The sequence below is a fragment of the Myotis daubentonii genome, chromosome 6 (assembly GCF_963259705.1).
Source record: "Myotis daubentonii chromosome 6, mMyoDau2.1, whole genome shotgun sequence".
In the NCBI taxonomy this organism is placed as follows: Eukaryota; Metazoa; Chordata; class Mammalia; order Chiroptera; family Vespertilionidae; genus Myotis; species Myotis daubentonii.
This window is the reverse complement of record NC_081845.1, coordinates 98389044-98460358: the sequence shown is the minus strand read 5'-3', so window position 1 is coordinate 98460358 and position 71315 is coordinate 98389044. Positions and strand designations below refer to the sequence as shown.

General features: G+C 49.0%; 1 protein-coding gene and 1 pseudogene across 1 annotated transcript; both read right to left on the bottom strand.

Moving 5' to 3' along the window:
• Positions 1-5804: 5804 nt before the first annotated feature.
• On the bottom strand, positions 5805-6361 carry LOC132237649 (mitochondrial cardiolipin hydrolase-like; annotated as a pseudogene).
• A 14614-nt stretch (positions 6362-20975) lies between these two features.
• LOC132237556 (tripartite motif-containing protein 10-like) lies at positions 20976-31962 on the bottom strand. The gene is made up of 7 exons (XM_059702216.1): positions 30926-31962; positions 26999-27094; positions 26258-26488; positions 25667-25689; positions 25000-25115; positions 23310-23342; positions 20976-21715 (listed from the first exon to the last, which is right to left on the bottom strand). The coding sequence occupies exons 1-7, from the start codon at positions 31343-31345 to the stop codon at positions 21198-21200; spliced, it is 1437 nt and encodes a 478-aa protein (XP_059558199.1). The 5' UTR covers positions 31346-31962; the 3' UTR covers positions 20976-21197.
• Between the last annotated feature and the right edge of the window lie 39353 nt (positions 31963-71315).

The following is a 71315-nucleotide window of genomic DNA, read 5'->3' as shown; positions in this document are numbered from 1 at the left end:
AGCAGAATCTCAATCGATTGAGATAATGCTCCAGAGAATGGTGGTCTTGCATCTTGTTTTAGACATTACAATTAAAAGAGGACATGTAGTCCTATCCGGTTTGGTTAAGTGGGTAGAGCATTGGCCTGCAGACCGAAGGGTCCCAGGTTCGATTCCAGTCAAGGGTACATGCCCAGATTGTGGGCTCAACCCCCAGTAGGAGGCATGCAAGAGGCAGCCAATCAATGATTCTCTCTCATCATTGATGTTTCTATCTCTCTCTCCCTCTCCCTTCCTCTCTGAAATAAATAAATTACATATATATGCCTAATATGCTAAGTGTCCAACTGATCAGTAGACTGGTTGACTGCTTGACCGGTCGCTATGATGCGCACTGACCGCCAGGGGGCAGACACTCCGACCGGTAGGTTAGCTTGCTGTTGGGGTCTGGGCGAGACGGGCCTGACACGCTCTGGAGCCCTCCTGTGGTCCCTCCCCAGATTACTGGCTCCCATCAGCCCCAATCACTGGCCAGGATGAGGTACCCACCCATGCACGAATTCGTACGCTGGGCCCCTAGTATATATATATTTACATAAACTCCATTGGTGATAGATTAGGGAGGTGGGAGAAAGCAAAGCGGGGAAACCTCTGGGATTGGATAAAAAGTGAAATGATAGACACTTAGAAAAAAAGTATCTTTTACTTAAGTGGGTGCAGGATAGTTAACAAGTCAACGATTAACTCAATGACAATGAGGGGGTTTGTGGTCTCTGCAGAGCAGTGCCTGTGCTTTGAGGAGTCCAGGAAAAGGAAAATTACTTTGACATTCCAACCATATGTTATGGTAGATGCAAAAAGACAATAGGCTCAGTTAAGGTAAAGATTGACCTTTGTCAGGGAAGATGCCAGCCTAGGACATGACTACCCACCATAAACTGCTTTTTAGTTTTAGGTTTTAATTTCAGACCCTCCTTTGTGGTTACTATAGGTCTCTGTGTTTGCAAGGCTGCCACGCGGGCCTTCCCTGAGCTAGTCAGGTTAGCATGTGGTTCCTTTTCATCCATAGTTCAGTGTCTGGTTCATTTACGTAGTTCTAAATACATTTACCCTTCTGAAAAAAGCATATATGGGCATCAAAGGATTTTAAAAACCTGTCCCTATTAGATGAATCGGGGCAGATTTGATTAGCAAAGATACATATTGTCCCATAACATTCCCTAGTTGGAAGGAACCAGGTTTTGATTTAAAAATAGACATTGGTTCAATATTCCTGCCATTTATACAGAAGTTTTGCTCTGAAGGAGAAAGCAATTAGGTGGGTGCGGCTAAGAGCAAATAAAGTAGCCCCAGTGTCTGCAGGGGCCTCCGTGGCTTCCCTTTTTATGATAATTTCAACTTCTCCCAAACTATCAGTGAGAAAGAGGAACACTTCTGGAGAAACCCTATGCTTCTTCTGGTTTCTTTTTTTTCTAAGTCCCATTTTGGGGTTTTTTTGTTGTTTTTTCAGGGGAGACTAGAAACATTTAATAATATGTTTTTTTATATCATAATTGTATACAAACCTGGGCCCTAGCATCATCGCTTGTCTTTTGCCTCAAGTTTTCTAAAGTTGTTTTAATTATACCCTTTAGATGTAATTGGTCATATGATGGACATATATAATATATATATATTTTAATATATATATTTTTATTGTTGACTAGAGGCCTGGTGCACAGATTCATGCACCAGTGGAGTCCCTCGGCCTGGCCTGCGGGGATCTGTCTGAAATTGGTGCTCCGATATCCCAGATTGTGAGAGGGTGCAGGCTAGGCCGAGGGACCCCATCAGTGCACGATCGGGGTCAGGGAGGGACCACGGAGGGCTCCAGGGCGTGTTCGGCCCATCTTGCCCAGTCAGTCCCAATCAGCCAGACCCCAGCAGCAAGCTGACCTACCATCCAGAACATCTGCCCCCTGGTGGTCAGTGCATGTCATAGCAACTGGTCGAGTGGTCTAATGAACAGTCGGACACTTAGCATATTAGGCTTTTATTATATAGGATAGTATTACAGATGTCTTCCATTTTCCTTCCCTTTACCCCCTCCTACCAGGCCTTACCCACCCCCCAGGTCTTCACCCTATTGCCTGTGTCCATGGACTATATAAGCATATAAGTTTTCTGGTTTATCTCTTCTCATCACCCCAACCCCACATCGAGGTATCTCAGTCTGTTCTATGCTTCTATGTCTCTGGGTCTATTCATCAGTTTATTTTGTTCATTAGATTTCACATATGAGAGAGATCATGTGACACCTGTCTTTCTCAGATTGGCTTATTTCTTAGCATAATAGTCTCCAAGTCCATCCATGATGTTTAAAAGGGTAAGAGATCCTCCTTTTTACTGCTGCATAGTATTCCATGGTATAAATGTACCTCAGCTTTTTTATCCACTCATCTACTGATGGACACTTGGGCTGTTTCCAGATCTTAGCTATTGTACATAATGCTACTATGAACATAGAGGTGCTTATATACTTTCTGATTGGTGTTTCAGGGTTTTTAGGCTATTTTTCCAGAAGTGGGATCACTGGGTCAGATGGCAGTTCCATATGTAATTTTTTGAGGAAACTCCATACTGTTTTTCATAATGGCTGCACCAGTCTGCATTCCCACCAGCAGTGCACTAGGGTTCCCTTTTCTTTGCATCCTCACCAACACTCATTTGTTGATTTGTTGATGGTAGCCATTCTGACAGGTGTGAGGTGACACCTCATTGTGGTTTTAATTTGCATCTCTCTGATTAGTGACTTTGAGCATTTTTTCATATGTCTCTTGGCCATTTGTACGTCCTCTTTGGAAAAATGTCTATTCAGGTTTTCTGCCTGTTTTTTAAAAATCCTAATTGTTGAAAGTATTACATAAGTACCCCCTTTCCTTCACTACCCTATTGTTTGTGTCCATGGGTTATGCATATATGCATACAAGGTCATTGGTTGATCTCTTTCCACTCACCCTCCCTCCCCACCTTCCTTCTGCTGGATTGTTTGTCTTCCTTTTGTTAAGTTGTATGAGTTCCTTATATATTTTGGATATTAGCCCTTTATCAGATGTATCATTGCCAAATATGTTCACCCTGTTTTGTTGATGGTTTCTTTTGCTGTGCAGGATCTTTTTTTTTTTTTTTTGCTTTTTTTAATGTAGTCCCATTTGTTTATTTTCTCCTTAGCGTCCTTTGCCCTAGGAGTTGTATCCATAAACATATTGCTATAAGAGATGTCTGAGATTTTATTTCCTATGCTTTCTTCTAAGATTTTTATAATTTCACTAGAGGCCCAGTGCACGAAATTCGTGCACTTGGGGGCGGGGGGAGGGGGGGGCCTCAGCCTGGCCTGTGCCCTCTCGCAGTCCAGGAGCCCTTGGGGGATGTCCGACTGATGGCTTAGTCCCACTCCCCTAAGCCATCAGTGGGACATTCTTAGCGCTGCCGCAGAGGCGGGAGAGGCTCCCACCACCGCCTCTGTGCTCGCCAGCCATGAGCCTGGCTTCTGGCTGAGTGACACTCCCCCTGTGGGAGCGCACTGACCACCAGGGGGCAGCTCCTGCATTGAGCGTCTGCCCCCTGGTAGTCAGTGCGCATCGTAGTGACCGGTCTTTCTGCCGTTTGGTCAATTTGCATATTAGCCTTTTATTATATAGGATACCTTACATTTAAGTCTTTTATCCATTTTGAGTTTATTCTTGTGTATGGTGTAAGTTGGTGGTCTAGTTTCATTTTTTTTTGCATGTATCTGCCCAATTTTTCCAACACAATTTATTGAAGAGACTGTCTTCACTCCATTGTATGCTCTTGCCTCCTTTGTCAAATATTAATTGAGCGTAATGGCTTGGATCGATTTCTGGGGTCTCTGTTCTGATCCATTGATCTATATTCCTATTCTTGTGTCAGTACCAGGCTGTTTTGAGTATGGTGGTTTTGTAGTACAACTTGGTATCTGGTATTGTGATTCTTCCAAATTTGTTCTTCTTTCTTAAGATTGCTGAGGCTATTCGAGGTCTTTTTGGGTTCCATATAAACTTTTGGAATATTTGTTCTAGCTCTGTGAAATGTGCCGTTGATATTTTAATAGGGATTGCATTGAATCTGTAGGTGGCCTTGGGGAGTATGGGCATTTTAATGATGTTAATTCTTCTAATCCTTGAACATGGTATACACTTCTTCTTCTTCTTCTTTTTTTTTTTTTTTTGTATCTTCATCTTTTTTTTTTTTTTTTCAACGTCTTGTAGTATTCCGAGTACAGGCTTTTTACCTCCTTGGTTAAGTGTGTCCTGGGCAAATTATTTTATTCTGTTGCAATGGTGAATGGTATTTTTTTCTCCAGAATGAGAACATATTTATTCAATGTGGGGCATCCAGGACACTGTACAACTTCTCCCTTTTCTAGACCATACTCTGCTGGAGTGTAAACTCAGATAAAACCACGTTCAACGTAAAAACATTTCTGTGATTTCTGACCCACACAGTATACTTTATAGCTTCAATTAAATAAGAAAAATTAACTTTGCATTTACTTGCCTGACACCGTAAGTCAAAGGTAACTTTTAAAAAGAAGAAACGTGCAGCACACATGGTCTCTGGGTGGCGCTGTGAGCGACGGGGAAGGAGACACCACACACCCAAGCTCAGCGCAGGCTGCACAGCGCAGACAGGCAGAGAGGACAGGTGGTACAAGCCGCCCACAAGTAAAGATACGCGCTCTGATAAAGTAACCTGCAATATCTCACAATGTATGTCAGATACCTGGCCGCCTACTTCCCTGTGGGTGTAAACCTCGCGCTGAGGATAAACTAGACCTGCAAGACACAGCCCGAAACTGCCTTCTCTCTGGGTAACTTGTGGATGATTGCATGGACCCAGAAATGCAACTTGGCCAAGTCCACGGTTATTAAAGTGAAGGCCACTTCTAAACACAACAAAACTACCTCGGATGTGAGAACATTAAAAATTAAAGGCACAGCCTATGGAAACAAGCAGGTTCTGTCCCTTACAGCCCTTCCTGGCAGCCACACACCTGGCCACGTGGAAATCGCAGGGAGCTGCCCACAGAAACACCTCCACGTGTGCTGGGCAGGTAATGCTCAGGGGAGGGGGTGGGACGGGGCCTGGAGGCGCTTCCTGCGCCCACCACGCCCAGCTCGCCTGCTTTCCCTCCTGACTTCCTTCCTTTCCTTCTCCTGACGGAGACCTGCCCGGTGGCCAGGAGGAGCTGGCGACAGCAGGTGCTGCCAGGCCGGGCTGCAGGGGCCAGGCTAGTGCAAAGCGCGGAGGGAGCATCCCCGGAGACACCGAAAGGGCTGACGAGACGGAGTTGGCCAGGGCGGGAGATTCCCTGGACTCAGGAGAGGATCCCAGAGCTGCAGCCCTGAAGCAGGCACTGCACCCGCTCGGGGCATGAGGAGCAGCCCCTGCTCTGAGCCAGGGTGCCAGCCAGGCTCCTGCCAGCGCGCCCAGGCGCTGTGGCTGCGCGGGCTCAGGCGGGAGGGAAACCCCAGCTCGGGCCATGCACGGGCCTACCGCGGCAGGAGCTCCCTCCCCTCCTAACGCGGAGCACTGGGGTCCCGTCAGTATCTCAGTGAAGGAGAACTTAGTCCCGATGATTTTTTTCTGCCGTTGAGGTTCCTCTCCAGCAGAACGCCGAGTCGGACACCGCAGCTCCAGGCAGCACACTGGCCGCTCTTGGGCCGGCCCGGGCACGTTTGGTCTGGTTTCAACCGAGGCGCCGGAAGTTCTGACATTAAACCCTCCCCTCCCCTCCGACTCCAAGACACAGTGAGAGCGCAGCTTCAGTGACTTCTCCTCTTTTGTGGGAATAGGTGTACTTTGTAGGGTTGAACTCTTCCCAAATGTGCTCAAGTTCTTCCAGGAAAAGCCTCATATAGTCTTTGTCCTCCATGATCAACACGTTTTCTCGATTGTTTTGAATGGCTCGTGTGGTCCAGTGGAGGGAGTGGTGATCAGCACCTCCTTGTCCATTGTGGTGCATGTAGCCAGGTCCTGGTCACGTGGAACCTGGATACCTGCCTTGCGGAGCCGGCCGACCTGCGAGCCTTTGAGGGCCTTGGACTCACAGTCGGTGACGGCGCCAACACGCACACTGCCCTGGTGCAGCGGCCCGGCCAGCCCAGCTGCAGGCTGGAGAGGGCGAGGAGGCAGAGCTTGAGGCTGGCATGGCGGCCAGCAGGGCACACAGCAGGCAGCTCAGCGAGGTGGGGCAGGCTGCACTGGCCGAGGGCCCGCCCGTGGCCTGCAGCAGGGCCTCGGTACAGGTCACCTGCAATGGGAAGGGCCTCCAGGGCCAGCCAGCTGCCACCGCCACCACCTGCCAGCACACCTGCACCATGCCCAGATTTATTTATTTTTTTAAGTTTCTGTTTGGGAGAGTTTTTTATCCTATATAATAAAAGCCTAATATGCCAATTGAGTGACTGGTAGAAAGACTGGTCGCTATGATGCATGCTGACCACCAGGGGGCAGATGCTCAATGCAGGAGCTGCCCCCTGGTGGTCAGTATGCTCCCACAGGGGGAGCGCTGTTCAGCCACAAGCCAGGCTCACAGCTGGCGAGCACAGCGGGTAGTAACACTAAGGAGCAGTGAGCAGGTGGGTGGTAAGGAGTGAGGGGTCCCAGACTGTGAGAGGGCGCAGGCCAGGCTGAGGGACCTCCTTCCCCACACCAGTGCATGAATTTCATGCACCGGGCTTCTAGTTTTTAATAACAAATCACATATGCAGTCACAGGGGATTTCAGGAAATACTAGAATGAAGTGTTCTTAAATGAAGTTTAGAGGTAACTGCTATTAACTTGAGCAGTAGATTCCTCTCCAGAGAGTAACGAGGGATTCTTCTGGGAGAAGAGGATCCTAAGGGTCAGGCTTGTTTTGCTGCAGTGAAAAGCCAATGTAACTGCAGACGCCTCGCTTGAGCCTGTCTAGTAAGGAAGTGAAAGCGTAGCCACTGCCCATGACGCAGAAATGAGAGCCCGCATCCCCCGTGCGCCCCGTGCTCACCACTGGCAGGTGTGCATCATCGCACATGTTTGTCTTTTGTCAGGCATCAGGGTAAAGACCTCAAGGGGAACAAACTTAAGAGAGCGAAGCTCAGTGTGTCTCAGCAAACAGAAGCCCAGCGGTTTTGTCTTTAGTCTCTGCCACCTTTCCCACAGCTCGCACGGCGGCCCCTGTTCAATTTGTGTTTCACAGCATGTCCAGTGTTGAAACCATGTGCAGATGGCCTGTAAGGGAATAATTTGATTTCTTCTTTTCTGAATTGATATTTTGCTTTTTACATGTCTCTACTTTAGGATATTGTCAACTCTTTGCAAAACAAATTTAAATTTTGCACACTGGCCGAAACCGGTTTGGCTCAGTGGATAGAGCGTCGGCCTGCGGACTGAAAGGTCCCAGGTTCGATTCCGGTCAAGGGCATGTACCTGGGTTGCGGGCACATCCCCAGTAGGAGATGTGCAGGAGGCAGCTGATCGATGTTTCTCTCTCATCGATGTTTCTAACTTTCTATCTCTCTCCCTTCCTCTCTGTGAAAAATCAATAAAATACATTTAAATAAATAAATAAATAAATAAATTTTGCACACTGGTATGCTTTTCCCCTCAATGTGTTGTCAGAGCTTAGTAGAAATGCTTTTTTTTTTCATTTCCAGAAAAAAAAAACTTAAAAATGAAGGTAGGTTTCTTAAGGAATCTTGTAGAACAGATCCCAATTCCGTGGCAAATCTTCCTCTGATAACATGCAGAGAGCGGGCGAAGCCTCTGGCCCAGGGCTGTCTGCAGTTGTGAAGTTGCCACCTAACCTCTGAAGTTCAAAGTTCCAGAGCGCACCGCCGGCAGGCCTTCTGGTTGTTTTACTGTACTCTTTCTCCCATGCTGCTGCTTCTGAACTTCTCTGATGTGGATTACATCTGGAATTTCATTTTCTCCTCCACACGCTTCCTAGCACCTGATTTAGTGGGAACATTAAGAGCCAAATGCCTAGAGGTTGAAGGAAGAGTCTGTATGAGTAAACAATTAGCTATGTTGTTTTCTTTAGTGGATTTTTGTTGTTCCTTGTTATTTGTTTCAGCTTTTCTGTGTGTTGTGTTGTTATTGTTCTGATTTTGCAAAGGTAATTTAAACATTCTCATCATTGCTTCAATCTGATATGGAGGTCGGATCAGGGAAAACCGCTGCTGTTCTTGGATATTAAGATTGCCGGTTAATAGGTGGGGTTGGGTTTGCCGTTTTATTTTCATAAATATCTATTTCTTCTGAAAGTGTCTGCGGTCACGAGTAGGCCAACAGGTTTCCACTTGGGACTAATCGGCAAAGGTTTTTTGAATGTGTAATGTAATGGGGCGACTCGCGGAGACGACCACCAGGGACTCCGATCAAGATTTAGGAGCCTTTATTAAGCTGGCCAGCGACTACAGTTACAGCACCCTGCCGAAGCAGAGGCTGAACTGCAGTGCCGACTACAGGATTACAGCGTTTTTATTTGCAAAAACCACAAAGTTCGTTACAAAGCCTTGTTTACACAATTGTTCCCGACCCAGCACAGCGTCAGTACAGTGACCACCTTCCTAGCTACGTGCCCTAGGAACAGAGAGCACGGCGGCCCCGCCTGGCCGAAGCGCCAGATATGCAGCCCAGCACATGTAATACTATTTGAATCCTAATATCTTGCCTGAGGGAGCCCTGTAAACCTTTGTTTTTCTAAAATAAATTATCTGAAAACAAACAAACAAAAGAAGCCATTTTTATTTATCTTTTTTAGTGAAATGTGCAAGAGCCCTGGGTCATGGACCCACTCTTCCTTCAGAGGCAAGAAACGAAGCCCTCTGTCTTGGGAGACAGCGCCACCTACTGCCCATTGAGAGAGAGCTGCCAAGCACACCGCTGAGGGCCCTCTACTGCCTGTCCTGGGGGGGTGGGGGGGGCAGGGACTCTGGAAGAATAACTGGAGAAGCACGTGGAGGTTGAGGTGGTGATGGGACATCCGAGGTCGCACCGGAATTTCAGTCGGTGAGGAGGGAGGACCTGCATGCTGCGGGCTCAGGGAGGTCAGGCGACCTGCCTACGGTTAACCGGTTAACGCGAGGCGGCCCAATGGAGATGGGGTCTGCCTCTGCCCCGGAACCCACGCCCCCACCAACCCCCGCATTAGGAGGGGTGGGCTTCCTTGCAGGGGTGATCAGAGAGGACAAGGAGGACCCAGGAGCTAGCCGAGAAGAGAATTCAAGGAAGGGACCAGTGATGGCCTGACATTGTAGAATTGTCAGTGTGGATCAGTGGAATTTGAGTTTAGGATTATTTATTTATTTATTTATTTATTTATTTATTTATTTATTTTTACAGAGAGGAAGGGAGAGGGATAGACAGAAACATCAATAAGAGAGAAACATCGATCAGCTGCCTCCTGCACACCCCCTACTGGGGATGTGCCCGCAACCAAGGTACATGCCCTTGACCGGAATCGAACCTGGAACCCTTCAGTCCGCAGGTGGACGCTCTATCCACTAAGCCAGACTGGTTAGGGCTGAGTTTAGGATTTAGTGGAGACTTGAAAGAGTGGCTCAGATGCCCAGCACTGGGGCAGGCGCCAGAGGGCATGCAGATAGGGGAGGACATATCCTGCCCCTTATGGAGCTAAGCATGTACCAAATCAGGGATGTTGGCAGAAATTAAATGGAGGTGCAGGTAAGGGAGAGATGCGCCTAGACCCGCAAGCCCCCCCCCCCCCACCGCACCTGGCCAGGTTAGAAGGAGCCCTTCCCTGCCTTCCTGTGCCAGCACAGCTGCCCAGGGCTTCGCCCCTAGCCCCTCTGCCCACTCACCACGCAGGCCTTGCAAGGATGAAGACCAAGTAGGTGAGGAGGTTTTGTGCAGGACATGAGCTGGGTTTAAACTGGTGTCAAGAGTTTGGCTAAGTGGGTCAGGGCACATGCCCGGGTTGCAGACTCCATCCCCAGTAGGGGGCGTTCAGTGTCGAGGGCACAGGAGACTCAGCTAGAAAGTTGTGAGGAGGACATTCCGAGAAAAGGGAAGTGTGGGGAAGGCCACCTGCCCTGTTTATCGGCATTCCGACTTCGGGGAGACTTCGGGGAGTGTGGAAGGCGGGGCCCCTGATTACTCCTTGACCTTCCCAACAAGTCTGTGCTGTGCAGACCCCGGGTGTTGACTGGAATCCTTATGCTTAATCCCCAGATGCCCTGCCTCGAGGACAATGTAAACACACGTGTCCTCCCGAGATTACTCACCTACTGACTGTATCTAAAGACAAAAATTCCAATAAAGCAGTGGTTCTCATCCTTTCTAACGCCGCGACCCTTTGATAGTTCCTCATGTTGTGGTGACCCCCAACCATAAAATTATTTTCGTTGCTACTTCATAACTGTAATTTTGCTACTGTTATGAATCGTAATGTAAATATCTGATATGCAGGATGTATTTTCATTGTTACAAATTGAACATAATTAAAGCATAGTGATTAATCACAAAAACAATATGTAATTATATATGTGTTCTCCAATGGTCTTAGGCGACCCCTGTGAAAGGGTTGTTCGACCCCCAAAGGGGTCGCGGCCCACAGGTTGAGAACCGCTGCAATAAAGGCTAGCGAAGCAGGCAGGCGATCGAGGCTGCTCTGGCCGCTAGAGCCAGGAGCCCCTTAGCCCTCTCCCCACAGTGAAACTGTGTCTGAGTCATCTGTTCATCTGTCCTTCAGGGGCTGCTGGTCAGCCCGGCAGTGCAGGAGGCAGCTGATCAATGGTTCTCTCTCATTATTAATGTTTCTCTCTCTCTCCCTCCCTCTCTGAAATCAATAAAAATATTTAAAAAAAGAAAAAGAGAGAGAGTTTAGAGCAGCTGCAAGCAAAAGGTAGGAGGCTTCTCTCCTGGGAGCCTCAGGGCAGAGGCTGGGAAGAGGAGCCAGAGAAGGCAGATGCGACTCCTGCACCACGACTTTCCAGTAGGTGGGAGTAGGAAGGGCCACTCCTCAGAGGGTGACGGAGCACCAGCCACGTGCAAGGAGCTGCGCAGCATGGACTGTGAGGCCCGGGAGTGCCCACCCCCAACAGCTGTGTGCCAGTGGGTCAGGCTGGGAGCTGTCCCTGGGGCGGAGGCTGGGCTGTGGCTGTCAGACATGAAGTTCCAAGTCTCTAGAGATAGGACCAAAATCCAGATCTTTTGACTAGTTTAGAATTCCTTTCACTCTCGATTCAGATTCTTCCTCTTAAAAAAGTTTAAATTCACATAATTGTTTAAATAGGTGATACATTTACTTGGTTCCAAATTTTAAAAGTACGTGGGAGCACAGGGCAGCATCTCTCCCCCTCCTCCAGCCCCAGGCATCTCACCTCAGGGGCCTCGGTCTGCACGTCCTTCATATGCTTTAGAGACATTTTGTATTTTCTCCTGTGGTCTATTCATTTCCTCTGACCAATCTTCTACTTGTAGTTAAGAATTTCTTTCTTATTTGTAAGAGCTCCCTGTGCATTCGGGATATTAGCCCTTTCATTTTTTAAAATATATTTTTAATTGATTTTTTACAGAGAGGAAGGGAGAGGGATAGAGAGTTAGAAACATCGATCAGCTGCCTCCTGAACACCCCCTACTGGGGATGTGCCTGCAACCAAGGTACATGCCCTTGACCGGAATCAAACCTGGGACCCTTCAGTCTGCAGGCCAATGCTCTATCCACTGAGACTAACTGGTCAGGGCAGCCCTTTTAATTTGATGGTAGTTGTAAATATGTTTCTTTTAACATTTTCATTTGGTCATTTGTCTCTTGGCATTTCTTTGTAGTGTTCCCTCACCTCTCATGCAGATCTTTTTATTAAAATATATATGTATATATATATATATATATATATATATATATATATATATATATATCTACACTAATAAAAGAGAAACATGGTAATTGGCGTACGACTGCTACCCTTCCCATTGGCTAATCAGGGCAATATGCAAATTAACTGTCAGCCAAGATGGCGGCTGGCAGCCAGGCAGCTTGAAACTAACATGAGGCTTGCTTGCTTCAGTGATGGAGGACTCCAACGTTCCCCACCGGCCGCTGCAGGCCTCTGAGCCTGCAGTTTCAAACATTGTAACAAATATAGACGCCCAGAAACCAGCTTTCAGCCGGCTGGGATCTCAGAGCTGGAGTTGATACAGAGTTTCGAGAACCGAAACAAACCAGATACCTGCTTTCAGGAGCGGATGCCTAAGAGCTGGAGCCTCAGAGCTAAAGCTGGCTCAGAATAAAAAAAGAAAAAGAAAAAAAGGAGCAGTTGAGAGCTTCAGTCCCAGCCTGAAAACAGCCCTCAGCCCCTCACCCAGACTGGCCAGGCACCCCAGTGGGGACCCCCACCCTGAAGGGTGTGTGACCAGCTGCAAACAGCCATCATCCCCTCACCCAGGCTGGCCAGGCACCCCAGTGGGGACCCCCACCCTGATCCAGGACACCCTTCAGGGCAAACCAGCCGGCCCCCACCCATGCACTAGGCCTCTATCCTATATAGTAAAAGGGTAATATGCCTCCCAGCACCGGGATCAATGTGACAGGGGGCAGGGCCACAACCACCCTATCGGCCCTGCTCTGTTCCTGACAGGTAAAGGCGCCCCAACCCCCTGATCGGCCCTGCTCTGTGGGTGATAGAGGGCAGTGCCCCAACCCCCTGATCCGCCCTGCTCTGTGTGTGACAGGGGGCGATGTGCCAACTCCCCTATTGGCCCTACTCTGTGCATGACAGGGGGGAGCTCCTCAACCCCCTGATGGGCCCTGATCTGTGCGTGACGGGGGGGGGGGGGAGCTCCCCAACCCCCTGATCAGCCCTGCTCTGTGCGTGACAGGGGGCAGCGCCCCAACCCCCTGATTGGCCCTGCTCTGTGCGTGACACGGGGTGGGGCCACAACCTCCCCATCGATTCTGCCTTGAGTGTGACAGGGGGCAGTGCCCCAACCCCCCAATCGGCCCTACCCTGAGCATGACCGAGGGTGGCATCGCAACCTCCCAATCCGCCCTGCTCTGTGCATGACAGGGGGCAGCGCCCCAACTCCCCAATCGGCCCTGCTCTGAGCCCAACCAGGGTCTGCACCTAGGGTTTAGGCCTGCCCTCTGCCACCCAGGAGCAGGCCTAAGCCAGCAGGTCATTATCTCCCAAGGGGTCCCAGACTGCGAGAGGGCACAGGCCAGGCTGAGGGACCCTCCCCTCCCCCCTCGAGTGCACAAATTTTTGTGCACCGGGCCTCTAGTATATATATATATATATATATATATATATATATATATATATATATATATATATATATATATATGTTTTTATTGATTTTAGAGAGAGAGGAGGGGAGAGGGATAGAGAGACAGAAACATCAATGAGAGAGAAATATCAAAACATCAAAACATCAATTGCTGCCTCAGCTGCCTCCTGCACGACCCCTACTGGGGATCGAGCCTGTGCCCTGACCTGGAAATGAACTGTGACCTCTTGGTTCCTGGGTCAATGTTCAGCCATGAGCCACACCCACCAGGCCCATGCAAATCTTTTTAAATGTGGTTGACTTTATCTGGCTTTCCTTTTATGACTTCTATATGGTTTTATTAATTGATATTTTAGAAAGAGAAAGGAAGGGAGAGAGAGAGAGTGAGGGAGAAACATAGATGTGAGGGAGTAACATCCATTGGTTGCCTCCATAAGTGCCTCAACCATGGATCAAACCTGCACCCTAAGTACGTGCCCTGACAGGAAATCGAGCCTTTTGGTGCATGGGATGATGCTCCAACCCGCTGAGTCGCCGGCCTGGACAAGGCTTAAGTCATTCCTAAGATAGTGTTCAATGAAATACGGTGGGTCCCTGTTGCCCAGTTGCTCAATAAGCCTAAATAACTGTAATATGTTACCATGTGGTCAGTACTTTAAAGTGATACAAAGTGTGGCTTCTTCATCTGTCTGTCCGGAAGCCAGTTACTGGCCCACGGACGGTCCATTTGTCAAGCCTTTACTGAACTCTCTCTAGGAACAGGTGGCGACAAGGCCTGCGGCCAAGATGGCTCACAGCAGATCTGAGTCCGGCTGTGGCCCCGGGCGGTTTCTTCCTTGCTCTGCATTTTTGTTTCTCATATTCTCCCAGGATGGGTGACATGTGGAGGGCGAAGCAGTAGCGATTGAAGGACAGATGTCGGTGCAGCATAGGGAGAGAGCTGTAAGGCAAGCCCAGTGCCCGGGCCTGTGGTTCAGGTGGTAAGATCTGAACTCACTAGGGTGGCGACAAAAGTAAAGGTGAATGGATTGAGCCAGTCAAGGGGCAGAAGGGCCTCTGGGTTGGACGGGCACCGAGGATGGCGTGGACGCGGGGTGGGGAGGGCAGCAGGGAGGATGTGGGCACAGGGTTCCACAGCCAGGTCTGGTGTGCGGCGCTGGGGAAGCCATGCTCAGGAGCCAGTACACTGGGGTGAAGACGACGCCTACCCCCAGGACCCTGCGCCTGGAGGGGACATCTCATTGGAGAAGAAGGAAGGCCCAGGAACTTCAGGGAGAGTAAGCTTTTAGTAGCAACCCCACAGCAGGTAGTTGCCAAGTGGGGCCCAGGGAGGAGAAGATGGAGTGAAGTCTGAACAAGAACCTCAGACCAATTTTTAAAAATGTGTTTTTATTGATTTCAGAAGGCGGAAGGTGAGAGAGAGCTAAACATCGATGAGAGAGAAACATCAAACATTGATCTACTGCTCCTGCCTGCCCTCTGCTGGGGTTCAAGCCTACAACCTGGGGAGCCAATGACCTCCTGTTGCATGGGATGATGCTCAACCAACCGAGCCACACTGGCCGGCTTATAAATTCTTTTCAACAACTGCACGGCACTCAGTTCTGTGAATATATCATAAATTGGCAGACTCTGTGTTACTTCCAGTGATTGCTTTGTTTGGAGATCACATAGAATGTTGCAATGAGTATCCTTCAACATATATTTTGGAGGACTTAGAACAGTGGATCTCAACCTTCCTAATGCTGCGACCCTTTAATACAGTTCCTCAAGTTGTGGTGACCCCCAACCATAAAATTATTTTCGTTGCTACTTCATAACTGTAATTTTGCTACTGTTATGAATCGTAATGTCAATATCTGATCTACAGGATGTATTTTCATTGTTACAAATTGAACATAATTAAAGCACAGTGATTAATCACAAAAACAATACGTAATTATATATGTGTTTTCCGATGGTCTTAGGCGACCCCTGTGAAAGGGTCGTTCGACCCCCAAAGGGGTCGCGACCCATAGGTTGAGAACCACTGACTTAGAATATTCCAGTTATATTTTGGTGAAAGAGTAAGGTAACTTCCAAGTTACCATCAATTTTCATATCATTGTTGATTAAATTGTAATGGGGCGACCCGCGGAGACGACCAACAGGGACTCAGATCAAGATTTAGGAGCCTTTATTAAGCTGGCCAGTGACTACAGTTACAGCACCCTGCCGAAGCAAAGGCTGAACTGCAGTGCTGACTACAGGATTACAGCGTTTTTATTTGCAAAAACCACAAAGTTCGTTACAAAGCCTTGTTTACACAATTGTTCCCGACCCAGTACAGCATCAGTACAGTGACCACCTTCCTAGCTACGTGCCCGAGGAACAGAGAGCACAGCGTGCCCCGCCTGGCCGAAGTGCCAGCACCTTCCTATCTACGTGCCCTAGGAACAGAGAGCACAGCGGGCCCCGCCTGGCCAAAGCGCCAGATATGCAGCCCAGCACAAAATAATTTATAGTTTCCCCAGTGATCTGAATGCCAACTTTATAATATGCCATATATGCATATATACTTGCATATTTTTTATTTCCCATCCTGCTCTATTCTTCTGTCTGTTGCTATCTGTATGTTATACCATTTTTTAAAATTTTTAGTCATTTAAAAAAATTTTTCAATTACAGTTGACATACAATATTATATTAGTTTCAGGTGTACACCCCAGTGATTACACATTAGAAAATTACTAAGTGATCACCCTAAAAAAATCTCATACCCATCTAACACCATACATAGTTATTAGAATACTAGAGGCCCGGTGTGTGTGTGTGGGGGGTGTCCCTCAGCCCAGCCTGCACCCTCTCCAATCTGGGACCCCTTGAGGGATGTCCGACTGCCTGTTTAGGCCCGATCCCCGAATCCCACCGGAATCGGGCCTAAATGGGCAGTCAGACATCCCTCTCACAATCCAGGATTGCTGGCTCCCAACTTCTCGCCTGTATGCCTGCCTAATTGCCCCTAACCGCTTCTGCCTGCCAGCCTGATCAACCCCTAACCACTCCCCTGCCAGCCTGATCGACGCCTAACTGCTCCCCTACCGGCCCAATTGCCCCTAACTGCCCTCCCCTGCAGGCCTGGTCCTCCCCAACTTTCCTCCCCTACAGGCCTGGCCCCCCAACTGTCCTCTACTACAGGCCTGGTCCCCCCCCCCCCAACTGCTCTCCCCTGCAGGCCTGGTTTCCTTTAATTGCACTCCCCGGCTGGCCATCTTTGACCACATGAGGGCAGCCATCTTGTGTGTTGGAGTGATGGTCAATTTGCATATTACCGCTTTATTATATAGGACTAGGGGCCCGGTGCACGAAATTCGTGCACTGGGTGTGTGTGTGGGGGGGAGTGTCCCTCAGCCCAGCCTGCCCCCTCTCACATACTGGGAGCCCTCAGGCGTTGACCCTCATCACCCTCCAATCGCAGGATCGGCCCCTTGCCCAGGCCTGACGCCTCCACCAGAGGTGTCAGGCTTGGACAGGGGACCCCCATCTCCCCCTGATCACTGGCTCTGGCCCCTGCCCAGGCCTGAGGCCTCTGGCCCAGGAATCATGCCTGGGCAGGGGACCCCCATCTCCCTCTGATCGCTTGCTCCACCCCCCGCCCAAGCCTGATGCCTCTGACCCAGGCTTCAGGCCTGGGCAAGGGGACCATCATATCCCCCCAATCCCCGGCTCCGCCCCCCACCCAGGCCTGATGCCTCGGCCAGAGGAGTTGACCCTCATCACCCTCCGATCACCAATCACCGGATCGGCCCCTTGACCAGGCCTGAGGCCTCTGGCAGAGGTGTCAGGCCTGGGCGGGGGACCCCCAGCTCCCCGTGGTTGCAGGCTCCACCCCTGCCCAGGCCTAACACCTCTGGCCTAGGCATCCGGCCCGGGCAGCGGGGACCCGCAGCTGCAGCGGCCCCGCGATCGTGGGCTTCGCTTTAGGCCCAGGCAAGGGACCCCTAGCTCCCGGGACTGCCAGCTTCAACCGACCGTGCCCAGCTCCCATCGCTGGCTCCACCCCTACTTCCTGCTATCACTGGCCAGGGCAGCAAAGGCGCCTGATTCTCCGATCATGGCTGGGGGGCAGGGCAAAGGCAGCCCCAGGGCCGCCTTTGCCCTGCCCCCCAGCTCTTAGCTCCCCCCTGGGTTTCTGATCACTGTCAGTGGCAGGGGGCTTCTTCCTGCTTTCCCTTTCGCCTCCCTGCATTGTGCCTACATATGCAAATTAACCGCCATCTTGTTGGCAGTTAACTGCCAATCTTAGTTGGCAGTTAATTTGCATATAGCCCTGATTAGCCAATGAAAAGGGTATCGTCGTACGCCAATTACCATTTTTCTCTTTTATTAGATAGGATTATTGACTAAATTCCCTATGCCATACTTTACACCCCCATGACTACACTATAACTACTAACTTGTACTTCTAAATCCCTTCACCTTTTCCCCCATCCTGCCATCGTTCCTGCATCCTACATGGGGTGAACATGCAGAGAGTTCAACCAGAACTGTCCTACCAGGTATGGAAGGAGGCCGGCAAGCTCCAAGGGCCTCTCTTCGCCAGTCAGACCCTGTTGGTGCCACAGCCCCTCTATCATCTGCTGATGTGACTGCCTGCCTGGGCCAGGCGGGAACCTGGCCAGCAGGTGGTTGACCAGTCAGCCAATGAGGTGACCTGCTGAGAAAGGTCTCATCAAAGAGGGACAGTGATATTCATGGAACAGCAGCTTCTCTTGGAAATTCAAAGTGGCCCTGTGGGTGGGCAGAGCAGCTGGTGGGTGAGCTAGCTGCATGGCGGAGTGCTGAGCCAGGGGCTGTGGCCCACCTGCGAGTGGCCACAGGACAGCCTGCCTCTGCGTTTCCTTGGGCCTTCCTGTTCTCCCAGTTCCTGGACACACAGAGCCAATGCTGCATAATGGTCATGAGCACAGGTTTGGGGCCACACCATCCGAATTCCAAGGTGCGGTGCCCGGGTCCAGCCCCAGTGGTCCAGGGGTTTCCAAAGGTGTGTACGAAGTTGGCGAAGAATGAAGGACACAGAGACAGCATTCAGATCATCAGCATAGTTGGGTTCTCCCATTTATTGTCCTGTTACATCTGTACTTATACCATTTGATCCTATAAGCATGCCTCTATAGTTACATCATCATATGTTTTGGGTCCTCCTTTGACCTTCTACAGTTCCTTGTTTTATGTTTATAGCTTCTTATCTGACCTTTGATAAAAATCTTATCTCTATCTAGCTCTGTTGATTTTAATCTTGTCTAGGTTAGTCTCTGTGTTCCATTATAAGGGCTAGTTTGTTGTCTCTATTCCAAGGTCATTATCCTATTGTTCTACTGTTAAGCTATAAGGAAATAACTGAAGGCGATTTTCCTATCCTATGGCCTAAGTAAGGATTATGTAGGGTAAGCGTGATTGTTTGTAGTTAAGGTGATTAACTACCCGCCTGGCACTTAGTTAAGGGGTTTTACTGATTTATTCCCTTCCCTAGACCCGTTAATCCCTAACTCCATTCCCACCGACTGTGTCAAGCAGCAAGGGTGGAACAGCTTCCGGCAGTGTGGTGCCCAGTGGAGGCCACAGCTGTGCTGGCCGCTGCCTGCTGACTTGGGCCAGTCAGCCAACCTCCACGTCTCAGCTCTCAAGCATAAATGGGGATATTGATAATAAGGTTGTTGTGAGGATTAAATGAGCTAATACAAAAAAATAGTTTTTGCAGTGACTAGCCGAAGTGAGCGTTCAATGTGTTTGCTATTGTCATTAGCATTTCTAAATCTCCAGTTCTCACTTGAGACCTGGCGGTGTCCCACACCACCCCAACCATAGCTGCCCACGAGGCCTGGCCATGATGGGAAATTTTGTTGCCCTTATTTACATATTTCCTTATTTACATGTCTGTTCTTAGAATAGACTTTTCTATTTTGGAACTAACTTGAGTGTGTTTCCACTCTTAAAAGAGAAAGAGCTGCCACCCTGCAGGCTGTGGAGCAGTGAGGTGCACCTTTGTGTGGAGGCTGGTGCCACCCTCCTCTGGACAGAGAGCGCAGAAGCGAGGGCGCGGGGCCTCTGGGCTGGAGCCTCTCCCCGGGGAGGGGCCTGAGTCCAGACGCTGGAAGCGGAGCTGCCTTACCCCGAAGTCACCGTGTTCAAGGCCGACCCACTCCCTCCGCTACTCCACACCCGAGACGGCAATGCTCAGGGACGGCTGGCCTCTGAGAGGAGTATGCTGACCCCAACATTTCTCGGTGTGAGAAATAGATATTGTCCTGAGCCAAGTCGCTTGTGGGTGTGGCCAGCACGACAGATTCCCCAGGGCCCCTGCACCTGCCTCTGCATAAGGCCGCGGGCGGTAACCGCTCGGTTAGGGGGTCAGCATCCCAGCCCGTGACCTCGCTGAGCAAAGCACCAGCCGCACTCGGCCTCCACAGCCTCAAAGCCGCCTCACAGGTCACCTGGCTGATCTGAATACTGAGCGCGACCGACCGGGCGGCGGCAGGCCGCCCCCCCCCCCCCCCATCCCCGCTCCTGGCCTCCACACCTTCCCACCCTCGGGCTGAGGCCGGGAACAGGACCTGCGGGCGGGGCGCAGGGAGAACACGCCCGCTGTGTCTGATCGGAAGAGACACACCAGGTCAGAGATGGTCCGCGGAGGTGCTCAGCAGAATCAAAGACAATCCCAGGGCCAGGAAACAGCATGTGCAGGGGCGCTGTCATTGCGCACAAGACGTGAAACTCCGCCTTGGGGCAACTGAAACCGTTTCCCAAACCCCAGACGCTGCCTGAGTCAGCCCCGGCGCTCCCCCGGCTCCTTCGCTCCCCGCGCGGCCCCCTACCCCACCCCTGCTCTACGCGCGCCCCCGCCCTGCTCCACGCGCGCCCCTGCTCTACGCGCGCCCCCCTGCTCCACGCGCGCCTCCCTGCTCCACGCGCCCCCCTGCTCCACGCGCCCCCCTGCTCCACGCGCGCCTCCCTGCTCCACGCGCCCCCCTGCTCCACGCGCCCCCCTGCTCCACGTGCGCCCCCCTGCTCCACGCGCCCCCCTGCTCCACGCGCGCCTCCCTGCTCCACGCGCCCCCCTGCTCCACGCGCGCCCCCCTCTCCACCCCTGCTGCACATGTGGCCCCCACCCGCTCCGGCGCCGGCCCTCGGCCCATGCACCCGTCCTCTCTTCCTTCCGCCTCGCCCCTCGCCCACCCGCACTCCGCGCAGAGCGGCCGCCTCCCAGTGGGTTGGAGGCCCCCAGCCGGGACTCCTCCCCCAGCACCGGTGAGGACGGGCTCCTGCCCGCGCAGCCCCGCTACCGAGACTGTCTTCCCTCCCCTCATTCCCTCCGTGGCTCTCAGGTGGGGACCAGCCGCCAGGAACAGGGTTCCCCAGGGCTGACTGGTCCTGGGGTCTGGCTTCTGGCCGAGCCTTCGGGTCCCACTCCCACTGCGGCCCCCAGAGGGGCAGGCGCGGAGCGGGTGGCGGCGCCTCTGCTCTCGAGGGCGGCGGAGACCTAGTGCCGCCGGCGTCACCTTCCCCCGCCGCACCCCGCTCCCCAACACCAGGTCACCCTAGTGCAACCCCCCCCCATTTTCCCCGAGGCCACGTCACCCTCGCAGGCCCGTCTCCCGCGCCGCGATGTTCTCCTCACGGCCCTCCCCCCGCGCTCCTTCAGACAGGGGCACATGCTTTCCGGCTTTTTTTTTATTGTCACAGCATCAATGGCCACCCCCTGCTGGGTGCACGGCACAGTAGGCGCTTCTTGAGGCCTCGGGTCAATGAACCCTGAGGTTCGGGGGAGAGGACAGGATGGAGGGGCGCCGCCCGCTCAGCGCGCGTGGGGCGGAGGCGGCGGGCGCGGAGCCAGCGCTGGGCAGCCCGCCCCAGGCACCGCCTTGTCCCCGCTGCTCCGGCTCCGCTCAGGGGCTCAGGGAGAAGCTGGAGCCGCGGCCCCAGAGCCCGAAGAAGGGGAACACCTCCTGCGTGAAGGAGGCCGTGAAGGTGTGGATGGGCTCCCGCGTGGCCGCGTTGGCGAAGGTCACCCAGCCCACCTCGTAGTCCAGCGACACGCGCAGCTGGCGCGGCGGCTCCCGCAGCGCGAGCCGCGTGGGGAAGGCGCCCAGCGCCGAGGCGCAGCCGCCCGCCAGCCGCACGGCCCACACGCCCGCCGCGGGCCGCAGGCGCAGCTCGCCCTTCCGCGGCAGCGCCCCGAGGGCCACGCCCGCCGTGCAGCTGCCGCCCGGGCCCAGGTCCACGCGCACCACCCACGTGTGCCGGCCCCCAGTGAAGCCCGCGCGGGCCAGGACGCAGGTGGCGCGGTCGAAGCGCTGGGGGCCGTCGGGCGAGCGCTGCCACTTGTAGCAGAAGCGCGCCCCCAGGCGGTCCTCCGACAGCAGCAGCTTGGGGTGGGCGGTCCCGGGGTCCAGGGAGGGGCGGGCTGTGGGGGCGAGGGGCCGGCGTCAGCGGAGGCGCCAACTCCTTCTGGAGAGGCCGGAGGTCTCCCTGCGGCCCCGGGTGGCGCTGTGACCACCAGGCGCTGGGGCCGAGGCCGCGCCTGGGCCGGGGGACTGGTTAGAAGGCTCCCAGGCTCCGCCCGGAACCTGAACCGGGACCTGTATTTGTAACAAGGTCCGCGGGTGATCGCACGTGGAAGCCCCGCAAACCGGCCCGGAGGACGTCAGCCCCGTCCCCTGGCGCCCGCCCACCCCGCCCCTGGCCCTCCCTCCCTCTCCGGACTCCCCATCCCCGCCTGCGCTCCTCCAGGCCCGGCCCCGCGTCCGCCTCCAAAGCCGCCGGGTCTGGGACCACTTGCCAACAAAGCTCTGCTGCCCCTGCCTCCTGTGACTTTGTCCGCGAATGGAGACCAAGGGCCAAATCAGGCACCTGCGTGGCCCCGCGGCCCCGCGGCTTCTCGGGCCTTGGCTGAGAGTGACCAACAGCCCTGAGTGGGTCCCCCACCACTGCCCTCCTTCAACGCCCGCGCTGCGAAGGGGTAGCGGCAGCCGCTGCTCTAGGAGTGTGACCCACCCCAGACCAGAGCTGCCCCGGCCAGGAGGCCTTTCCGAGGCGCCTGCTCCCCTTTGGATTTAATCTTTCTCCCCTGGCCACCGGCAGACGGGGCAGGAGTAGGGTGTGTGTGTGTGTGTGTGTGTGTGTGTGTGTGTGTGAGTGTGTGTGACTGTGTGTGTGTGTGAGTGTGTGTGTGAGTGTGTGAGTGTGAGTGTGTGTATGAGTGTGTGTGTGAGTGTGTGTGACTGTGTGTGTGTGAGTGAGTGTGACTGTGTGTGACTGTGTGTGTGACTGTGTGTGAGTGTGACTGTGTGTGTGTGTGAGTGTGTGACTGTGTGAGTGTGTGTGTGTGACTGTGTGTATGTGTGTGTAACTGTGTGTGTGACTGTGTGTGTGTGAGTGACTGTGTGTGTGACTGTGTGTGTGTGAGTGTGTGTGTGTGTGACTGTGTGTGTGTGAGTGTGACTGTGTGTGTGTGAGTGTGTGTGTGTGTGTGAGTGTGTGACTGTGTGTGAGTGTGTGTGTGACTGTGTGTATGTGTGTGTGACTGTGTGTGTGTGACTGTGTGTGTGTGACTGTGTGTGTGACTGTGTGTGTGTGTGAGTGAGTGTGTGTGTGTGTGTGTGAGGGTGTGAGGGTGTGTGTGTGTATGAGTGTGTGTGTGTGTGTGAGTGACTATGTGTGTGACTGTGTGTGTATGAGTGTGTGTATGTGAGTGTGTGTGTGAGTGTGTGAGAGTGTGTGTGAGTGTGTGTGTATGAGTGTGTGTGTGTGTGTGAGAGAGTGTGTGTGTGTGAGTGTGTGTGTGAGTGTGTGTGTGAGTGTGTGTGAGAGAGAGTGTGTGTGTGAGTGTGTGTGTGAGTGTGTGTGTGAGTGTGTGTGAGAGAGAGTGTGTGTGTGTGTGAGTGTGTGTGAGCGTGTGTGTGAGCGTGTGTGTGAGAATGTGTGTGTGTGTGTGAGTGTGTGTTTCCTTCTCAATTTTAGATTCTTCTTTCCCTCCCGTCCAGTGGTAGGATGCTTACCTGGTTCATAGTCCAACTCACAGCAGAGTTTCTCTGTAAAGAGGGAATAAAACAGGATGTGAATTTATTAGCCTCACAAAAACCATAGATCCGTTAATGGTTAATGACGGAGAAACTGAGGCCCAGAGAAGGGGCAGAGAAGAATGAGCGCTGGAACGCTGCTGCCAGTGACTAGACTTGAGCTCCTCGCAGACTGGTTCTGACCCAGGTGACCCCGGCTGACCCGAGAATGTGGGTATTTTAATAAGCTCAGGGGCGGTGCTGGCTGGGAGTCCGCTTGTCCCAGCCCTCGCCCTGCAGGGGCCTGTCTGCTCGCTGGCCTCTGTCCCCAGTGCTTCGCAGAGCCGAGGACACAGTAAGTGCTCAAGAAATAGCTACTTAGTGGATGGATAGGGGGCTAACTTACTTCTTGTTCTGCTTGGAAATTTCCAGGATAGGCCAAGGCCAGTCTTCGATTAGAGTAAAACTGCTCTCCCTGCCCAGCCCCTGGAAGCACCAGCAGGGAGTGAACTCGTGGGGAGGGCTCTTCAGTGACACTTCGGTGGGTGGGTCATTTAGAAATCGGTGGCATCACTTGTGGTGTTGTGTGCGGGGGGGGGGGGGGGGGGGGTGTTGACAGAGCCAATTCCTGACCCTCAAGTCAGACCCTGCACACCCTCTCCTCCACGCCCTGTTCCGAAAAGGCTCACCGTCCAGGGCAGGCGCCCCAGACCAGAGCGCAGGGCGGCGGGGAGAGGGAGCGAATCAGCTCGCACCGGGCAGAGAGTCGCTGCTGGTTATGAGCTAACAGTGTTCATCATAAAAAACTGATTCCACAGATGCGTCTGTGGGTTTTTTAATAATTGAGAATGATAGATTTTTATTAATCACTATCTTTTTATTATTTAATTTTTAAAATTTAGCCAAAACCGGTTTGGCTCAGTGGATAGAGCGTCGGCCTGCGGACTGAAAGGTCCCAGGTTCGATTCCGGTCAGGGGCATGTACCTGGGTTGCGGGCACATCCCCAGTAGGAGATGTGCAGGAGGCGGCTGATCGATGTTTCTCTCTCATCGATGTTTCTGACTCTCTATCCCTCTCCCTTCCTCTCTGTGAAAAATCAATAAAATATATTTTTTAAAAAAATTTTACTTTTTCCATCACCATGTATCCCCCCTATGCCCTCTTCCACCTCCACCACCCCACACTGTGGTCTGTGTCCAGGAGTTCTCTCCTCTTTTTTTTTTCTTTTTTGCTCAACTCCCCCCCCCCCCTCCCCGCCACCTCACCCCCCTCTCCCCCACCAGAGCTGTCTGCCTACTCTCTATGCGTCTGTCTCTATTTTGCTTGGCAGTTCAGTTTGTTCATTGAATTGCACACATGAGTGAGAGCACACGGAACGTGTATTTTTCCAACTGGCTTATTCCCTTAGCATAACGCTCTCCAGGTCCATCCATGCTGTCGCAAAGGGGCATTTTTCTTCCTAATCATCATCTTTCTTGATTGCATAATGCCAATTGACCAGATTTGTGTTCTCCAAATCAGTTAAATTTTTTTCCAGAAATCTGCGTCTTTATTACTTACTTTCATTGTCACATCACCCCAGTGAGCAGATTTTATAAAGATCTGCAAATAAGGGAACCCAGGCACTGGCAGGGCCAGGAGTGGCTGGTGCTGGGTGGCGGGGTGCGTGGAGGCCTGGGGAACGCTTACCCAGAAACACCTTCATCTCCCTCTGCAGCAGAAGGGCCTGCTGGGGGAGGTCCCGGATCCTCTGGCCCAGCTCAGGGGACACAGCCTCTGGTTTCCGGCACTTTCTGGCTTCACATCTAGGGCACAGAATGGCAGCATTGGGACTCTCCTCTTTCATAAAACCTCCAGGCCAGCCGTGGGCAAACTACGGCCCGCGGGCCGGATCCAGCCCGTTTGAAATGAATAAAACTAAAAAAAAAAAGACCGTACCCTTTTATGTAATGATGTTTACTTTGAATTTATATTAGTTCACACAAACACTCCATCCATGCTTTTGTTCCGGCCCTCCGGTCCAGTTTAAGAACCCATTGTGGCCCTCGAGTCAAAAAGTTTGCCCGCCCCTGCTCCAGGCTCAGCACTCACCTTCTCACTGGGCCTGAGCTGCCAGCTCCCACAGGGTGGGCCCCACTGCCCTCTCTTGGGCAGCGCCATGCAGGCTGCATATGGGAATGCGGTTGCATAAGTGAAAGTGCATGTGAATTTCATCCTATAGCGGGGAGTGCCATACACTTGCATGGCACTACCTGGGCTTGGTGTGTGTGAGTATGTGCGTGTGTGCGTGTGTGTGCGTGAGTGTGTGTGTGTGTGTGTGTGTGTGTGTGTGTGTAAGGAGAACTATATCACTTACCTTATTAGTGTGCTCCTGATATTCTAGGAGGAGAGAGAGAGAAAGCAGGATTCAGTTTCCACCTTCCTCCTCCCACTTTCCTTATAACTAGAAAAACAAAATACTACTCTCTTAGCCCTGGGCGTGCAAAGGGTCCCCGACCACAGAGCGGCAGCATTTGGGCTTCACCAGCCTCCCTCACGCAGCCCTCCTGCCTGCAGCTCCCGAAGGTGAAGCGAGAGGGTGAAGCCAGAGCAGGCCAGGCCCCCCTCGGCCTCCCTCCCGGGCTGCCTTTCTGATGCTTTGCTGAGACCCAGTCTCCCTCCTCCAGGAAGAACGTCCTGACTGCAGAGCAGGGGCTCAGAGGACAGTTTCTGCGGACCTGATGCTTTTCAAAGAGCTACTTCCCCTGGCATTGACCGTTGGGTCCTCACAAAGCCCCTGTGAGGTGGGTGGTGGCATGGACAGACCAGGACCAGGGAAGCAAGGACTAGAACTCAGAACCTCAGGTCCTGGGGCCCATCTTCCACTGGGATGAGATGTGAAGCAAAGGGGACAGGCTCAGCAGAGTGAAGGTGCGGGAGAGGAGGAAGCCAGGCTGGGCAGCCTCACCGTCAGGAGCTCCCTGGCCGACCGCTCCTTCTTTTCCTCCAGCTCCGTGATCAGGGCGCTAAACCGGCTCATCTCCCCAGTGACCAGCATGTCAAACTCATCCCGTTGCTTCAAGATGTCCCCCTCCAGCCCCTCCAGCTGGGCCAAGAGAGCGCCGTGCTGCTCCTCCAGGAACTGGCGCAGGCGTGTGAACTCAGAGATCACTCTTTGTCTCCTGGTGGCCACCTGGGTCTGGGGGCCAGAGGAGAACTCAGCAGGAAGTTATTCCTCCCCTCCTCTCCTCTTCCTCCTCCTTGTTTTTCCTTAGTTCACTCCCATCTCTCTCCTGGCCACATGCTCCATGGCTCAGTGGTAAAATCGGAGCCCCTGGCCCGGGTCCCAGACGGATGTGGGAGGGCAGCGGGCTTCCTTTCCACCTGCTCGGCTGCCCAGCTTTGCTCCAGGGGAGGCGGAGGGCAGGCGCTGGGGACACCCTACCTCCTGCCTTTTGCGAAGAACATACGATGTGCACGGCACTAATTGCATTACAGGCACAATCTCATTGCAGTCTTTACAGAATTCCGCGAGGTAGTGGAAAATTTTAATCTCCACTTCACAGAGAAATACACAGAACAGAGAGTTGCTAGAAGACATAGAGCAACTTAGTGTCAGAGTCAGGATTCAGACTCCAATGACATCAAAACCCATACACTGTGGGGCACGGAGGAGGGGAGGGAGGGGCCAGGCAGGGGGGAGTCCTACCAGGAGGAAGTGTATCCTTTGATTTTCTCTTGACTGAACTTCTTGAATCTCCTCTGTCTCTTTTCTTAGACACTCAAGACACGTCTGTATCTGTTCCTGGAGAGAAGGAGCATACAACATTGAGGTGGGAGCAGTGGCTTCTATAGTTGTCGTCTCATCCCCCTCTGCCTCCAGGAAGACAGGGCCCCTCAGCTGGCCATGCCTGGGCCCTGCTTGTCCTCAAAGCCCCTCTCTGTGGCTGTCTTCCTCTGGCTTCTGTCCTTCGAGAGTTTTGATCAGGGATTGGCCCTTTATCCCGTGTCAACATAAGCTGTGCCTTGGGGTTCCCCCGGAGACTTTCCTTCTTCGGGGAACACCTGATTGCTTGCCTTCGGTAAGTGGGACCTGGGATCTGTTCTGAGCTTGATACGCCCTCCTTGAAATTATTCCAACTTTCTCGCATGCCCGAAAGGGAGCACACCCAGACAACCCTCCCCTGTGAATGGAATCAGTTTTCTGTGTGTGATTCTGAAGGGGAGAAGAAACATGGATGTTGCAAAATCAATCAGTTGGCTGTTTTAAAATTGCTTGCTCTCTAGACCAAGTATACACACGTAAATGTTCATATAGGTAAATTTGAAAATATATATAGAACTCTCATCATCAAAGATTAATGAACTAGGAAGGAACACTTCCAAACTCTGCTGAGGCCAGCATTACCCTAATTCAAAAACCAGATAAAGACACTACAAAGAGAGAGAATTACAGGCCAATATCCCTGACGAACATAGATGCTAAAATCCTCAACAAAATAGTAGCAAATCTCATCCAGCAATATATTAAAAAGATCATACACCATGACCAAGTGGGATTTATTCCAGGGATGCAAGGCTGGTACAATATTTGCAAATAAATAAACATGATACATCACATACACAAATTGAAAGAGAAAAATCACATGATTATATCAATAGACGGAGAAAAAGCATTGGACAGAATCCAACACCCACTTTTGATAAAAACTCTCAGCAAAGTGAGACTAGAGGGAACATACCTCAACATGATAAAGGCCATATATGACAAACCTACAGCCAACATCACACTCAATGGGCAAAAGGTACAACCATTTCCTCTAAGAACAGGAACAAGACAGGGATGTCTACTTTCACCACTCTTATTCAATGCAGTACTGGAAGTCCTAGCCACAGCGATCAGACAAGAAGAAGAAATAAAAAGCATCCAAATTGGAAAGGAGGAAGTAACACTCTCATTATTCGCAGATGACATGACATTGTACATAGGAAGCCCTAAAGACTCCACCAAAAAACTACTAGATTTAATAAATGAATTTGGCAATGTAGCAGGATAAAAAATCAACACCCAAAAATCGATGGCTTTTTTATACAGCAATAGAGAAACTAAACAAACAATCCCATTTACCATTGCAACAAAAAAATTAAGATACTTAAGAATAAACTTAACCAAGGAGGTAAAAGACTTGTACTCAAAAAACTACAGGACATTGAAAAAAGAAATAGAGGAAGACATAAACATGTGGAAGAATATACCATGTTCATGGATTGGTAGAATTAACATCGTTAATATGTATATACTACCAAAGGCAATCTACAGATTCAATGCAATCCCTATTAAAATACCAACAGCATATTTCACAGAGCTAGAAGAAATTCTCTAAAAATTTATATGGGATAATAAAAAAAAAAAGACCCTGAATAGCAGCAGCTATCTTAAGAAAGAAATACAAAGTTGGAGGAATCACAATACCAGATTTCAAGTTGTACTACAAAGCCACCGTAATCAAAACAGCCTGGTACTGGCATAAGAACAGGCATATAGATCAATGGAACAGAACAGAGAACCCAGAAATCTACCCAAGCCATTACGCTCAATTAATATTTGACAAAGGAGGCAAGAGCATACAATGGAGTCAAGACAGTCTCTTCAATAAATGGTGTTGGGAAAATTGAGCAGATACATGCAAAAAAAAAATAAAACTAGATCACCAACTCACACCAAACACAAGAATAAACACAAAATGGATAAAAGACTTAAGTGTAAATCAGGAAACCATAAAAATCCTAGAAGAAACCATAGGCAGCAAAATCTCAGACATCTCTCATAGCAATATGTTTGTGGATACATCTCCTGGGGCAAAGGAAACTAAGGAGAAAAATAAACAAATGGGACTACGTCAAAATAAAAAGCTCCTGCACAGCAAAAGAAACCATTAACAAAATGAAAAGGGAGCCCACTGTATGGGAGAACATTTTGCCAATGATACATCTGATAAAGGGTTAATATCCAAAATGTATAAGGAACTCATACAACTTAATAAAGGACAAACAATCCAATTAAAAAATGAGCTGAAACCGGTTTGGCTCAGTGGATAGAACGTCGGCCTGAGGACTGAGGGGTCCCAGGTTCGATTCCGGTCAAGGGCATGTACCTCGGTTGCGGGCACATCCCCAGTGGAGAGTGTGCAGGAGGCAGCTGATCGATGTTTTTCTCTCATCGATGTTTCTAGCTCTCTATCTCTCTCCCTTCCTCTCTGTAAAAAATCAATAAAATATATTTTTAAAAAAATGGGCAAAGGACCTAAATAGACACTTCTCCAAAGTGGACATACAGATGGACAAGAGACCTATGAAAAAATGCTCAAAGTCACTGATCATCAGAGAAATGCAAATTAAAACGACACTGAGGTACCACTTCACACCTGTCTGAATGGCTATCATCAATAAATCAACAAATGACAAGGGCTGGCGAGGATGTGGAGAAAAGGTAACCCTAGTGCACTGCTGGTGGGAATGCAGACTGGTGCAGCCACTGTGGAAAACAGTATGGAGTTTCCTCAAAAAATTAAATATGGAAAAAAAAATTAAATATGGAACTGCCATTTGCCCAGTGACCCCACTTCTATGAATATATCCTAAGAAACTAGAAACACCAATCAGAAAGAATGTGTGCACCCCTATGTTCATAGCAGCACAATTTACAATAGCTAAGATCTGGAAACAGCCCAAGTGCCCATCAGTAGATGAGTGGATAAAAAGCTGTGATACATTTACACCATGGAATACTATGCAGCCGTAAAAAGAAGAATCTCTTACCCTTGGAGACAGCATGGAGGGACCTGGAGAGTATCATGCTAAGTGAAAGAAGTCAGAGAAAGACAAGTATCACATGATCTCACTCATATGTGGAATCTAAGTAACAAAATAAACTGATGAACGGAGTGGATCCAGAGAATGGAAGCCTGGAACAGAGTGTGGAATCTCAGAGGGAGGGTGGGGGAGGGTGGGTGGAAGGAAGGTAATCAACTAAAGGCCTTGTAGGCATATATGCATCACCCATGGACACCGACAATAGGGTGGTGAAGGCCTGGCGGGGAGGGGGGGGGGGCGGTCAGGCTGGAGGGGTCAATGGGGGGGAAAGGGGACATATGTAATATCCTCAACAATATTTATTTTTTAAAAAGACTAATGATAGGACACATATACTAAAAACAAAACACAGACAATAAAACCAACACACACTCCTTTAATGACAGATAAAATTGCATATCACAGATACTTACTTAACCTGCATATATACAAACACCGAGTTATTCACAAACATGAACACTCAGACGGTTAGACCTCGCCCAAACAGCGCACACAGTGTAAACACAAACAGGAAGGCACGCCACTCCATTCGTGAGTCCTTCATTCCCCCTGCAGACACACCGCTCCACCTGTCACTCCCCGCACGGCCGGCGCTCCCCCCGCTCCTCTGCCGCGGCCGTGGGTGAGCCCCCGACCAGCTCCGCTCCCCGCCCCCCGCCGCGCGCCCTCCCCGCCAGCGCGCACCGCGCTGGCTCCAGTGCCCAGCTCCGCTCCGACCCCCTGAGCTAGCCCAGACCCGCCCGGGAGGCGCGGCCCCTCCTACCCGGTAGGGCCCCGCCGCCTCCTCCAGGAAGCGCACGGCGTGGGCACGGTGCTCGGCGGCCTCGCGGCACAGCGCGCACAGCTGCGCCTCGTCCTCCTCGCAGAAGAAGTAGAGCTTCTCCCCGTGCTCCGGGCAGGCGCCCCCCGCGCCCGGCCTGGACCCCGACTTGAGGCGCTCGATGTTCGCCACCACGCTGGCCAGCTGCCAGTTGGGCCGGAAGCCGCCGGCGCGGAAAGGCTCCTTGCAGAGCGGGCAGGCGGGGGCCCCCGAGGCCGGGCCCGGGGTCTCGCAGTACCGCGTGAGGCAGCCGCGGCAGAAGTTGTGGCCGCAGTCGATGGTGACCGGCTCCCTGAGGACGCCCTGGCAGATGGGGCAGCTGACCTCCTCTTCCAGGCTGGTCACCGGGGTGGCCGCGGCCATGCTGCTGGGCTGAGGAAGGACGGGGAGAGCAGTGAGGACTCACACTCACACGCACACAGGCGCGGCCGCTGCGCCTCGCGTGGCCAGGGCTCTGCTGTCCTCCCAAAGGAGAGACACCTCCGGGCCGAGGAGAACTGCGCGGGGGTGGTTCTCGTCCTTCCAGGGATGACCTCGGCTCTCCCTGGACCCCGTCCGGGGCCGCGGCCACAGACAGTCGCGCGGGAGGAGGTGTCACCGCAGTGCACCGTGGAGAGGCTTCTTGTGGGGGCCAGAGGGGGAGCCGGTGCCGCCCAGCCTCCTGCCCGGGCCAGCTGGGCCGGGAGATGGGAGGTATCGGCCGGCCCAGGGGAGTGTGGGCCCAGATAAGGGCTGTGCCGGGCTGCCCGCCAGCGGCCTGCAGGCGGCTGCGGGGGAGGAAGAGCCCTCAAAGCCGCCTTCGCCTTCGTTATGCCGCCTGCGCCCTCCCGGAGGCCGGGCCGTGCTCTCCCTCCTGCCTGCTCAGCGCTCCGGCTCTCAGGATGTTGGCGGCTCGGCCGTCCCTTGCCCGCGGCCGCCGGGAAGGGCTGCGTGTCCCCCTCGTGCTGTCCGGTAACAGCGCAGCGGGAGCACGTGTGCAGCCTAAGCTTGTCTCAGCCGTCATATAAAACGTGAACAGTGAAGCAACTTTCATATTTTATTTAGCGTCAAATGTCACTTTAACGTCATCAGTATACAAGTGAGGCATGGCCTGCTTCATTCACTGGGGGCATATGGCCACACCTCAGTGTCCGCAGCCCCACCCCCACGCAGCCGGCGGGGCTGGGCTGGTGAGCAGGGCGGGTGCAGGGAGGTGACCACAAAGCAGCTGGCGGACGGCGAGGGCGGAGCAGAGTCGGGCTGGCCTGGGCCGGGCGGGAGAGTGAGGGTTTCGTGGTCTGAGGCACAGGTTCATGGGTGGAGACCTGCGGCTGTTGGGGGGCTGTGGGCTGGGAGGCTGCAGAGCCCAGGCTGGTGGCTCCGCGGGTGTGCGCTGTCTAGCTCAGAGCCTGTCCTTTTCTGTAAAATGGAGGTTTTCATGCCTCCCCCAGGGCTCTCATCAGATTGGGTACAATAACGTGAAATCAAGTGCTGGTAAACGTGGCTGAGTATGCCAATCTCTGACGGACCAGTTTTCTCAAGTCTATCAACATGCATCCTGTGTTGCGTCTCTCTCTCTCTCTCTCATCTTCTCCCACCTGCAGTCAGTGAAGTGCCTGTGACCAGACCTGGGGACCCTGGTGCTGGGGGGGGCGGGTAGGACTTTAGGGGAGACCAGTCTGGGCAGGTGAGGTGAGGCAAAGAAAGCAGGGCAGGGAGGGTCCAAGAGCAGTCGCCTCGGACCTGATACCCCCTCCTCCCCTCCCCAACCTCGCACTCGGCTGGACTTGGTTCTCGGTGGGCAAGCCAGAAGTTTATGCTTCCACCTGCACAGTCCAGCAGGAAGCAGGGCCTCCTCCCCAAGTGTCCCCGCAACCACCCAGTCAAGGGAGGGACGCCCTGCTGTTGGGCATGTGTGCTTCCCATCACAGGGAGTGGAAGGGTGGGAAGCAGTGGAGGGGCCTCGGAGAGTGGGCCAGCTGCTGGGGAGCAGAGGCCATGGGGAGGCCAGGGCAGAGGCCTGGGGGAACCAGGGCAGAAACCAGGAGGAGGCCAGGGCAGAGGCCAGGGCAGAAACCAGGGGGAGGGCAGGGCAGAAGCTAGGGGGAGGCCAGGGCAGAAACCAGGGGGAGGGCAGGGCAGAAGCCAGGGGGAGGCCAGGGCAGAAACCAGGGGGAGGGCAGGGCAGAAGCCAGGGAGAGGCCAGGGCAGAAACCAGGGGGAGGCCAGGGCAAAAACCAGGAGGAGGCCAGGGCAGAAGCCAGGGGGAGGGCAGGGCAGAAGCCAGGGGGAGGGCAGGGCAGAAGCCAGGGGGAGGCCACGGCAGAGGCCAGGGCAGAAACTAGGGGGAGGGCAGGGCAGAAGCCAGGGGGAGGCCAGGGCAGAAACCAGGGGGAGGCCAGGGCAGAGGCCAGGGGGAGGCCAGGGCTCTGGGAAGCCCAAGAGGAGGAACCTGGTGGCTTCCCTGCACAGACACCCTCACCCTCCATGACTCACATAACACAGACTGCGTAATTTCACATCCCTCGTGGTTCAGGGTTCAGGCTCTGGAAGAGGGGCCACACGCAAATGAAAGAGACGAGACAAGAAATAATAATTTGGAAACTGGGGGGCCAGGTGGGAGCCCATCCCCAGAGGAAGGACTCCTGTTGTGCTTTGGCCTCACCATCCTTTTATTCAGTTTGGGACCCACCCATAGCCCTTAGGCAGGCAGGTAACAGACAGACTATCTTATCAGTAAGGATTTACATGACTATCTGGTGGGAAGTTGCCTCAACTACCATTGTCTCAACTAAACGGTGGGTGCATAGCCCTGACCTTTGCCAGGGCTCAAGGGTCACCAGCACTCGGCTCCTTGTCCACGCCTCTCTGCTAGAGAAGACAGTAGGCGGCTTCCCACAAGATTCCACTTCAGGGAAAGGGACACTGTGCGTCTGAGGCAGCGGCCCGAGTGCGCGGCTGGAAGGCACCCTAATGCCTTCAACCTCCCAAGAGGAGGCTGCCTGCCCAGCCTGCCAGGGGTCCCTGAGGAGGCAGTGACTGCCAGCTGCGGACACACCTCTGCCCTGGTGCTTCTCAGCTTCCCACATGGGCCAGCCTCCAGCAGGATCCCGCTCTGTCTCCTCTGGGCTCCCTGGGGAGACCTGCAGGGAGCTGGGCGAGAAGATCTCTGTGTGCCAGGAAGGTGGCGCCCACCTGAGGTGGGTATGGGGGAATGGGTGCGGGGGGCCGGCGGGGGGGTGGGGGCTGTGCTGCCTGTCCGGCAGGACAGTGGGTGTCCCCGTGAAGGGAATGGGTCTGGGTGAAGGGCCGTGGCCCCACATCAGGGACCCAAGGCTGCTGGGACGGGACGGGAGCACCCCGGGCCCGGGGCCCTGGTCCCTCTGCCCCCTGGGCGCTCCAGCTCAGGACCCCATGCTGATGGGGTACAAAGAGCTGTCTCCCTGGAAGGAAAGCCTCAGTGTAGGGCTGGGGGCTTGGCCGCCCAGGATTCAGACTGGAAATGGGATTGGTTTCCCAAGGCCCTAACAGGGCCCGGGACGTCCTGCAAGCACTGCTCTCCTCTTGGAGCAGGGAGGCGTGGCCACTGCCACCTGGACTTGGGACATCACCCCTTCCCGCCCGCCCCTCTCACAGATCTCTCCTCACCAGTCACCTGGTCAAGAAGCCATTTCCTCAGAAGCATCTCAGGCCTCTAACTGCATTATCCCCACGGCGACCAAAACCAGGCTCTCTCCGCCTTTCCCCTGAAAGGGCGAGGACTATGCCCTCCACCTACGCCCTCCACCTTGCCCCAGGAAGGGCTATGCCCTCCATCTTACCTTGGCCATGTGCTCAGCAAGCTTCTTCCCGGAAGATAGTCAAGGGAAGTGCACGCCATCACTATGACCACATCCTGTGTAATGAGACACCGACTCGTGCCTGGCCAATCGGCAGGGCCCACAGTCCTTTCTCCTCCCCTTACCCCAACCCCCTATAAAACCTCTCTCCACACAGAGTTCTCTCTCTCTCGGCCACTGGAGCTTACCTTTGCATCGGTGAGTGTGGCAGGGGAGCCAAACCCGGGTTTGAAATGAATGACTCTTTGCTTTTGCATCGGACTGACGGGCTCCCTGGGGGTCTTGGGAACTTTGAAATCTGGGCACAACATTTGGGGGCTCGTCCGGGATTCCCAAGACCATCGAGGGACCCCCGATCCATAGAGTCTGACTGACCGCGGTAGGTGTGTGTCCTTGTGTGTTCTGTTCTGTGTGAGCTCGTTTCTGGAATCTGTAATTGCCTGAGGGGTCTAGGCGGACGCGCCGTGAACGACCACAGGCGGGGGAGAGTTGGAAGACGTTCCGCTCCCCAGGAGGGATGGATATGCCCCTCACGAGGGATGGATATGCCCCTCGCGGATTTGAGACGAGGCAGGTCGCTCCTGCCGGTTTGGCGTAAGGCCAACGTCTAGTTGCTTCCATGGAATTGGAAGCCTGTATTTTCGGGCCCTGTTTAGTGTTCTGTGTTTGTACTGGATGGATGTTATGGGATGGACTCAGACTGCTCCTTTGGGTATTGTAATTGATCATTTCAAGGAAGATTGGGGGAGGCTTTAGAGCTCCCTCAGGAGTTGGGAAGTTGTTAGGAATTGAATGGATTGTTTAAACTCTGAATGAATGTCTGGTGAAAGTGTGCGAGTGTGGAGGGAGGGGGATTGCCCTCCCTCCTCCTTTGTGTGGTGGTCGGGCGGCCGCCTGAGTGAGGATCTGTGGAAACAGGTCACCCCCTCCCCAAGTAAATGCGTCTGGGATTTCTGTGCACGTGTTAGGAGAAAAGCTGGCTTAAAACTAATGTGCGCACCGTCCGTTTTCGGATAGGGTTTTGGGCTAGCGTATTTAATTTGCTACCTAAGATTTTAAAAAGTTCTTCAATATAATGTTGGCCATCTATCTTTTAGGGGTTTTGGTTTGCTCTTCCCTTGTTTATTGTGAGAATGAGGAAATCATCTTTTCTGTCAGAGAACAGTTTAGACCGCCACAATGTTGAGCTGCCTGACTTGGAAGCCACCATGTTGGCCACATGGCATGCCGCTCCCCTGGGGGCCGCCATCTTGGAACAGCAGGCCCCTCCCTCTGACTTAGTCAATCACAAAAGGAATGTCTGCTCACTGAGGCAGGATAGAATTTCAGGGGTGGAGTTTTAAGGCGGAGTTTTACTAAGGAAATGCAGATGGGGCAGAAAGTGTGCCTGCCTCTCAGATTTATTTAATACTTAATAAATTAGCAATCACGGTCTTAATATAATTTCAGTGGTATGATAGCAGTAGAACCACAGTTATTATGTTGAAAACTGTTTTTAAATGTTGAAAATGTTTTCCTAAGTTTTACCTAGGTTACCCAAGAAAGATTTTTCTTTTTTCTGTGTCTCTTAAAATGTATTGCTAATCACCTAAGAATTAAGGCTAAGAGTTCTAGCTACCTGGAAAGCATGGCCTTGGTGTGATAGGAGGAAAAAAGAAATGTTAAATGGATGGTAGACCAGTGAGCTGGGACTGGTCACTAATGGTGGATTGTGAGAAGGGCTGGTTGTGGCCTAACTTCTCCTTCCTTGGTACCCCTGAAACATCAGAGGGTACTTCTGGCCTTGGTTTTCCAATGTGTTTAATCTGTCAATTTTGTTGTTTTGCCGAAATCCTCTTGAGTGACATTGAATGATTCTTTCCTTCCTCTTTAACTTTTGGGGGACTGTGTGAATGGATTAATAGCTTCTAGATGGTATTCACCATCTCTGAGACTTCCAGAGAGAAGTCAAAACTCAGACTGGCTACACAACTGAAACTGATTTGTTGGTATTTTGTGATATAAATGTGGACCGTTTCTATCTGGATGAGACATAGGTCAAAAGTCCTGTCCTAGGATGTGAGAAAGGGAGGCCTCCACATCTGTTCCTGTCTGCTCAAGATCCCAAGACTGTAAAGGTAGACGGCGTCGCGACCTGGATCCATCACACTCACGTCCGGTCAGCGGATCCATCCATGACCCAGAAAGACTTCATCACCAAATGGAGCATCGATCGAGATCAACGCAACCCGCTCAAGCTCAAGCTACAGCGTCCTCGACCTGCCTGATGCCGGTAACATGACTCACAATCACTCCTGTCACCAGGAGCCCCCACAATACTGTGTAATACATTTAGATAATGCCGGCATCTTTATGGACATGGCTCCAAAGAGACAAGGACAATTTATAGGATCACATGTTTGGTAGCAGAAGATTTGGCTGCCTGAAGCGGCCATGATGCCAATATTATGTTTCATTGTATTGATATGTTATATTAACCTTTGATTCTTTTGCAGGTTTGAATGTATGTTGGCAGTCCTGAAAGGGAGCTGTGTGGGGTGACCCCCAAAAGTAAAGGGTGCCTAGCTGCCAAGAGGGCAGGTGCCCAACTGGGCAGGGAAGGGTGCCCATCAGGTTTTGGTCTCTTTTGAGAGACAGCTAACAGTTGGCAGCCTGTAATACTGTCTTGCAGGCCTGAGTCACCATGCCATGTCAGGGGTAGTAAAGCTGGAAAAAGCCTGTTTAGAATAGAAGGTCTGAGGCATGGTTATGCATAGAAAGAAGGTTTTATGCCAACAGTTACTGTTTTGTTTTAAATCCATGAAAAGGAATTAGCAAGGAAAGTCAGAAAATCTTAGAGCAGATCAGTATGTTTTTCTCCTTATGTAATTCCTCCGAAATCTGGCAATGCTAAATAAGTCATGGCAAACATCAGGCTTTGCATAGATACAATAAGACTGATTCCTAATAGTGGTTTTATTAACGGAAAACTTTGACTGGAGTATCATGTTTTAAAGAGCCCTGTCTGAGCTCTAAAGACTTGAAGCCACTAAGAATGCCACGAAGAAAGCCTGGTATCCTGCTTGAGAGCCCTGAAGATGGCTGGCGCTGGAGCGTCAGGCCCATGCCCTACCATCACTGGCAGTTGGTCAGAGTAGAAGGGGAGCAGTAAAGATGCCTCTGCATCCCTGTGGAACCCCCACACACTCTGGGCCGCAACGAGTAGGAGGGCTACTGAGATGGGCCTTAAAGCCTGGAGCGTGGGCTCAAGTGGAGTTGCTACAGGTGAGGGATTCACCTAACTCAGCAGATACTGCAGGCAGGCCTGATGGCAGCTGGATGGCTTGGCTTCCTGGCCCTACGGGGCACATTAAGGTTCAACCATGAAATTCCAGCAAAGGTAGTCAGTTACCATTCTTGTTGTGTTTATGCAAACATCAGGAATCTTGATTTGGCTTTTTGATAGCCATGGAGGAATTTTAAGAAGAAAAATCCTGTTTCAATAGAAGTTGTTCTTTCCCTTCCACCGGGCCATTTGTTAAGCTTATAGGGATAGTTCAGTTGATAGTTCTGTGTGCCCAGTATGGGCCTCTAGCAACGGTGGAATAGAAATGCAGTCCGTCTCATGATTGAGCCGGAAGTTCCAAGACAAGGGGGGAATGAAAGGGCGAGGACTACGCCCTCCACCTTGCCCCAGGGTAAGGGCTATGCCCTCCATCTTACCTTGGCCATGTGCTCAGCAAACTTCTTCCCGGAAGATAGTCAAGGGAAGTGCACGCCATCACTATGACCACATCCTGTGTAATGAGACACCGACTCGTGCCTGGCCAATCGGCAGGGCCCACAGTCCTTTCTCCTCCCCTTACCCCAACCCCCTATAAAACTTCTCTCCACACAGAGTTCTCTCTCTCTCGGCCACTGGAGCTTACCTTTGCATCGGTGAGTGTGGCAGGGGAGCCAAACCCAGGTTTGAAATGAATGACTCTTTGCTTTTGCATCGGACTCGCTGGCTCCCTGTGGGTTCTTGGGAATCATGAAATCTGGGCATAACACTCACTGTGTCTTCTCACTGTGACCTCTCACTGTGTCCTCTCATTGTGCCCCCTCTCACTGTGTCCTCTCATTGTGTCCCCTTTCACTGTGTCCTCTCATTCTGTCCCCTCTAACTGTGTCCTCTCACTGTGTCCTCTCATTGTGTCCCCTCTCACTGTGTCCTATCATTGTGTCCCCTTTCACTGTGTCCTCTCACTGTGTCCCCTCTCACTGTGTCCTCACACTGTGACCTCTCACTGTGTCCTCTCATTGCATCCCCTCAAACTGTGTCCTCCCACTGTGTCCTCTCACTGTGTCCTCTCATTGTGTCCTCTCACTGTGTCCCCTCTCACTGTGTCCTCCGACTGTGTCCTCTCACTGTGTCCTCTCACTGTGTCCCCTCTCACTGTGTGCCCTCTCACTGTGTCCCCTCTCATTGTGTCCCCTCTCACTGTGTCCTCTCACTGTGTCCTCTCACTGTGACCTCTCACTGTGTCCTCTCATTGTGTCCCCTCTCACTGTGTCCTCTCACTGTGTCCCCTCTCACTGTGTCCTCTCACTGTGTCCCCTCTCACTGTGTCCTCTCATTGTGTCCTCTCATTGCGTCCCCTCTCACAGTGTCCTCTCACTGTGTCCTCTCACTGTGACCTCTCACTGTGTCCTCTCATTGTGTGTCCTCTCACTGTGACCTCTCACTGTGTCCTCTCACTGTGTCCCCTCTCACTGTGTCCTCTCATTGTGTCCTCTCATTGCGTCCCCTCTCACTGTGTCCTCTCACTGTGTCCTCTCACTGTGACCTCTCACTGTGTCCTCTCATTGTGTCCCCTCTCACTGTGTCCTCTCACTGTGACCTCTCACTGTGTCCTCTCACTGTGTCCCCTCTCACTGTGTCCTCTCATTGTGTCCTCTCATTGCGTCCCCTCTCACAGTGTCCTCTCACTGTGTCCTCTCACTGTGACCTCTCACTGTGTCCTCTCATTGTGTCCCCTCTCACTGTGTCCTCTCACTGTGTCCTCTCACTGTGTACTCTCATTGTGTCCCCTCTCACTGTGTCCTCTCACTGTGTCCCCTCTCACTGTGTCCTCTCACAGTGACCTCTCAGTGTTTCCTCTCATTATGTCCCCTCTCACTGTGTCCTCTCACTGTGTCCCCTCTCGCTGTGTCCCCTCTCACTGTGTCCTCTCATTGTGTCCCCTCTAACTGTGTCCTCTCACTGTGACCTCTCACTGTTTCCTCTCACTGTGTCTCCTCTCACTGTGTCCTCTCACTGTGACCTCTCACTGTGACCTCTCACTGTGTCCCCTCTCACTGTGTCCTCTCACTGTGTCCTCTTACTGTGACCTCTCACTGTATCCTCTCACTGTGTCCTCTCACTGTGTCCCCTCTCACTGTGTCCTCTCACTGTGTCCTCTCACTGTGTCCTCTCACTGTGACCTCTCACTGTGTCTTCTCACTGTGTCCCCTCTCATTGTGTCCCCTCACTTTGTCCCCCCTCACTGTGTACCCTCACTTTGTCCCCTCTCACTGTGACCCCTCTCACGGTGTCCTCTCACTGTGTCACCACTCACTGTGTCCTCTCACTGTGTCCCCCCTCAGTGTCCCCTACTGTGTGCCTTTGCTTGTGTATATTTTGACCATATGTGCCCTACACCCTCCTGGGATGATCTATTTAGAGGCTAGGGCTGGGCCTTTTTCACTTCCAACTTCAATGCATTCAATGGTGTGTTAGGAACACGGTAGACACTTAATATCTGACCTAAATTATGAATTTACCTCTTTCTGTCCATTTATCTTCCCACGGATTATCTCGGGAGTTGGCTGGAAGCTCTGAGCGTTGAAAGCGATGCGATTAGAACCTGATGGTGGGAGGACCATGTGCCCCTGGTGAAGGCACCTCATGGCTACCTCTCCTCAGGGGTTCTCAGCAGACCCTTGGAAGCTGGTGTAGGTTACAGGCTGGAGACCTGGGGAACTTTCCCACCAGCCTCCCGCCTCTGCATGGGGCATTTGGGGTCGAGAGTGTGGAATCCCAGAGCCTCAAGGCTGGACGTGGTTTGGACACCTACCCTGAGACCCATATCACCTCTCATATTTTTCCAAGCAAATAATTGAAGTCCAGGACCAGACTGTTGTGCTCCCAAGGCCACACAGCAGAGCCCAAGTTCCTGGTGAAATCGCTGGAACCCAGGCCTCCTGACCGAGTCCTCCCATTGCAGTCTGTCAGTCTGCCTGAAAGCATTGCTTTTCAACAAGACGTTTGGGGCCAGAGGTGTGTATTCGTGTCTGCAGTCTAGTCCTGGCCACAAGACCGGCCAAGGACAGTGGGCAATAGTGTGGCTCTATCCAGCTCCTTCCCACATCTTTCCTTGTGCTACAGAGTTACCCGGGAGGAAATCTGCAGTGTGCGGACAGAAAGGTCTCTCCGGAACCCCTCAACTCCCATCAAAGTATCCCATGTGCATGGTGACCTCAATGGCTAAGACCAGTGCCAGCCACACACTCTTACGCTGAGTTGTGGTGATTCTAATTACAGCTTCCTCTCTTCAATTGCTCCCTAAAACATGACTCTATGGCCCTAGCTGGTTTGGCTCAGTGGATAGAGCATCAGCCTGTGGACTGAAAGGTCCCAGGTTCGATTCCGGCCAAGGGCATGTACCTGGGTTGCGGGCACATCCCCAGTAGGGAGTGTGCAGGAGGCAGCTGATCGATGTTTCTCTCTCATCGATGTTTCTAACTCTCTATCCCTCTATCTTCCTCTCTGTAAAAAATCAATAAAATATATATTTTTTAAAAAATGTGGCAGATTTTTTTAAAGTTCAACATGGCTCTGAGAGCACAACACAAGGTGGCATTGTTTTTAGAATCTCCAGGTAAAACAAGACCACAGCCCTCGCTGCTGGTAAGCCTATCCTGAGCCCTGCCTGCTTGTGCACAGAGCGTATTGGGAGGATGCGTCTGGGAACATGACTCTGTTCCTTTTTCATCAGTGGGAGCCTCGGGAGGACTGGTGTGCAGCCGGCTCTGTGAGCTTGTCCGGCCACCTCTGTCTCTAGGCCTCAGACTCAGGCTGCAGCAGGAGCAGCAGGTGGAGGCCGCTTTGAGAGGCTGGAGCAGCGCATCAGGAAGGAGAGAGACACGTAATCTCAAAGGTCACCGAGGAGGTCACCCGGCTTGGAACCCAGGTCAGGGGCTGGAGGAGAAGGGTCTGCAGCCAGCAGGTGAACTTCTACAAGTGAGAGTCACCCGCCACCTTGTGTAGGAAAGGGCTGCAGCTGCCGGCTGCCAGAAGGTGCTGGCGAGAGGTAGGCAGGGAAGTGAGGATTATTTCTAAGGGGAGGGACTGTGGTTATCAGGTTCTATTCTCCCAGATGGGTTACCGCGATGCACACCCAGGAGGCTGGCCACGCTGCCCGTGCACTCTGCTCATGTCACGGGCTTTGGCGTCAGCCGGTCTTGGGTTTGAGTGTCAGCTCCTCCACCTTGGCCAGTAAACACAGAGATAATAGCATTGCCTCATAGGGTGCTGCAACGATAAGAAATAACCCGTGCAAAATGCTCAGCATGGTCCAGGCTCACACAGAGCCCAAAACATGGTGCCAGCTGTGATGGTCATTCTATTACCCCATTTCACCTCAGGTCTGGTGGTAACTCACAAGGCCTCGTCCCTTCATTGCGGGGGCAGGATGCACACGCAGGGTAAGGCTGAGGCCAGTGGTTCTCAACCTTGGCTGCACATTAGAATCACCCCATAACAAAGAAACGGAATTTCCGGAGGATGAGGCCCAGAAATCAGGATTTTAAAAAGCTTCCCAGTGCATGGGCGGCTGCTGGTGGGTTCCGAGTGCCATGGTGGCCGGACGACCAGCCGAAGATGCGATACCCCCGCTGGCCGAGCAGCCGCTGGCCGAGCCGAAGCCGCCGCCGCCCCTGCCCGTCGCTGCGCCCCAGCAGCCGGCGCCGAGGCCCCATCCCCGGCGGGGGCGAAGGAGGACAGCTGCTCGTTCCTGCCTTTGATCCACAACATCATCAAATGGTTGTTACAGAAAAACCGGACAAGAACCGAACAGCACTCTGAGAGTTTGGAGTTACACTTTATTCACCGCGGCAGGCTAGGGAAATGAATCCAAATTCTAAGCAAAGCTAAAGCAGAACTTCCCTTTTTATGGAAGAGCCAGCCCTTTGTGCTCTTGCTGGTGGCGGCCTTGAAAATTACAATTTTATCCAATTAAAAATGCACCTGGCATGGCAATGGGGTGTATGTAGTCTCTGGCCTACAAGGTCAGGCAGCTAAGTTTATCTCCCCCACTATTCAAGCAGAATAAGAGGCCCTCCAAAGAATAGCAGAGAATTCCAAACAGTAGTTTTACAGAATAGGGGTTTTCCTTCACATGGTGAGGCCGGGAGGCCGGCCGGCGCCGGTGCCGCCGCTGATAAATGGGGCACAGACCCCAGGGGAGGCGCCCTTCCTTGCGCTCAGCAGGTGCTCCCAGCCCAGAGCTGCCCTCGCGGTGGGCCCAGTGGCACGTCCGGAAGGAAGCGGCTGCTGGGGCCACGCTCAGGCTGGCGCCCCAAGACCCGGCGCGGCGCGAGGCGGCTCCCGGCTCCGGCCTCAGGTGGTTCGCGGTGCGGGAGGGGTCACCGCCCTCGCCCTCCTTTTCCTGCACCTCCCGCAGGCGTGGCCCCCTCCCCGGTGCGCGTCCCCAATAGGGGGCTCCATCCCCAGTAGGGGGCTCCATCCCCAGTAGGGGGCGTGCAGGAGGCAGCTGGTCTATGATTCCCTCTCCCTCGCGGAGCTGGTGCGCGCAGCTGGTCCCTGTCGCACCGGGCCTGGCCGGGTCAGCAGGTGCTTGCGTGCTGTCGGCCCGTGGTCAGGGTCGCCAGTTTTCAAACGGACCCTGCAAGGAAGCTGAAGTGCACAGCCTAGCAGCCTCCCGGCCCCATGTTGCCGAGCCATTTTTACTGTTATTTATACCCACATGAGACAGGATGTAAGCCCTCAGCTCATAGCTCTTACCCATCGAAAACCAAAACAAGAAGCTAAGACGAATGGCTGTTACAGTGAGGCTCCAGGGAGCGTTTCCTGCTCTTGGAGCTGTTGCTGACATGCCAGGCTACTGGCAATAAAGTGGTGGCTGTTGCTGGCCTCGCGCCCTTCGAGGGTGGCTAGAGGAGGTTCACTTGATGGGGCGACCTGACGCGTCCCCCATGTTCTCAGGTCAGAGCCTGGCTCCACGTGGCTGCCCCGGATGTGACCAGGCTCCCTTCTCCTTGGCCTCTGCTCACCGAGCAGCACTCCTGGCAGCAGGAGCTCGCAAACACAAATCAGGTGCAGACCCTGCCGTCCCAGCAGAGCCGGGTTACACTCGCTGGTTTTAAGAAAAATGGAAGCACAAAATGTATACATTCTCAGGGCAGTCCTTGGACCCAGAGCATGTTCTGGAGCCCTGGTAGAGCGGTTGCCTTGGGCGGCCCTTACAGTGCCCTAGAGAGAAATGGGCTTTGAAGTCACGTCGTCGGATTCACATCGCATGCTGCCTGCTTGCCTTGCCATCTTGGTGAACACATAACTCTTCTGGGCCTTAATTTTCTAAATCTCTAATACGTGAGTAATAGTAATGGGTCTCAGACAACGGATTTAAACTACAGCTCTGTAGTGTGCTGACTGGATGGCCTTGGTCAAGCAGCTTAGCTTCTCTGGGCCTCTCTTTCCCGTGCGAAATAGGACTAAAACTATTTAAATCATAAGATTGTGTGAGGTGTACTCAAGAGTCATGTCCGGCGAAAGATAGTGGGTTGAGTACATGTGTTTGTCTGTTTCCTCTAAAATGACAGCGAGGCCCTAACTGATTTGTCTCAGTGGATAGAGTGTCTGTCTGCGGACTGGAGGGTCCCGGGTTCAATTCCGGTCAAGGGCACATGCCCAGGTTGCAGGCTCTGTCCCCAATAGGGGGCGTGCAGGAGGCAGCCGGTCAATGATTCCCTCTCATCATTGATGTTTCTCTCTCTCCCTCTCCCTTCCTCTCTGAAATGAATAAAAATATATTAAAAATAAATAAATAGACTGCTGACACAGCTGATTCTCATAGCCACTTGGCGTGGAGGTCAAACCCTCCCTGGTATTAGCTACAACAATCAAGGTTTAACTATAAGACTGCGAACAAAGACCACTAGGGGGTGCACCAAGGAAGCATAACAAAATGCGGAGACAAAAAAACAGGACAAAATTGTCAATGGAAGATATAGAGTTCAGAACCACACTTTTAAGGTCTCTCAAGAACTGTTTAGAAGCCGCCAATAAACTTAATTAGATCTACAAGAAAACTAATGAGACCCTCGATGTTATATTGGGGAACCAACTAGAAATTAAGCATACACGGACTGAAATAACGAATATTATACAGACTCCCGACAGCAGACAAGAGGAGCGCAAGAATCAAGTCAATGATTTGAAATGCGAGGAAGCAAAAAACACCCAACCGGAAAAGCAAAATGAAAAAAGAATCCAAAAATGCGAGGATAGTGTAAGGAGCCTCTGGGACAGCTTCAAGCGTACCAACATCCGAATTATAGGGGTGCCAGAAGATGAGAGAGAGCAAGATATTGAAAACCTATTTGAAGAAATAATGACAGAAAACTTCCCCTACCTGGTGAAAGAAATGGACTTACAGGTCCAAGAAGCGCAGAGAACCCCAAACAAAAGGAATCCAAAGAGGACCACACCAAGACACATCATAATTAAAATGCCAAGAGCAAAAGACAAAGAGAGAATCTTAAAAACAGCAAGAGAAAGTAACTCAGTTACCTACAAGGGAATACCCATACGACTGTCAGCTGATTTCTCAACAGAAACTTTGCAGGCCAGAAGGGAGTGGCAAGAAATATTCAAAGTGATGAATAGCAAGAACCTACAACCAAGATTACTTTATCCAGCAAAGCTATCATTCCGAATTGAAGGTCAGATAAAGAGCTTCACAGATAAGGAAAAGCTAAAGGAGTTCATCACCACCAAACCAGGATTATATGAAATGCTGAAAGGTATCCTTTAAGAAGAGGAAGAGGAAGAAAAAGGTAAAGATACAAATTATGAACAACAAATATGCACCTATCAACAAGTGAATCTAAGAATCAAGTGAATAAATAATCTGATGAACAGAATGAACTGGTGATTATAATAGAATCAGGGACATAGAAAGGGAATGGACTGACTATTCTTGGGGGGGAAAGGGGTGTGGGAGATTCGGGAAGAGACTGGACAAAAATCATGCACCTATGGATGAGGACAGTGGGTGGGGAGTGAGGGCGGAGGGTGGGGAGGGAACTGGGAGGAGGGGAGTTATGGCGGGGGGGGGGGAAGAGGAACAAATGTAATAATCTGAACAATAAAGATTTAATTAAAAAAAAGATAATAAATGAATTAAAACAAAAAAAATAATAAATAAATAAATAAAAATAAAAAATAAATTTAAAAAATTTTAAAAAAAGATTCCCAGGTGATACTAATGTGCAGCCAAGGTTGAGAACCACTAGCTGAGACAGCGAGACCAGTTCAGTGAGCATGGTCTCATGATGAGCAAGAGCGGGCTCTGAGGAGGTGATGAAGGGGGCCTGGGAGCCAGGGTGCGAGGGAAGAAAGGCTGCAGAGCCCTGAGAGGAGGGTGTGAGGACTCAGTGCCTGTTCAGGAGGACAGCGGAGTCCTCCCCCAGCAGGAGGGCCCAGCCCCGCCTCACCTCCTCTCTTCTGAACTTGGACACTGACTGGAGGCACAAGAAGCCAAGCACCAGGCGCAGTCTGGCTCACGCTCAGAAGCAGTGACGGGGTGGGGGGGCTGGGGGGTCGGGCAGCCCTGTTGCAAAGGAACGCTCTGCTGCGCAGTGTTCCCAGCGAGAGAGGAGAGAGCCACCTCTGTGAGAGCCACCCCGTGGCATCGGTGGCCTCCAGCAGCGCAGAGCTGCAGCGCGCGGAGCAGTGACCTTGACGAACCAATCACCACAGTAGCAGAGTTCTCTGTGATCGATACTCAAAGATAAATATTTTGAAGGATATAGTATATTTGAACCACAAAATAAGATTCCTCTAATAAAGACAGCATATTTGAATAAAAAAATAAAATTCATCTACTGGGCACGCATGGCTCTGAACTCAGTGAAAATAGTCTTCCTGAGCGTTCATGGAACACGTCCAGCCAAGACCCAGGTGCACAGGCACGTCAGTGCCCCGTCCAAGCAGACGCTGCCTGCCCCTGCTCCGTTTAAGCTCCCGCCCATTTCCTTCTTCCACTGTGAGTTGCTGAGCTTCCCAGCGGGAGGGCCTCTCCTCCGGTGACCGCAGCACCCGTTCAGGCCTGGGGCTGGGCCTGGGCCTGGCTGCCCTGAGTTGAGCTGCGGCCGGGAGGCCTATCAGCCCCACACCCACACGGGGAGTGCTGCTCCCTCCTGCTGGGCAGATAAGGTGCCCCCCCCCCCCATACACACACACCACCACCCAAGGTCTCAACAAGAATATCAGTTCTGGGCAGAGTTTTGTGGCAACTCAACTATAACCACGCTGTTCGGTTTTCTGTCATCATAAAATGTTCCTGCAAATGTTATTTGTAAAAAAATATTCTGTCAAGATTCCTGAACTGCAGACCATGCTCTGCAGAACCAATAAAAAGGATGCTCTAAGTTGTTTGCTTTGTGAAGTGATTTTCTTGCTTGATGATAATTGCTCGGGTAATATTTGAATAAACATATTTTCTAAAGTATTAAGTGCTTGTGAAATGTTTATTAACCAAAAGGGCGCTGCACGCCCCTGTCTCCCGGGTGCACAAGGCATGATGGGATGGAGCACAGAGCTTTCCTAACACGCTGTGTCTGAGTGATTCCCAGGGTCAACCCTGCAAATGAAGATTGCTGACCACAATGGAATAAAATTTTTTTTAAAGATAATTTTCAAAGACTATACATTTACAAGATTTTAAATACACACTTCTGAATGTTTCATGAAACTAATCTGAAATCATAATAAGTTTTTTAAACCGAAAGACAGTGGGAACCTGGACAGGATTTGGGTGCCGCGGAAGCAGCTGCAGTAGTGGCTGCAGTAGTTAGTGGTCACTCTGTCACAACAAGCCTCCGTTCATTAAATTATTTATTCACTTGATTTTTAGATTCACTTGTTGATAGATGTATATTTGTTCATAATTTGTATCTTTACCTTTTTCTTCTTCCTCTTCTTAAAGGATACCTTTCAGCATTTTATATAATACTGGTTTGATGGTGATGAAATCCTTTACCCTTTTCTTATCGGTGAAGCTCTTTCTCTGACCTTCAATTCTGAATGATAGCTTTGCTGGGTAAAGTAATCTTGGTTGTAGGTTCTTGCTATTCATCACTTTGAATATTTCTTGCCACTCCCTTCTGGCCTGCATAGTTTCTGTTGAGAAATCAGCTAACAGTCGTATGGGTACTCCCTTGTAGGTAACTGACTGTCTTTCTCTTGCTGCTTTTAATATTCTCTCTTTGTCTTTTGCTCTTGGCATTTTAATTATGATGTGTCTTGGTGTGGTCCTCTTTGGATTCCTTTTGTTTGGGGTTCTCTGTGCTTCCTGGACTTGGGAATCTATTTCTTTCACCAGGTAGGGGAAGTTTTCTGTCATTATTTCTTCAAATAGGTTTTCAATATCTTGCTCTCTCTCTAATTCTGGCACCCCCATAATTCAGATGTTGGTACGCTTGAAGCTGTCCCAGAGGCTCCTTACACTATCTTCATATTTTTGGATTCTTTTTTCATTTTGCTTTTCCAGTTGGGTGTTTTTTGCTTCTTCATATTTCAAATCTTTGACTTGATTCTTGTGATCCTCTAGTCTGCTGTGGGGAATCTGTAAAATATTCTTTATTTCAGTCAGTGTATGCTTAATTTCTAGTTGGTCCTTTTTTATATCTTCGAGGGTCTCACTAGATTTCTTGAAGGTCTCACTAAATTTATTGGCAGTTTCTAGAAAATTCTTGAAAAACTTTATAAGTGTGGTTTTGAACTCTATATCCAGTAGTTTGCTTTCCTCCATTTCTGTCATTTGTGACCTGTTTCTTTTTCTCCACATTTTTTATGCTACCCTGTGTTGATAGAGTGGCTTTCTGTGCTAGGTGTCCTATAGGGCCCAGTGGCTCAGCCTCCCCAATTACCTGAGGTGGACACTACTGGTGCACCCCTTTGTGAGCTGTGTTCACAGTCTTGTTGTAGTTAAGCCTTGATTGTTGTAGGTTTCACTGGGAGGAATTGACCTCCAGGCCAATTGTCTGTGAGAATCAGCTGTGTCTACAGTGGGAGAACTTCTGTGCTGAAGACACCCTTATGGGGCAAGACTTGCTTCAGTGGGGCTTTGGTGCTCACTGAGTCTGCCCCCTGAGTGTGTCCCTTATGGATCCAAGGAGTTGTAATCTGGATAGTCCCAATCTGACCACTGGGTACACTGGTTCTTGGATCTCTAAGGAGCTATGGAGAGATCTGCAGATTCCTCTTCCTTGTTTGGGGTTTGGAGGTGCCCAGATGAGGCCCAGCTGTGAAGCAATGCAAGCTGCTGTGGGGCCATTGGCCTTCTTTTGGATGTTCTGGGTCTCTCTGACCCAGCTGCAGTTTGTTAGGTAATTTTAGATCTCAAAGGGCCAGGCCATTCATATGCAAAAGCCTCTACTTGCAGCTTGGGGGGGGGGGGCAGGGTCTCAGGGAATCAATAGGGCTGAGCAAGCAGCTATGGCTGGTCCTCAGCCCTTCCCTAAGAGTCCCCCGGGTCTCAGTGTTCCACGGTAATCGCTACAAGCACCTCTGAGAGAAAGCCGCCCTCAAGTTCCGACCGATGCCAGACAGTCCATTTTCTCCCCGTATGAGTCTGGGTCCCCAGAGACTCGCCCGGAACTGGATTTCAGAGCAGTCGGGTGCTTGTGACTCCCTCCCAATTGAAAAAGACACTGGCGTCCTCCATTTCCAGCCCTTTCTGTGTTCGCCTCTGTACCTCTGCACTTTACTTCTGCACCTCCTCTGTGTCTCAGTGTGCTTTTCTCTTTCCTTCTAGTTGTAGAATTTCCACTCAGCCAGCCTTCCTGTGGTTCTGGATGGTGTCCGTTTTGTCTTTTAGTTGTAGTTTTGAAGTGGTTGTGCAAGGCAGCAATTTCAGGTGTTTACCTATGCCGCCATCTTGGTTTCTCCCAAAACTACTTTTTTTAATTAAATTGATTGAGGTGGCATTGGTCAACATAAACATATAGGTTTCAGGTGTGGGTTTCTATGTTACAAGATCTGTATATTGCACTGTGTGCCCACCACCCAGAGTCACATCTTCCCCTGTCACCTCATATTAGGACCACCCATCTCCCCCTACCCTCTTCCTGCTGGCAACCACCACACTGCTGTTTATGTCCAGGAGTTTCAGTTTTATACCTTTTATACCCCACATCTGAGTGAGATCATATGGTTCTTAGCTTTTTCTGTCTGACTTACCAGAAGGTTCTCAAGGCCCATCCATGTTGGATGGCTGAGTAGTATTCCTTTGTGCATATGGACAACTTCTTTTCTGTCTAGTCCTCTATCATGAAACATTGTGATTTTTCCATGTCTTGCCCACCGTGAACAATTCTGCAATGAACACAGGGCTGCATGTATCTTTGTGATTTCGAGTTTTTCGGGTATAACCCCAGGAGAGGGATTGCTGGGTCCTATGGTCGCTCTATTCTTAATTTTTTGAGGAATCGCCAGATTGTTTCCATAGTGGCTGCACAGTCCACATTCCCACCAGCAGTGAATGAGGGTTCCCTTTTCTCCAACACTTGTTATTGTTTGTCTTCTTGACAATGGCCCCTCCAACAGGTGTGAGGTGGTATCTCATTGTAGTTTTGATTGGCATTTCCCTAATGGCCAGTGAGGCTGAACATCTTTTCATATATCTATTGGCTGTTCCTATGTCATCCTGGGAGAGGCATATTTTCAGGTCCTTTGCCTGTGCTTTTATTTGGTTACTAGAGGCCTGGTGCACGGAATTCATGCACTAGGGGGTGGGGTTCCCTCAGCCCAGCCTGCCCTTCTCACAGTCCAGGAGCCCTCAGTGGATGTCCTACTGACAGCCACAGTCTGGCAGCAGAGGCTCGGAGCAGGCGTCCTGTGTGTGTGTGTGTGTGTGTGTGTGTGTGTGTGTGTGTGTGTGTGTCTGCTGGGGGCCTGCCACCAGCCACACCATGGAGGCTTGGAGCAGGCACCCCTCTGGGTTGATCTCTCAGGCTCCTGGACTCCACTGCGTGTTTTTCTCTCCCTTGAGCTGTGACCAGGGTGGGGTGCTGCCTGAAGGCTGCGCTTTCCTGCTGATGGATCACTGGATCACTGCAGAGACGGGGGGCAGGCCCTGCTGGGTGCTGCCTGTGGGGAACTTTCCTGCCATGGTGACCCCAGGAGCAGGCTCACCTGGGAGCCCGCCACCCTCCGCACTTGCCTGCTCTGTGATCACCATGGCGATCCCAGGAGCAGGCCCACCTGGGGGCCACTAGCCCTCAGCACTTGCCTGCTCTGGGATCGCAATGGGGTCCCAGCTGGCAGCGGGGCTTAGGCGGTGCAGGGCTTAGGCGGCACACGGGGGTCCCGGCTGGGGTCAGGGCTTAGGCGGCAGGGGCTTAGGCGGCACACGGGTCCCAGCTGGGGCGGGGCTTAGGTGGCACACGGGGTTCCGGCTGGGGTCAGGGCTTAGGCGCACGGGGCTTAGGCAGCACACGGGGTTCCCGGCTGGGGAGGGGCTTAGATGGCACACGGGGTTCCCGGCTGGGGCGGGGCTTAGGCGGCACACAGGGTTCCTGGCTGGGGCGGGGCTTAGGCACACGGGGGTCCCAGCTGGGGCGGGGCTTAGGTGACACGATGGCGCTGCCTCAGCCCAGCCTCCCAGGGCCGCACCCCACCCGGATGGCTTCTGGCGCTGGCCAGTCCTGCCTGCAGTATGCAAATTAGCTGCCATCTTGGGTGGTGGCTAATTTGCATATGACACTGATTATCCAATGGGAAGCATAGCGGAGGTACGGTTAATTACCCTTTTTGTCTTTTATTAGATAGGATTCAGTGTTGAGTTTTATGAGTTCTTTATATATTTTGGAAATTAAAATCTTGGTCAGAACTACTGTTTGCAAAAATCATCTCCCATCTGGTTGGTTGCCTCTTTGTTTTGTTGTCAGTTTCTTTTGCTGTGCAGGAGCTTTTTAGTTAGATATAGTCCCATTCATTTATTTTTGCCTTTACTTCCCTTGCCTTTGGGGTCAAGTTCATAAAATGTTCTCTACGATCAAGGTCCATATGCTTGGTACCTATGTTTTCTTCTATGTACCTTATTGTTTCAGGTTTTATATTTAGGTCTTTGGCCCATTTTGAATTAATTTTTGTACCTGGGGCAAACTGTAATCCAGGTTCATTCTTTTGCATGTGGCTTTCCAGTTTTCCCAGCACCATTGATTGAAGACACTATATTTACTCTATTGTGTGTTTATGGCTCCTTTGTCGAAAATTTCTGTCCATACACATGTATTTTATATCTGGGCTCTCTATTCTGTTCCACTGATCTATGTGTCTGTTTCTCTGCCAATGCCGTGCCATTTTGATTACCACATTTCTGTAGCATAATTTGAAGTCAGGTATTGTGATACCTCCAGCTTCGTTCTTTTTTCTCAGGATTGCATTGGCTATTCAGGGTCTTTTGTGGTTCCATACAAATCTGATGATTTCTTGTTTTATTTCTTTTAAAAATGACATTTTGATGCATTAAATCTGTTTATTGCTTTGGGTAATATGGCCATTTTAACTATGTTGATTCTTCCAATCCATGAACACCGGATATTTTTTCCATTTTGTTGTCTTTTTCAACCTCTTTTAATAATGATTTATAATTTTCAGTATATAGGTATTTCACATTATTTGTTAAGTTTATTCCTAGGTATTTTATTCTTTTGGTTGCAATTGCAAAATTAATTGCTTTTCAAATTTCTTTTTTGAAATTTTGTTGTTAGTATACAGGAAGGCAATGGATTTTTGCACATTGATTTTGTATCTTGCAACTTGACTGTATTTGTTTATTGTTTTTAATATTTTTTGGAGGAGCCTTTAGGGTTTTCTATTAAAGGATCATGTCATTCACAAAAAAGTGACAGTTTGACTTCTTCCTTCCCTATTTGGGTGCCTTTAATTTCTTTCTCTTGCCTCATTGCTCTGGCTGGGCCTTCCAGCACTGTGTGGAATAAGGGTGGTGAGAGTGGGCAGCCTCATCTTGTTCCTGATCTTAGGAAGAGAAGCTTTCAGTTTTTCACCATCCAGTATGACATCAGCTGAGGGTTTACCATACATGGCCTTTGTTATGTTGAAGTACTTTCCCTCTATTCCTATTTTATTGATTGTTTTAACCATAGTTGGATATTATAACTTGTCAAATGCTTTTTCTCCATCTATTGATAAGATCATATGATTTTCTTTTAATATATTTTATTGATTTTTTACAGAGAGGAAGGGAGAGAGATAGAGAGTTAGAAACATCAATGATGATGGAGAAAGCACCGGTGAGGAACCAAGATGGCGGCATAGGTTAACGCCGGAGTTTGCTGCTTTGAACAACTACTTCAAAAGTGAAACTAAAACACGGAACGGACATCACCCAGAACCACAGGAACGCTGGCTGAGTGGAAGTCCTACAACTAGGAGGAAAGAGAAACGCATACGGACACTCAGAGGAGGCGCAGTGCTGAAGTCAAATTCTGAGGTGCGGAGTGCGCAGAGCGGGCTGGAGGCAGAGGGCGCGGTTGGCGTTTTCAATCGGGAGGGAGTCGCAGACTCTGAGCTCCAGATACAGGCGAGTCTTTAGGGACCCAGACTCAAACGGGAGAAGCGGGACTGTCTGGCTTCGGTCAGAGCGAGTGCAGCTTTCTCTCCCAGCTTTGCAGCGGGTGCTGGGACTCAGAGAGGCAGAGCCCCTGGGGACAGGACTGAGAGCCGCCATAACTGCTCTCTCCGGCCCACCCTGTTGATCCTGTGCAACCCGCCCCGCCCAAGCCCTGCACAGAGGCATTTGCCGGATAGCCTCAGGCAAAGGCTAGATTAGCACCTCCCTAGGGGACAGAAGTTCTCCTCACTGCTGACACGGCTGATTCTCATAGCCACTTGGCCTGGAGGTCAAACCCTCCCTGGGATTAGCTACAACAATCAAGATTTAACTATAAGACTGCGAACAAAGACCACTAGGGGGTGCACCAAGGAAGCATAACAAAATGCGGAGACAAAGAAACAGGACAAAATTGTCAATGGAAGAAATAGAGTTCAGAACCACACTTTTAAGGTCTCTCAAGAACTGTTTAGAAGCTGCCGATAAACTTAATGAGATCTACACGAAAACTAATAAGACCCTCGATCTTATATTGGGGAACCAACTAGAAATTAAGCACACACGGACTGAAATAACGAATATTATACAGACGCCCAACAGCAGACCAGAGGAGCGCAAGAATCAAGTCAATGATTTGAAATGCGAGGAAGCAAAAAACATCCAACTGGAAAAGCAAAATGAAAAAAGAATCCAAAAATGCGAGGATAGTGTAAGGAGCCTCTGGGACAGCTTCAAGCGTACCAACATCAGAATTATAGGGGTGCCAGAAGATGAGAGAGAGCAAGATATTGAAAACCTATTTGAAGAAATAATGACAGAAAACTTCCCCTACCTGGTGAAAGAAATGGACTTACAGGTCCAAGAAGCGCGAAGAACCCCAAACAAAAGGAATCCAAAGAGGACCACACCAAGACACATCATAATTAAAATGCCAAGAGCAAAAGATAAAGAGAGAATCTTAAAAACAGCAAGAGAAAGTAACTCAGTTACCTACAAGGGAATACCCATACGACTGTCAGCTGATTTCTCAACAGAAACTTTGCAGGCCAGAAGGGAGTGGCAAGAAATATTCAAAGTGATGAATAGCAAGAACCTACAACCAAGATTACTTTATCCAGCAAAGCTATCATTCCGAATTGAAGGTCAGATAAAGAGCTTCACAGATAAGGAAAAGCTAAAGGAGTTCATCACCACCAAACCAGGATTATATGAAATGCTGAAAGGTATCCTTTAAGAAGAGGAAGAGGAAGAAAAAGGTAAAGATACAAATTATGAACAACAAATATGCATCTATCAACAAGTGAATCTAAGAATCAAGTGAATAAATAATCTGATGAACAGAATGAACTGGTGATTATAATAGAATCAGGGACATAGAAAGGGAATGGACTGACTATTCTTGGGGGGGAAAGGGGTGTGGGAGATGTGGGAAGAGACTGGACAAAAATCATGCACCTATGGATGAGGACAGTGGGTGGGGAGTGAGGGCGGAGGGTGGGGCGGGAACTGGGAGGAGGGGAGATATGGGGGGGGAAAAAAAGGAACAAATGTAATAATCTGAACAATAAAGATTTAATTAAAAAAAAAAAAAGAAACATCAATGAGAGAGAAACACCGATCAGCTGCCTCCTGCACATCTCCTACTGGGGATGTGCCCGCAACCCAGGTACATGCCCTTGACTGGAATCGAACCTGGGACCCCTCAGTCCGCAAGCCGACGCTCTATCCACTGAGCCAAACTGGTTTCGGCAAGATCATATGATTTTTAGCTTTCTTTTGTTAATGTGTGTATTAATGGGTTGATTTGCATATGTTGAACCATCCTTGTGCCCTGGAATGAACCCCACTTGATTGTGATGTATGAAATTGTGGATGTATTATTGTATTCGATTAGCTAGTATTTTGTTTAGGATTTTTCCATCCATATTCATCAGGGATATTGGTCTGTAGTTTTCTTTTTTTGTCTTATCTTCACCAGATTTTTGGTATCAGGGTTATGTTGGCCTCATAGAATGTGTTAGGAAGTATTGCCTCTTCTTCAGTTTTTTGGAAGAATTTGAGAAGGACAGGTTTTAAATCTTCTTTGAATATTTGGTAGAATTCACTGGTGAAGCCATTTGGTACTGGACTTTTGGATGGGGCGGGGGTAATTGATGGGTGTTTCAATTTCCTCACTACTGATAGGTCTATTTAGATTTTCCAGTTCTTCATGATTTAATATAGGAAGGTTATATAATTCTAGGAACTTATCCATTTCTTCTAGGTTGTTGAATTTGGTGTCATATACTTTGTCATAGTATTCTAGGAGGAAACTTTGTATATCTATGATGTCTGTGGTAAATTGTCCTCCCTTACTTCTCATTTTGTTTATATGGTCTTTTCCCTTTTTTCTTTTAGTGAGTCTAGCCAGGGGCTTGTCAATTTTATTAATTATTTTTCAAGAACCAACTTGTTGTTTTATAAATATTTTGCATAGTCTTTTTGTTCTCTATTCAATTCAATTCTACTCTAATTTTTATTTCCTTTCTTCTGCTGACTTTGGGTTGCTTTTGTTCTTTTTCTAGTTCTTTAAGATGTGATGTCAGATTGTTTACTGGGGTTTCTTTAAGATAGGCCTGTAATGATATAAAATTCCCTCTTATTACTGCTTTCGCTGAATCACAGAAGTTTTCATGTGTTATATTGTCAATCTCATTTGTCTCTCTATATATCTTTTGATCTCATCTTTTATTTCTTCGTTGACCCAGTCATTTTTTAGTAGCATGTTGTATAATCTCCATTTTTTAGTAGCATGTTGTATAATCTCCATGTATTTTTAGGTTGTTTTACTCCCTTTTTGCAGTTGATTTCTAATTTGAAGGCATTGTGGTCAGAGAATATGCTTGGTATCATTTCAATCTTCTTGAATTTGTTGATGCTAGTTTTGTGACCCAATATATGGTCTATCCTTGAGAATATTCCATGTGCACTGGAGAAGAATGTATAGTCTGATGTTCTGGGATGAAAGGTTCTGTAAATGTCAATTATCTCCATTTGGTCTATCTCTGCTTCATTTATCTCTTCTTCTGGAGAATTCTCTAGCTCTTTCATTTTGGGGTTGTTTCTTTGTCTCCTCATTTTGGCTTTCTGTTTGGGTTTGTGACTACGTATTAGGTAGACCCTCTACAGCTCTCAATCTCTAGTGCAGGACAGTGTTAAAGGCTGTTTCTGACTAATTAGATTAGGAATAGACTCAAAGCCTCCAGAGACCACCTCTGCCTACAGACTGATAGGATTCTGATTTGAATTGCCTCCCCGCCCCCCCCCCCCAACCGTCCTCAGGTGTGGAGAGAGTTTTTTTCAACAGGGTGGGGCAGTTGTTTCTGCCTGGAGGTTGTTATTTTTAATCTCTTAAGTCAGCGGTTCTCAACCTGTGGGTCACGACCCCTTTGGCGGTCAAACGACCCTTTCACAGGGAATTTTGTGCATTGGCCCTTGAAGAGGGTGCCTGCATTTCCATCTGTCTCTCCCTGGCAGACAGCAACCCTGCTGCTTCTCACAGCCAGATGTTATGTGGGTACCCTTCTCAGTTCTGGTGATCTCTGCTGGGGGCCCAGCTTGGGGATTAGACCCCAGAGTTCCCAGTGGCAACCCCCCACAGCTGAGATATCTCTCTGGGACTTTAGTTGCTATCTTGGGTGCCCGGTCAACCCTTTCATGCCTCTGCCCCTCCTACCAGTCTCTATGTGGTCTTCACTTTCAGTCTTTGGGTATCAGGGTTCTCTCCTCAAGTTTCTGTTGATTATTCAGGAAGTTTTTCTGTATTTTAGTTGTAATACCAGTTTGTTCCTGGGAGCATGTCTGTGCAGCATCCACTTACTCTGCCACCATTTTTAATCTCTCCTCCATTTGGTCTAGTATTTCACTTAAAGCCAATATTTCTTTATTGATTTTCTGCTAGGTTAATCTGTTTAGAGCTGTCAATGGAATATTAACATCCCCAACTATGATTGTGTTTTGATCTGTTTCTCCCTTTCGTTCAGTGAATAGTTGTTTTATACATTTTGGTGCTACCTGGTTGGGTGAATATGTATTAAGAAGTGTTATGCTGCCCTAGCCGGTTTGGCTCAGTGAATAGAGCATCGGTCTGTGGACTGAAGGGTCCCTGTTTTGATTCTGGTCAAGGGCACATGCACAGGTTGTGGGCTCAATCCCCAGTAGGGGGTGTGCAGGAGGCAACCAATCAATGATTCTCTCTCATTATTGATGTGTTTCTATCTCTATCTCTCTCCCTTACTCTCTCTCACATCGATATTTAAAATATTTAAAATATTTTTAAAAATATATTTTGAAAAAAGTGTTATGCTTTCTTGATGTAGTGTCCCCTTAATCATTATAAAGTGTCCATCTTTGTCTCTTGTTATCTTTGTTATCTTGAAATCTATTTTATCAGATATAAATACCTCTACACCTGCTTTTCTTGGATGTTATTTGCTTGAAGAATCATTTTTCCACCCTTTTTCTTTGAATCTACCTTTGTCTTTGCAGCTTAGATGTGTCTCTTGTAGGCAGCATGTGGTTGGGTTTTGTTTTTTGATCCATTCTGCCCCTCTTTATTGGTGAATTCAGACCATTTACTTTTAGGGTAATTACTGATCATAAATCAATAATTTTCTAAAGCCACTTATATTTTGTTTTCTGGTAGCTCTGGGCCTCCATTCTTTTTTTTCCTTTGTGTTTCCGTCTGTTGTTTTTGTTTGGTGGTATTCCACACTTCTTTCCTCACTTTCCTCTTTTTTTAAAAGCTATGTGTCTGTTTTGGGAATTTGTCTGTGTGGTTACCATTAGGTTTATAAAAAAACAAATTTGCATTTATACTGTAGTTTTTTTTCTTTTGAGTGCATCTGGTTTTCGTTGTCACAAATTATTCCTGTTTATGCTGTAAGTTTTTTGGTGATCTTACTCGTAGTATTGTGAACTTTTTTGTTTGTTTGTTTCATGTAGAATAAATTCCCTTGAGTATTTCCTGCAGTGAAGGTTTTCTGGTGATAAAATCCCTCAGTTTCTGTATGTCTGGGAACATCTTTATTCCTCCTTCATATTTTTTTTAAAAATATATTTTATTGATTTTTTACAGAGAGGAAGGGAGAGGGATAGAGAGTTAGAAACATCGATGAGAGAGAAACATCGATCAGCTGCCTCCTGCACACTCCCCACTGGGGATGTGCCCGCAACCAAGGTACATGCCCTTGACCAGAATCAAACCCGGACCCTTGAGTCCACAGGCCGATGCTCTATCCACTGAGCCAAACCGGTTAGGGCTCCTCCTTCATATTTAAAGGATAATTTTGCTGAATATATTATTCTTGGTTGGTAATTTCTCTTTTTCAGGTATTTGAATATTTGATTCCACTCTCTTCTGGCTTATAGTTTCTGCAAAAAGTCAGATGAAATTGTGTTGGATTTTCCTTTGTAGTCACTTTCTTTTCTCTACCTACTTTGAGAATTTTTTGTCATTAATTTTTGACAGTATTAATACCAAGTGCCTTGGAGAGGGCCTTTTTGGATTGAAGTAACAAGGTGTTCTGTTTGCTTCTTGGATTTGAGGATCTAGTTCTTTCCATAGATTTGGGAAATTCTCACCCACTTTTTTTTTTAAATAGACTCTCTGTTCCCTGCTCCCTTTCTTGCTCCTCTGGAATACCTATAATTCTAATATTGCTTTTTCTGATGGAGTCAGATAGTTCTCGTACAGCTCTTTCATATTTCTTTATGCTCAGGTCTCTCTTTTCTTTTCTCTGGATCATTTCTACATTCCTATCTTTGATATCACTCTTTCCTCCATCAGGTTGGCTCTGTTTTCTATGCTCAGTAGTTCACTTTTCTGTTATTGTTAGTCCTCACCCGAAGATATTTTTATTCCATTGATTTTTAGAGAGAGTGGAAGGGTTTGGGAGAGACAGAGACATCAATGTGAGAGAGACACATTGATTGGTTGCCTTTCACACATGCCCTGACCAGAGGCAGGGATCGAGCCTGCAACCGAGCTATGTGCCCTAGACCAGATTCAAACCCAGGACCCTTTGGTCTGACACTCTATCCACTGAGTCAAACTGGCTAGGGCCAGTAGTTCACTCTTAATCTCCTTAATTGCATGCTTCATTACCAGGATTACTAATTGGTTCCTTTTTAAAGTTTCAAGCTCTTTGGTAAATTGATTTGTTTTCTGACTGCATTGAATTGCCTCTCTGTATTTTGTCACATCTTGTTGAGTATTTTCAGAACTGCAGTCTTGAAATCTCTATCATTTATCACACATTTCCATGTGTTCCAGGGGATTTTTCATTTTCTTTCTGGTCATCCTCACTACTGTGTTTTTTCATGGTATTTGCTCTTCTCCTTTGCCTATGCATGTATCTCTGTCTAGATATGTGGTTGATAGCAGCTTTCTCTAAATAGGTCTTCCTACTGTTTTCCTGTCATGATGCTGAATCACAAGATTTTTACCTCCGTGATCTCCCCGTCTTGACCTCCACAGGTTCTGTAATACAGTACAGCTACACTACTTGGGGGTGGGATTTGTTTTGCCATCACCATAATGGTGGTCCCTGACCTCTGTGGGGTCCCACCTGAAGCACCCTCCTGGGATCAGGCACAGAGGGAAACAGTGACTCTTTATTTACAGATATATGCTGCTGGACCTGACTCCAAGGGCAACAGGAAGCAAGGTTTGGGAGTCCAAGTGGCGGCAGGGCTCTGTGGTTCTGTTTCTTTGTCTGATACACCACTACTCAGCTCAACAGTGGAGAGCCACATGGCAGAACCCCATGCTCTGTCAAGCATCTGCTGACTCAGACACTGCTTGCTCCCTCTCTGCTTGCCCTGCTGGGCTGCCCTCCATCCCCCCACAGTTGTTTTCCTGGACAAGGGAAGCACCTGTTACCACAGGCTTCCTTGCCTCTCCAGGCTGACCCGCAAGCTCTCACTGCAGGGCCGCATCTGCGGGCTGTCTGCACTTTCCTACCTTCTCATCTCCCTATTTATTCCTGCTTGCCCATCTTTAATGTTTCAGTGTGTGGGTCTCTCAGATGTGTGTCAGCGCTGAACAGGGATTTCTTTGTGGAATTATAGTTGGTTAACTTGTTAACATTTCAGGGGGAGAGGACAAGGTGCGTTCTCATGAAGACATTCTTCTGATGTCACCCTAAACTTCTTGAGTACAGAAACCCTGCTTACCTTATCACTACTGTAGCCTAAACATTTTGACACATCACAGGTACACAATAGAGGAATTCAGGAGATAGAAAAAGGCTGGCGATAATAGGTTTAAAGAAAACACTTCAAGAAATAATTCAGGCCCTGGCTAGTGTGTCTGAGTTGGTTGGAGCATCATTTTATACAATGAAAGATTGTAGATTCAATTCCCCACCAGGGCACATACCCAGGTTGAGGGTTCAATCCCCTGTCAGTGTGCTTGTGGAAGGCAGCTAATTGATGTTTCACTCTAGCATAGGTGTTTCTCTCTCTCTCTCCCTCTCCCTTTCTAAAAGTCAATAAAAGTTATATATAATATATTCAGTAGTTTCCCAGAACTTAGGTTATAAAGTTATAGAATGGCAGGGTCCATTGATTTAAGCACAATGGGAGGGGGACGTCATGCAAAGGCATATCAAGAAATTTAAGAGTGCACAGGTAAGACCCTTTAAGCTTACAGAAATAAATTAGGTCACACTCACACACAGGATTGGGAATCAAAGGTCAATAGCAACAGTGGAAGCAGAAGACAGTGGAGCAATGCCTTTGAAATTCTGAAGGAAATTCTTTCCAACCAAGACTCTACACTCAATGAACCTATCAAGTGTGAAGGTAGGAGACATTCGCAGTTACTTAACATTTCAAAAATTCAACTTCCTCACTGTGGGAACCCTGATCACAGTACGCCAGATGTTCAAGGCCAATTTGAGTGTGGGGGCCCTGTCCAGAGTACACCAGATGTTCAAGGCCAATTTGCCATGCACAGGTGCGAAAGCAAGGACACAGCAATCTTACTATATATGCACTGCGCAGGCGTGCCTCTCTATAACCCAAATACGAATGTCACTATTGGGCAAGAAGCCTCTTTTGTCTGAGTTGGTATAAAGATGTGTTGTTGCCGAAGCCGGTTTGGCTCAGTGGATGGAGTGTCGGCCTGCGGACTGAAGGGTCCCGGGTTCGATTCCGGTCGAGGGCATGTACCTGGGTTGTGGGCACTTCCCCAGTGGGAGATGTGCAGGAGGCGGCTGATCGATGTTTCTCTCTCATCAATGTTTCTAACTCTCTATCTCTCTCTCTTCCTCTCTGTAAAAAATCAATAAAATATATATTTTTTTAAAAAAAGATGTGTTGCTGACCAGCTGGTGCGCAGCTGCTTGGTATGGCTTCTGTGTTTGTACTGTATTAGCAAGGACTACTTTGTGTAATGGCTTTGTTAGCAATGGCTCCTATGTTTGCTGGGCTGCTTTGTGAAGTTACTTGGAAGAATTGTTTTGTCTGGTGGCTCCTTGTTAGCAATGGCTACTTGGTCTGCAATAAAGACTCTCCTATACGCAATGATGACTTCTCATGTCTTCGCTTAATACCCAGCATCCTGAAAGTCCAGTTCCTAGCGGAGGACGACCTGCGCACCCACAGTTGGCATAGTCGAGCAGGATCAAGGAGTAGTACTCTCACAATTGGTGCAGTGAGCAGGGTCCAGGAGAGTGTGGAGGATTCGCGAGTAAGCACTCCGACACACACCCGCTTCTCAGGAAGCTATGGATAATGTTTCACCAAAATGAATGAAGTTAAGAAGTGAAATTTCAAGACGGCGGTGGAGTAGGTGATTCTTTCTTCTACCTCTTCCCAGAAACAAAGTGGAAGTAAAACTAAATCGGAGAAGAGTCATCCTGAATTAACAACTGCAGACTGGCTGAAGAGGAGACATTTAAAAAGGGAAGAGCCTGGTGGGAAGGAGTGGATTGTGAGCGGGGCTGGGTCCACCTCCGTGGGCAACAGGCCAGGCATGCTGAGGGAAACCTCAGCTGCAGGAGGCGGGGGAGGTTCTCCTGAGGGAGGCCCAGGCACCTGTCTGGAGGGCTAGAGCCAGGAACAGTAACCCACATCGCATGCAGCTGTGGAAGGCGGCCGGGCTTCGGTCCACCAGGGAGAGGCGGCGTGCGCCAAAGACAAAGCCACTTAGGAAAAAACCACAGCACAAGATGTTCGTTCGCAGCTGCTGGGTCGAAGGGACCCCCAGGAGCGGATGCACGCCACCGCGAGGCAGGAGGCAGACGGTGGCGGAGATACTGGACGCTCCCTGGAATTCCTAACAGGGCAACGTGCAGGGCAGATGGCGACACAGACTCCTTCCCGGAACCGTGAGGACCCCCGCGGCGGGAACTCCCACAGCTCATGCCCCCTCCCCCCGACCCCTCACTAAACAGCTGTATAAAAAAAGTGCTTCCCTCCCTGTTGGCGCAAATTCACTGGCCCCGCCTTTGGGACTCATGGATCTCCCCTGGGACGCAGATTAAAGCTTCTCTTTGCCTCCTTTCTCACCGACTCGGCTCTTTGTTTCCTGGCTACGAACTTTCCAGCAGCCACTCACCCTGGGCTTGGCAGAGGGAGGGGGGTATAAACTGGAGTTACCTGAGGAGCTGAGAGGGTAGGAGGCACTGGGAGAAATGCGGAGCAGCTACCAGGAGGCCTGCGCTCGGTCATCCCCCTCCGGATACAGCAGCAACCATTTTTCCTGAGACGTGCAAGCCTAGCAGCAGCAGCCTGGGGAAAGGCGTACCCCACCCTAAGGAATCCCACTTTCCCTCCCTGCACCTCCAGCCCTGCTGAGGAGGCAGCAGCAGAGGCCAGGCCGCACCTCTGGGCAGTCTCCAGGTGCATCAGTGGTGGAGGGCCATTCCCCCCACTGTCTTCAGAACCTGACTGGCACTTCCCCCTCATGGGAGAGAGCTGACAGAAACTCCAGGCTTCCAGCAGACCCCAGAGATGGCCTCTGAGAGTCTCCTATGGAGTAAAGTCAGTCTCTTTCATAAATGGTGCTGGGAAAATTGGACAGTAATATGCAAAACAATGCAACTAGACTTCCAATTTACACAACACACAAGAATAAACTCAAAATGGATAAAAGACTTATATGTAAGTCACAAAACCACAAAAATCCTAAAAAACATAGGCAGTAAAATCTCAGACATCTCTCAAAGCAATATTTTTGCAGATATAGCTCCAAGGGCAATGGAAACACAGGGGGTAAAAATGGGACTACATTGAACTAAAAAGATTCTGAACAACAACAGAAACCATTAAAATAATGAAAAAGAACCAACTGTATATGTGAACACATTCACCAATGATTCATCTGATAAGGGGATAATCTCCAAAATATATAAATAATTTATACAACTCAATAGCAGGATGACAAATGAGCCAATTAAAAAATGGGCAGGCAGGCCGAAACCGGTTTGGCTCAGTGGATAGAGCGTCGGCCTGAGGACTGAGGGGTCCCAGGTTCGATTCCGGTCAGGGGCATGTGCCTGGGTTGCGGGCACGTCCCTGGTGGGAGATGTGCGGGAGGCGGCTGATCGATGTTTCTCTCTCATCATGTTTCTGGCTCTCTATCTCTCTTCCTTCCTCTCTGTGAAGAATCAATAAAAAATATATTTAAAAAAAAAAAAATGGGCAGGCCTGGCAGGTGTGGCTCAGTGATTGGGCATTGACCTATGAACCAGGAGGTCACAGTTCAATTCCTGGTCAGGGCACAGGCCTGGGTTGCAGGCTTGATCCCAAGTAGGGGCTGTGCAAGAGACAGCCAAATGATGATTCAATCTCATCACTGATGTTTCTGTCTCTCTCTCCCTCTCCCTTCCTCTCTAAAATCAATTATATATATATATTAAGTATATATATTTTTAAATGGGCAAAGGGACACTGTCAGAAAAATGTTAGTGGAGTAAGTGGATGCTACATAGACATGCTCCCAGGACCAAACTGGAATTACATTAAAAAATGTTTTTTTAAAAATCCTGAATAATCAACTGAAGATTAGCAAGAGAGAACCCTGATAATCAAGGACGGAAAGTGGAGACCACATAGAGACTGACATTTGCTACCCAGGTGGTTTTGTCTGGGGAAGACAGTGGACCCACCCTATTGGAAAACACCTTGCCCCACAGTGGGGAGTTCCTGAGGCGCATTAAGAAACTGAGAATAACAATTAGCCTCCAGGCAGAAGCAACTGCCCCACCTGTTGGAAAAACTCGCCACACCTGTGGACGATTGCCTAAGGTCTACTCAAGACTGAATCAAGTAAGTTTGCAGGCAGAGGCAGACTTTTGAGTCTGCCTGATCTAATTAGTCAGAAACAGCATTTGACACTGTCCTGCACTATAGATTGAGATACGTAGAAGATCTACCTAATACATAGTCACAAACCCAAACAGGCAGCCAAAATGAGGAGATAAAAAAACAACCCCCAAATGAAAGAACAAGAGAATTCTCTAGAAAAAGAGATAAATGAAATGGAGATAAGAAATTTATCTTCAGAGTTCAGAATAATGATGGTAAAGATGCTCAACAGCATGAGAAAAGATATAGTAACTATAAAAATGAAAATAAAGAACAACATAGCACAAATAAAGAACATGTAGGAAGGAATACACAGCAGATTAGGGGAGGCTGAGGATCGGATAAGTGAAATAGAAGAGAGGGTAGGAAAAAATCACTCAATGGGAGAACCAAACAGAAAAACAAGTAAAGCAGGAGGATGGCTTAAGGGAGCTGTGGGACAACATGAAACGTAACAATATTCACATAGTAGGTGTGCCAGAAGAGGCAAAAAGGGAAAAAGGAATAGAGAACATGTTTTAAGAAATAATGGCAGAAAACTTCCCTAACCTGGTTAAGGAAAAAGTCACACAAGTTCAGGAAGCATAGAGAACCCAAAGCAAGAAGAACCCAAACAGACCCACGCCCAGACACATCATAATTAAAATGCCAAAAATTAAAGACAAAGAGAGACTATTAAAGACAAGAAAGAGAAAAGCAAACTGTTACCTACAAAGGAGCTCCCATAAGGCTGTCATCTGATTTCTCACCAGAAACTCTACAGGCCAAAAGGGAATGGAATGAAGTAGTCAAGCTAATGGAAAGCAGGATCTGAGACCAAGATTACTATATCCAGCAAGTGGTGAAATAAAGAGCTTCCCAGACCAAAAAAAAAAAAAAAAAAAAAAAAAGGCTAAAGGAGTTCATCACCACCAAGGCAGCATTACAAGAAATGCTAAAGGGACTGCTGTAATGAGAACAATATAGAAATGTAGGCATACAGAATTAAAATAGCAATATAAGTACCTATCAATAATAACCTTAAATGTAAATGGATTAAATACTCTAATTAAATGACATAGGGCAGCTGAATGGATATAAAAACATGACCCAAATATATGCTGTCTACAAGAGACCCACCTCAGCACAAAAGACTCACACAAGAGGAGAGTGAAGGGATGGAAAAAAATTTCCATGCAAATGGAAAAGGAAAAACAACAACACTGGGTAGCAATACTAATGTCTGACAAAATACACTTCAAAATGAAGGCCATCACAAGAGACAACAAAGATAACTACAAAATACTAAAGGGATCGATCCAAGAGGATATAACCCTGATAAACATATATGCACCCAATACAGGAGCACCTAAATATATTTTAAAAAACTTCTAGAGGATGTTAAGGAAGAGATTGACACAATACAGTCATAGTACGGGACTTTAACACTCCGCTGACTTCACTGGATAGATCTTCCAGACAAAAAATTAACAAGGACAGTGACTATAAAAGACACGCTGGATCAGATGGATTTCATTGACATTTAGAGTACATTTCACCCCAAGGCTGCAGAATATACATTCTTCTCAAGTGCACATGGGTCATTCATGAAGATAGACCACATGCTGGGACACAAAACAAGTCTCTACAAGTTCAAGAAAATTGAACTCATATCAAGCATCTTTTCAGATCACAGTGGAATAAAATTAGAAATCAACTACAGTAAAAACACCCCAAAACATTCAAACTCATGGAGACTAAATAACATGTTATTAAACAATGAATGGATTACCAATGAGATCAAGAAAGAAGTCAAAGATTTTCTGGGAACAAATGAACACACAACAACCCAAAATCTCTGGGACACAGCAAAAGCAGTCCTGAGAGAGAAGTTCATAGCACTACAAGCCTACCTCAAAAAACAGGAAAAATCAGCAATAAATTATTTAACCCTACAACTTAAAGAACTAGAAAGAGAACAACAAGAAAAGCCCAGAGTAAGTAGAAGGAAGAAAATAATAAAGATTAGAGCAGAAATAAATGACAGAGACTAAACAGAACAATATTAAAAAATCAATGAAATCAAGAGCTTTTTCTTTGAAATGATAAATAAGATAGATGAACCATTAGCCAGACTCATCAAGACACAAAGAGAGAGGAACCAAATAAAATAAAAAACGAAAGTGGAGAAGTAACCATTGACACCACAGAAATACAAAGGATTGTAAGGAAATACTATGGACAACAAGCTGGACAATATGGATGAAATGGACAAATTCCTAGAAAAATATGATCTCCCAAAACTGAATCAGGAGGAATCTTAAAACCTGAATAGGCCAATAACAATTGATGAAATAAAAGCAGAAAAAAAAAGAAAAAAAAAAACAAAACCTCCCAGCAAACAGGCCTGAATGGCTACACAGGGGAGTTTTTACCAAACATTCAAAGAAGAACTAACACCTATACTCCTCGAACAATTCCAAAAAAAACCAAGAGGAATGAACCCTTCAAAGCTCTTTTTATGAGGCCTGCATTATCCTAATCCCAAAACCAGATAAAGACACTACAAAGAAAGAGAATTACAGGCCAATATCCCTGATGAACACAGATGCTAAAATCCTCAACAAAACATTAGCAAATCTAATCCAGCAATATATTAAAAATATCTTACACTGTGACCAAGTGGGATTTATTCCAGGGGTGCAAGAATGGTACAATATTCACAAATCAATAAACATGATACATCACATAAAGAAATTCAGAGACAAAAATCACAGAATCATATCAATAGATGCAGAAAAAGCATTCTACAAAATCCAATACCCATTTTTGATAAAAACTCCCAGCAAAGTGGGAATAGCAGGAGCATATCTCAACATGATAAAGACCATATATGACAAACCTACAGCCAACATCATACTCAATGGGCAAAAACTAAAACCATTTCCCCTAAGAACAGGAACAAGACAGGGATGTCCACTTTCACTACTCTTATTCAACACAGTACTGGAAGTCCTAGCCACAGCAATCAGACAAGAAGAAATAAAAGGCATCCAAATTGAAAAGGAGGAAGTAAAACTCTCATTATTTGCAAATGACACAATATTGTACATAGAAAACCATAAAGATCCACCAAAAAAACTACTAGATTTCAGAAATGAATTTGGCATTGTAGCAGGATACAAAATCAATACTCTAAAATTGATGGCTTTTTTATTTTTTATTTTTATTTTTTTCTAAATTTCTTTTATTGATTTCAGAGAGGAAGGGAGAGGGAGATTGAAACATCAAGGATGAGAGAGAATCATTGATCGGCTACCTCCTGCATGCTCCCTACTGGGGATCGAGCCTATAATCCGGTCATTTGCTCTTGGCTGGAATCAAACCCTGGATCCTTCAGTCCACAGGCCAACGCTCTATCTACAGAGCCAAACAGGCTAGGGCATTGATGGCTTTTTTATACACCAATTATGAATTCTCAGAAAGAGAAACTAAACAAACAATTTCATTTACCATTACAAAAAAAAACTAAGATACTAAGGAATAAACCAAGGAGGCAAAAGACTTATACTCAGAATACTATAAGACGTTGAAAAAAAGAGATAGAGAAAGATATAAACTAGTGGAAGAATATACCATGTTCATGGATTGGTAGAATTAACATCATTAATATGTACATACTACCCAAGGCAATCTACTGATTCAATGCAATCCCTATTAAAATACCAACAGCATATTTCACAGAACTAGGACAAATACTCCAAAAAATTATACGGAATCAAAAAAGACCCCGAATAGCCGCAGAAATCTTGAGAAAGAAATACAAAGTTGGAGGAATCACATTACCAGATTTCAAGTTGTACTACAAAGCCACCGTAATCAAAACAGCCTGGTACTGGCACAAGAATAGGCATATAGATCAATGGAACAGAACAGAGAACTCAGAAATCTACCCAAGCCATTACGCTCAATTAATATTTGACAAAGGAGGCAAGAGCATACAATGGAGTCAAGACAGTCTCTTCAATAAATGGTGTTCAGAAAATTGAACAGATACATGCAAAAAAAATGAAACTAGACCACCAACTTACACCATACACAAGAATAAATTCAAAATGGATAAAAGACTTAAGTGTAAATAGAGAAACCATAAAAATGCTAGAAGAAACCATAGGCAGCAAAATCTCAGACACCTCTCATAGCAATATGTTTGTGGATACATCTCCTAGGGCCAAGGAAACTAAGGGAAAAAATAAACAAATGGGACATCAAAATAAAAAGCTTCTGCACAGCAAAAGAAACAATCAACAAAATGAAAAGGGAGCCCACTGTATGGGAGAACATATTTGGCAATGATACATCTGATAAAGGGTTAATATCCAAAATATATAAGGAACTCATACAACTTAATAAAGGACAAACAATCCAATTAAAAAATGGGCAAAGGACCTAAATAGACACTTCTCCAAAGTGGACATACAGATGGACAAGAGACATGAAAAAATGCTCAAAGTCACAGATCATCAGAGAGATGTAAATTAAAACAACAATGAAGTATCACCTCACACCTGTCAGAATGGCTACCATCAACAAATCAACAAATGGCAAGTGCTTGCGAGGATGTGGAGAAAGGGAACCCTTGTGCACTGCTGGTGGGAATGCAGACTGGTGTGGCCATTATGGAAAACAGTATGGAGTTTCCTCAAAAAATTAAATATGGAACTGCCATTTGACCCAGTGATCCCACTTTTAGGAATATATCCTAAGAAACCCAAAACACCACTCAAAAAGAATGTGTACACCCCTATGTTCATAGCAGCGCAATTTACAATAGCTAAGATCTGGAAACAGCCCACGTGCCCATCAGTAGGTGAGTGGATAAAAAAGCCATGGTACATTTACACCATGGAATACTATGCAGCAGTAAAAAAGAAGGATCTCACCCTGACCAGTTTGGCTCAGTCGTTAGAGCGTCAGCCTGTGGACTGAAGAGTCCCAGGTTTGAGTCCGGTCAAGGGCATGTACCTTGGTTTCGGGCACATCCCCAGTAGGGGGTGTGCAGGAGGTAGCTGATGGATGTTTCTCTCTCATGGATGTTTCAAACTCTCTATCCCTCTCCCTTCTTCTCTGTAAAAAAATCAATAAAATATATTTTAAAAAAAGAAGAATCTCTTACCCTTTGAGACAGCATGGAGAGACCTGGAGAGTATCATGCTAAGTGAAAGAAGCCAGTCAGAGAAAGACAAGTACCACATGATCTCACTCAGATGTGAAATATAAGTAACAAAATGAACTGATGAACGGAGTGGATCCAGAGGCATGGAAGCATGGAACAGAGTGTGGAATCTCAGAGGGAAGGTAGGTGAGTAGGAGGTAATCAACCAAAGACCTTGTATGCATATATGCATCACCCATGGACACAAACAGTGGGGTGGTGAGGGCCTGCAATGGGCTTTTTCATACACCAATAAAAAGGGAGCAGGCTGGAAGGGGTTAATGCGGGGCGGGGGGGGGGGGGGGGACGGGGACGGGGACATATGTAATACTTTCAACAATAAAGGTGTTTTTTTAAAAATGGGTAAAGGCCCTGAATAGACACTTTTCCAAAGAGGATATACAGATGGCCCATAGACATATGAAAAAATGCTCAGTCACTAATCATCAGAGAAATGCAAATTAGAACTACAGTGAGGCATGACCTCAAACCTGCCAGAATGGCTACCATCAACCAATCAACAAACAAGTGCTGGTGAGGATGTGGAGAAAGGGAACCCTTGTACACTGCTGGTGAGAATGCAGACTGATGCAGCCACTGTGAAAAACAGGATGGAGTTTCCTCAAAAAATAAAAAATAAAAAATAAACTGCGTTTTGACCCAGCAATCCCACTTCTGGGACTATATCCTAAGAATCCCGAAATAGCAGTCAGAAATAATATATGAACTCCTATGTTTCATATATTTACAATAGTCAAGATCTGGAAACAGCCCACGTGCCCATCAGTAGATAAGTGGATAAAAAAGCTGTGGGACATTCACACAACAAAATACCATGAGGCCATAACATAGGAAGGAGTTCATACCCTTTGAGACAGCATGGATGGATCTGGAGAGTATCATGCTGAGTAAAATAAGGCAGTCAGATGAAGACAACTACTATATGATCTCACTAAATGTGGAATCTAATGAACAAAATAAACTGACAAACAAAATAAAACCAGAGGTATGGATACATGGAACAGACTGACAAATGTGAGAGGGGAGGGGAGGAGGGAGAACAGGAGAAAGGTGAAGGGATT

What these genes read in the sequence shown, in the direction of transcription:
- LOC132237556 (XM_059702216.1), bottom strand. Translation starts at nt 31,345, where the DNA reads ATGGCCGCGGCCACCCCGGTGACCAGCCTGGAAGAGGAGGTCAGCTGC. An exon ending in AAAGGATACACTTCCTCCTG is followed by an intron (nt 26,489 to 26,998) that starts GTAGGACTCCCC and finishes TCTGGCCCCCAG; the next exon opens with ACCCAGGTGGCCACCAGGAG. An exon ending in TGAGTTGGACTATGAACCAG is followed by an intron (nt 21,716 to 23,309) that starts GTAAGCATCCTA and finishes TCGCCCCCACAG; the next exon opens with CCCGCCCCTCCCTGGACCCC.